Source organism: Zingiber officinale, chromosome 10A, assembly GCF_018446385.1.
Source record: "Zingiber officinale cultivar Zhangliang chromosome 10A, Zo_v1.1, whole genome shotgun sequence".
Lineage (NCBI taxonomy): Eukaryota > Viridiplantae > Streptophyta > Magnoliopsida > Zingiberales > Zingiberaceae > Zingiber > Zingiber officinale.
In genome coordinates this window covers 67,090,577-67,162,665 of record NC_056004.1, presented here as the reverse complement: position 1 = coordinate 67,162,665, position 72,089 = coordinate 67,090,577, and the positions used below count along the sequence as shown (strand labels likewise).

Genomic DNA, 72,089 nt, shown 5'->3' with positions numbered 1-72,089 from the left:
TCTTGGGATGACTCTTTTGTTATAATTCTGCCTCATTCATTGTTGGTATGATATAAGACGAGTTGTAGCTTTATCTCGAATTTCTTCTATCAAATCTAGCTCCATAAGTCATCTACCTTCATTATCCTTGTCATATAGTTGTCTTCTGTCGGATTCTATTCCCACCTCGATAGGAATTACGGCTTCTCCTCCATAAACTAGTTGGAAGGGAGTAATCCCTGTAACTTCTCGGGGTGTAGTGCGATATGCCCAAAGAACACTGGGTAATTCATCTACCCAGCTACCTCCGACATGATCCAGTTTGGTTTATAAACCTCTTATAATCTCTCTGTTGGTTACTTCTGCTTGACCATTACTCTGTGGATACACCACAGAAGTGAATGCTTGTGTAATACCGTAGCTTTTGCACCAATCTAAGATTCTGTCTCCTTGAAACTACCTTCCGTTATCATAGACTAATTTATAAGGAATACCGAATCTACAAACAATATTTTTCCTCAAGAATTTAATAACTGCATCTTCAATAATTCGAGCAAGTGGTTCTGCTTCTACCCATTTAGAGAAATAGTTTACTGCTACTAATAAAAATCTTCTTTGTGCAGTTGCCATAGGAAATGGACCAACTATATCCAAGCCCCATTGATCAAAGAAGCAGGAAACTGTAGAGGTTCTCAATAATTGTGTAGGATGGTGTGGAATATTTTGATGTTTCTGACAAGAAATGCATGTGCTTACACATTTGGCAGCATCTTCATGTAAAGTAGGCCAGAAATATCCCGCTAATAAAATTCTATGAGTTAAGGATCTTCCTCCTATATGACTACCTGAGCCCTGATGAACCTCTTCCAAGATAAATTGTATATCTTCTATTCTGACACATTTAAGTAGAGGTCTAGAGAAAGCCCTTTTATATAATTGTTCCCCTATCATAGTGTATTGGGAAACTCTCTTCTTAAATATTCTTGCTTGTTCTGCATCAATCAGAAGAATGTCTTGCTGTAAATATAATATGATTGGTGCTCTCCAATCATCTTGTATCTCTATTTCAGCGTGTCTCTCAATACAAGATACTAACAATGTCTGCTCCACTGGTCGATCTAAGCTCCATGGTGTTATAGCAGAGGCCAATTTAGCTAATTCATCAGCTACCTGATTCTCAGAACGAGGAAATTTTTGTATATTTACTTCTTGAAACTGAGCTTTCAACTTATCAAATGCCTCAGCATATAACCTGAGTCTATCATTATTGATTTCGAAGTTACCTGATAATTGTTGGGCTGCTAACTGAGAGTCAGAATAAATATAAACCCGGAATGCTCCCACATGCTGAGTGGTCTGTAACCCTGCTATCAATGCTTCATATTCTGCTTCATTATTAGTGGCCCTATAATTCATCCTGACAGAAAGTTAGAGCTTATCTTCCCTTGGAGATATAAGGAGAATACCAATCCCACTACCTGTAACACCCATAGAGTACTTAGCAAGATTTTAGATATTTTTTTTATCATGGATAAAAATAGGCCGTATGGGTAAATTTGCAAAAATAAATAGAACCAAAAAGAGATGACCAAGGTTTGAACCTTGGATCTCTTACTATATGCATGTATGGGTTAACCAATAGACCAAGAGAAGTTATTGTTAGAGAGAGAAGTTACAATATAGTTAAGAGTAAGAAAAGAACTTCTCTCATTTAGAAGGAGAAGTTAGAGTAGCCTTCTTCCTCTCAAAAGAAAAGAGGATTCTTGCTTCCTCTTTTCATTAAGGAGAAGTAAAAGGAAGTAGAAGGAAAAGTGCATTTTCCCTTCCTCCTCTCATGATGAATAAAAGGGGAAATTAAAGAAGAAAATTCATTTTCTCCTCTTCCTCCTCCCTCCCTCCCTTCACCGTGACCAAGCCTCCTCCTCACCTCTCTTTGCCGAACTCCAAAAACAAAGGAGGACTCCTCTCTAGGAAGGCGCTCCACAAGCAAGATTCTCTCCTTAAGTAAATCAAACAAGAAAGTAAGTATTCCCTCACCTGTGGTACAAGTCGCTTACGATATTATCGAAAAAAAATTAGAACACTTAAAAAAAAGATAAAAAGGAGAAGAACCCATGTTCATAGATCTTATTATGTTATGATATGAAATTAGTTAAAAAAAATTGTTGGATATTGTTTAAGCTTGATCTCCTTCTTGATATGTTTCGGCCATGAATATTCTAGGGCTTTAATAAGCTTAAAACCTAATTTAACATGCTCCTAGACTTCTTTATGATATGATATGAAATTAGCTAGGTATTCATGTTCATATGTTGCTTAGAAATTTATTTCTTGTCTTATGAAGTTTCGGCCATGATGGAGTTTTAGGGTTTCATAAAGCTCAAAACCTAATTTAACATGCTCCTAGACTTCTTTATGATATGTTATGAAATTAGCTAGGTATTCATGTTCATATGTTGCTTAGAAATTTATTTCTTGTCTTATGAAGTTTCGGCCATGATGGAGTTTTAGGGTTTCATAAAGCTCAAAACCTAATTTAACATGCTCCTAGACTTCTTTATTATATGTTATGAAATTAGCTAGGTATTCATGTTCATATGTTGCTTAGAAATTTATTTCTTGTCTTATGAAGTTTCGGCCATGATGGAGTTTTAGGGTTTCATAAAGCTCAAAACCTAATTTAGCATGCTCAAAGACTTATTTATGATATGTTATGAAATTAGCTAGGTATTCATGTTTATATGTTGCTTAGAAGTTTATTTCTTGTTTGATGAAGTTTCGGCCATGATGAGGTTTTAGGGTTCATGAACCTCAAAACCTAATTTAGTATGCTCATAAACTTCTTTATGATATGTTATGGAATTAGCTAGGTATTCATGTTTATATGTTGCTTAGAAGTTTATTTCTTGTTTGATGAAGTTTCGGCCATGATGAGGTTTTAGGGTTCATGAAGCTCAAAACCTAATTTAGTATGCTCATAGACTTCTTTATGATATGTTATGAAATTAGCTAGGTATTCATGTTTATATGTTGCTTAGAAGTTTATTTCTTGTTTGATGAAGTTTCGGCCATGATGAGGTTTTTAGGGTTCATGAAGCTCAAAACCTAATTTAGTATGCTCATAGACTTCTTTATGATATGTTATGAAATTGACTAGGTATTCATGTTGTATGTTGCTTAGAGGTTATTTCTTTCTTTATGAACTTTCGGCCATGACTATAATCTAGGGTTCAAGAAAGTTTAAACTTAAACTTAGCAAGCTCATGGACTTCCCTTATGATATGATATGAAGGTAGCTTGGTATTTTTATGCTTATGTAGAACTTAGTTTCATGCTCTTAAAGGTTCGGCCACAACTAAGTTAAAAGGCCTAGGAAGCTTAGAACCTACTACCTATGCTCATGATATTCTTTATAGTTTATGATATGAATTTGATTTAAGGTTTACATGCTTATATGTTGTTGTAACCTAAAACTAAGCATGGTGACTTTCGGCCACCATATGAAACTAGGGTGTCTCACATACTAGGATATGGATTAGGAGATGCTAGTAAGTGTTTTCCATGTATGATTATGGTTGCCTATGATGATTTATATACTTAATTAAGGATGCCCATGAATTATGCATGATGATGACTCTTATGATATATTTTATGCTTAAGTATGCATGCTTTATGACAAGACAAGTAACATGTCTATTTATGTATGTTTATGAATTATGCATGAAATGAATCTTATGATGACTATGTACCCAAGCATGTATGATTTCAAATATGTAGCATGCTCATTTACGTATGCTTATGAACCAAGCATGATAATGGTTTTATATGATGGCTATGTGCCCAAGAATGTATGCCTTATGATATGATAAGAAAATGGCAACGAGTTGCTTCCCTTAAGTTGGGATTAAGAGCACTCTTCATGTTAAGACAAGAGCATGACATCTATGATGATATGATATGACAGTTATGATGATATGATATGCATGACATGTATTTTACTTTGTATGGCTTGTACCAAGGGTGGGTTCCTTAGTACGCCCCTAGGCCGACGGATTATGAACGGGTCTAGTAAAAAGGGATAGGCTCCTTAGTACGCCCCTAGGCCGATGGACTATGAACGGGTCTAGATCCCTAGTAGGTTCGGGGCTAGCTACCCTGTCCTAGGGATTGCGCGCATTTATGTATGTAGGTGGTACAAAGCCGAGCCCTCATGATGATGATATTATGTTTAAGTATTAAAAGATATGTTTAAAGACATCTTGCACTTGACATGGCATATGTTTTAAAAAGGACATTTTGCATAATGTACCCATTCATAATATGATATGTTTTTTTATGAATTATATGACATGATGTTATGCCATACTCTTATGACTTATAGGACATGAGGTTATGAGATGTTTTGTTTATGATTCATATGACATGATGATATGTTATGCTTCTTATGATTCACATCACATGATCCTTTTAATTATGATATGTTAGAATCATGGTTCATAGTGATATGATATGATAAGGAACTATGTTCACATTACATAAGGTTAGATGATTATGTCTTCATTGATTATATGCTTATATGATTATGCTTTGAGATATGGTTTTTGTGAGTAGGAAAGGATCTTACTGAGCCTGTGTGCTCATAACTTACTTCCTTGTACCAGAGATAAAGGCAAGGGATGGATGACCTAAGGGAGCTGCAGGAGAGGCAAGGAGGTGTGTGTGTCAGTGGCTCGGCTAAGACAAATAAAGACCTGCTATGTTATTTTTTGTTATGTTTGACATGAACCATGTTGGGTTCGTCGGGCCGCGAAAACCGCTTTTTCGCGTCGAGGAAACCCCGAGTCACCCGAAGCCATGGATCTCGTGCAAAGATTCGTAAACAAAACTTTTCGAAAAACCTTTTCTTGTACGAGTTTGTAAAACCTTTTGATCTACACTAAAGTTAAGATCATTACCCTTGATGCGCGCCCCACGCGAATCCCGCTCGTCCAAATGTTGCCGGATCTCAAGACCGTCAAGCGTACGGTCCTCTAGAAGTATCCACACAAACAATCCTTGATGGAGAAGACCAAACAAAGGTGTGCTAGCACCTTGTCTTGTTCGGCTAAGAGAGGAGGAGAGGGAGAAGAGAGAGCTCTAGAGGAAGAAGATGACTTAATCACACTTGAATGAAAAATGAATATTTTCATTCCCCACTAGAGTGGCCGGCCACATCTTGGAGGTGTAACTCTCCACATTAATTCCAATTAATGTGGAGACCATTAAGGGTTGTAACCCCCATGAGGTGGCACTCTAGGATGATGTGGATCAATACTATTGGTCCACATCTTGCCACCTCACTAAATGACATGGCAACAAGTGTAACCTCCTCATTTAATGTGGGTCGGCCACATTAAATGCTATGGAGGCTTGTAACCTCCATGAGGTGGCACACATTGATGATGTGGAGCAATCCTATTGGTCCACATCTTGCCAACTCACTAGTGATGTGGCAAAAAGTCAAGTCAAACATGACTTTTCTCTTCCTCTCAAATCAAGTCAAACTTGATCAAATCTCTCTCATGGTTGATCTAATCCAACCATATGATTCAAGCCAACTTAATATAATGAATCTAATTTATTAAATTAAGTTGATTTAATGAGTCATAATCTAAATTAGACTCATTAAATACATGAATCAACTTGAGTCCAACTCAATTAGCCCAATTTGGATTACTCTTAATCCAATATGATTCATCAAATAAATCTAATCCTCTTGGTTCATCATATGAACCAAATCTCCATCTAATTGTCCTTAGTGTGTGACCCTATAGGTTCTTGTAACGTTGGCAATGCCCTAAACCCATTTAGGAGCATAAGTAATGAGCGGTATCTAGCAACACATCATTACTACCCAAGTTACAAGAATGTCGAGATCCGACATCACCTTGTGACTACCAATTGTGACTCCTCACAAAATATATGACATTGTCCTTCTATCCTAGACATCTAGATTGATCAATGTGAGGCATAGACCGTGTCATCCTCTAATCAATGTAAATCTTGAAATCCAAGTAGACTCACTCGATCAAATGAGCTCAACATCTAATGTTGACTCATTTGGGCATGGCCATGCACTTAGTGGTCTCACTCTATCAAGAATAGCGATGTCGCTCCCGTCATATGGGAGGGATAGATCCCATCTACATCACTCACATCCCTCTGCATAATTCGTTACATACCCAGTAATCGCCTTTATAGTCCACCCAGTTACGGGTGACGTTTGACGAAACCAAAGTACATAAATCCTTATGTAGGGATCCATGGTGACTTCAGGTCCAAGGACTAATAGTCATACTAATAGCCACATGAGAAAGTATATGACACACATATAACGATCCATGATACTTTCTCATGGCGGGTCATTCAGTATACATTCTCCAATGTATACCCATGTGTCAGCTTGATATCGCTATATCCATGACTTGTGAGATCAAGTCATCGAACTGACCTACATGCTAGTCTTATTGCATTAACATTGTCCCTGAATGTTAATACTCGACTAGGAATGATTTAGAGTAGTGTTCCATATATCATCTCACTATCGATTCAACTAATCGATTGATATAGGTATGAACCTTCTACTGAAGGACGCTATTATACTTAGTCTATTTGGCACTAATACAAATAAGTATAATAACCAAACAAGTGCCTTTATTAATATACAAGAATATGATACAATGAGTCCATACAATCATCAAATGATTGGCTCTAGGGCTCTAACTAACAATCTCCCACTAGCACTAGTGCCAATCAGTATAGGCTCTAAGGCCTAATGACCTAGTGTGACCATCATGCTTCCTCTGTGCCAAAGCCTTGGGCAAGGGATCTGCGATGTTAGCCTCTGATCCAAATCTTCACATCTCCTCCATCGATAATCTCGAATGAGATGGAAGCGCCGTAGTATATGCTTGGTCCACTGGTGTGAGCTTCCTTCGCTTGTCCTATAGCTCCATTGTTGTCACAATAGAGCTCAATGGGGTCAGCAATGTTGGGAACCACCCCAAGTTCATGATGAACTTGCGGATCCAAATCGCCTCCTTCGCCTCGATGCGAATGTACTCGGTAGAATCACTCATCGTATCCGCTTGAACTCTTCCAAACCGGACCACCATTAATGCAAAATACGAACCCCGACTGCGATCTATAGTCATGGTCGGTCTGGAAGCTAGCATCACTCTAACCCTTTGCTAGCTCATCATTGCCTCCATATATCAAGAAATATTCTTTAGTCCTTCTTAAGTACTTAAGAATATTCTTGACCGCTATCGAGTGACTTTCACGGATCTGATGTATCTGCTCGTCATGCTCAAAGCATACGAGACATCGGTCGAGTACATAGCGTACATGATCGATCCTATGGCTGAGGCATAAGGGATCTGATCCATGTGATCTCTCTCTCTCTAGAAGAGGGACCTTGAGTCTTGAAAGACTCACGCCATGTGACATCCCTTCTTGGAATTCTGCATGGCAAACCGAAGGAATACCTTGTCAATGTATGTACTCTGACTTAGGCCAAGCAATCTCTTAGATCTATCTCTATAGATCTGTATCCCTAGAATGCGGGATGTCTCACCTAAGTCCTTCATTGAGAAGCAACTCCCTAGCCAGGTCTTGACAGACTGAAGCATAGGGATGTCCTTCCCAATGAGTAGTATGTCATCCACATACAATATGAGGAAGACAACTATGTCCCCTACAACCTTTTTGTAGACACAAGGCTCATCTTCGTTCTTGATGAAATCAAACTGTTTGATCGCATCATCGAATCGAAGATTCCAGCTCCGAGAAGCTTGCTTTAGTCCATAAATGGACCTATGCAGCTTGCATACTCTGCTAGTATGCTGTGGATCTACAAAACCTTCAGGTTGTGTCATGTACACATCCTCGAGCAGGTTTCCATTCAGAAACGCGGTTTTAACATCCATCTGTCATATCTCATAGTCATGGTAGGCTGCAATAGCAAGCATGATCCGAATGGACTTAAACATCGCTACTGGAGAAAAGGTTTCATCATAGTCAATACCATGAATCTGCTTGAAACCTTTAGCTACCAAGCGACCCTTATAGATAAGTCCATCCATGTCAGTCTTTCTCTTAAAGACCCACTTACACCCAATGTGTTTTACCCCTTCAGGTGGATCAACCAAAGTCCATACTTGGTTGGTGTACATGGATTCCATTTCGGATCTCATGGCTTCTAGCCATTTCTCGGAATCTGGTCTCATCACAGCTTCCTGATAGGTGGTAGGCTCATCCTCTATGAGCATAACGTCATCATGGTCAGACAAGAGAAATGAGTATCTCTCAGGCTGACGACGTACCCTATCAGACCTGCGAAGAGGTATGTCTACTTGAACCGGTTGTTGTTCCTCAACTCCTTATGGAACAACATCATCCACAACACTTTGTGGTTCCAGTTCAATTTCCATCGAGGCATCAGTGCTATTGTTCGCATCTTGAACTTCTTCAAGATCGAACGCGCTCCTACTAGTCTTTCTAGAAACAAAGTCCCTTTCTAGAAAGACCCCAGTCTTTGCCACAACTACCTTGTGCTGACTGGGAATGTAGAAGTAATATCCCTTTGTTTCCTTAGGATATCCGATGAAATAGCACTTGTCGGATTTGGGTCCTAATTTGTTTGAGACTTGACGTCGTACGTAAGCCTCACAACCCCAAATCCTCATGAAAGACACCTGGGCATCTCTCCCAGTCCATATCCTATATGGTGTCTTTATCACGGCCTTGGATGGAACTCGGTTGAGAATGAAAGCTGCCGTGTCTAGAGCATATCCCCATAGATATGTCGGAAGATCTGTGTGACTCATCATAGATCGTACCATATCTAATAAGGTACGATTCCTCCTTTCGGATACACCATTCCACTGTGGTGTTCCAGGAGGAGTGAGTTGAGATAAAATCCCACACTCAGCTAAGTAGTCACGAAACTCATGGCTTAAGTATTCACCACCTCGATATGATCGAAGTACCTTAATACTCTTGTCAAGCTGGTTCTGTACTTCATTCTTGAATTCTTTGAACTTTTCAAAGGATTCAGATTTATGTGTCATTAAATACACATAACCATATCTACTGAAGTCATCAGTAAATGTGATGAAGTACCTATAACCGCCTCTAGCTGCAACATTGAAAGGGCCACATACATCACTATGTATGAGTCCTAACAAATCAGTCGCTCTCTCGCTGTTCCCACTAAAGGGAGTCTTGGTCATCTTGCCTCGTAGGCATGACTCGCATATCTCATATGATTCAAAATCAAATGAGTCCAGCAAACCATCCTTATGGAGCTGGGATAAGCGCTTGTCATTTATATGACCTAAGCGACAGTGCCAGCGATAGGTGTGGTTCATATCGTTCGATTTGAACCTCTTGGTACTAACGTTATAGATATGGCTCTCTAGATCTAGAATATAGAGTCCGTTTATCAGAGGTGCACTACAATAGAACATATCGTTTAAATAGACAGAACAATATTTGTTCTTTATTATAAACGAGAATCCTTTCTTGTCCAAACAAGAAACTGATATAATGTTCTTAGTCAAGGCAGGCACATAACAACAATCATCTAATTCTAGTACAAGCCCAGAGGGAAGAGATAGATGATAAGTTCCTACAGCAATAGCAGCAACTCGTGCTCCATTGCCTACTCGTAGGTCTATCTCACCCTTCATCAATGTCCTGCTATTCCTCAGCGCTTGTACATTAGTACAAATGTGCGAAACACATCCGGTATCTAATACCCACGATGAAGAAATAGAGAGGTTGACTTCTATAACATGTATACCTGAAGTAGAAATCTTATTTCTCTTCTTCTTAAGATCTTCCAGGTATTCTTTGGAGTTCCTCTTCCAGTGCCTTGCTTGTCCTTGATATAGGTGACAAAGATGCTCAACCATATCATAAGCGCTCATCAACTCATGTTGCTTCTGAAGCTCAGAGTTCATGGTCGCGAGCATAAGACAGGACACATCTAATGCGTCATCTTGATGCTTCTTGTAAGCATCTCGATCTGCTCGCGTGGCAGTGGCAGGAGGAGCCTCCGGAATGGGCTGCTCCAGAACATACAGTTTACGTTCCTGAGTGAGAACAATTCTCAGGTTCCTGTACCAGTCCAGGAAATTTGCTCCGTTGAGCTTGTCCTTCTTAAGGACAGAACGCAGGGAGAAAGAGTTCGTATTCGACGTCATGGTTATCTACAACAGAAAATTTGAAGAAATAAATATCATATTCTTAAAATCATTTAATTAGGCCTTTAATTAAATGATGCTCCCACTGAATTCTATAATTCTTGTGGGACAAGATCCACATCATACTAACCCTTGAGTTAGCTTTGGCTAATACGCCCAAGGCTTAGTATGATCGGTAGGTAACGATTACCAATTACATCTCTATGCAACTCTTATTTATAGAATCAATATCCGCATTTATATTAAAACTCGAGTTAGCTTTGGCTAATACGCCCGAGAGTTAATATAAACGTGATTTTATCCTACCTTTCCAACTATTGGAAGAATGCCTATAGTTGACTCGATCCAACCGAGTAACTAGGAATACTCAATCTAATTGAGTTTGTATTCACCCATGCGTTGATAGGCGGGACCAAGATTGTCCCTCCGTACCCTACCAAGATAATATGTATTGCTCTGCTTTGGCAGATTCAACAATACATGTGATCGAGGTAGTGATCGGTATCACGGCACGGTTAGGCATTAGAGTTGAGTCGATTGAGATCTAATCTAATCGAAAGGGATGCATCTTGTGCACGACATAGATCTAATCTAATCGCAAGGGTGCATCATGTGCACGACTTAGATCTAATCTAATCGTAAGGCACTAATTAATTAACTACTTTTTAAATATGCATCACATACACAAGCAATTAATTAATCTATTTGTGATTTAGTCATGACCCTACTACGATCTTCTCAAGCCAATGAGAAGATCGATTGGTCAACCTAGGGTCAATAGCTTCTCCAAGCTTCTCCCTTTGACCACCTTGTGTTGCTCGTGCCCGCCTCGGAACTCCGTCTCGTGTGGACCCTCCACCGCTCCAATTTGTACATTACAATTTGAAACTCGAGTTACATTCGAGTCTAAATCTAATTTACAACAAGAATATAAGAGAAGGCATGACACGCAGGTCACGAATATAATACAACACTCGCAAACACGTAACGGCACACAGGTCGTATTATGAATTACAACACAACCAATCATATTGGGTTTTGGGCCATGACTATCACAAAATTAATATATAATTCAAAATTATATATTTTCATAATTTTATATAATTTTAAAATTAATTTTTACAATTTTTACGAGAAAAATTTCCCGGCGGTCCCGTTTAGCGGTTTCGGGCGCAATCGCGGAACGGATCCCCTTGCGGGGCCAAGGGGCAGCGCCCCTGATCTAACCATCGCGAGGGTTCCTTTGCGATCACAGCGCCTAAACCCGCTGTCCCAAAGCGATTTGGGCGAGACATTGCCGTTGGAAAAATATTCCGTGGGTTCGTTTTAGCGATTTCGTGCAATCGCGAGCAAATCCTTGCGGGTTAGGGCGATACCCTACCCACGATCTAACCATCGTGAGTTGCTCCTTTCGATCTAATGGCACCCAAGCCGCTGTCCCAAGCGGATTTGGGGCAAAACGCCGTTTGGAAAAATCTTTCCGGTAGCCGAAGCCTACAGGTGCCGAGACACTTGTGCTTCGCTTCTACAGAAAAATTACCCATAAAAACTATAAAGTCATAATTTTACAGAAAATTATAGAGACTTTAGTTTTCATAAAACCAAAAATTAAACTCGTACAAGCCTTGCACGTGGCTCTGATACCCCTGTTGGGTTCGTCGGGCCGCGAAAACCGCTTTTTCGCGTCGCGGAAACCCCGAGTCACCCGAAACCATGGATCTCGTGCAAAGATTCGTAAACAAAACTTTTCGAAAAACCTTTTCTTGTACGAGTTTGTAAAACCTTTTGATCTACACTAAAGTTAAGATCATTACCCTTGATGCGCGCCCCACGCGAATCCCGCTCGTCCAAATGTTGCCGGATCTCAAGACCGTCAAGCGTACGGTTCTCTAGAAGTATCCACACAAACAATCCTTGATGGAGAAGACCAAACAAAGGTGTGCTAGCACCTTGTCTTGTTCGGCCAAGAGAGGAGGAGAGGGAGAAGAGAGAGCTCTAGAGGAAGAAGATGACTTAATCACACTTGAATGAAAAATGAATATTTTCATTCCCCACTAGAGTGGCCAGCCACATCTTGGAGGTGTAACTCTCCACATTAATTCCAATTAATGTGGAGACCATTAAGGGTTGTAACCCCCATGAGGTGGCACTCTAGGATGATGTGGATCAACACTATTGGTCCACATCTTGCCACCTCACTAAATGACATGGCAACAAGTGTAACCTCCTCATTTAATGTGGGTCGGCCACATTAAATGCTATGGAGGCTTGTAACCTCCATGAGGTGGCACACATTGATGATGTGGAGCAATCCTATTGGTCCACATCTTGCCAACTCACTAGTGATGTGGCAAAAAGTCAAGACAAACATGACTTTTTCTCTTCCTCTCAAATCAAGTCAAACTTGATCAAATCTCTCTCATGGTTGATCTAATCCAACCATATGATTCAAGCCAACTTAATATAATGAATCTAATTTATTAAATTAAGTTGATTTAATGAGTCATAATCTAAATTAGACTCATTAAATACATGAATCAACTTGAGTCCAACTCAATTAGCCCAATTTGGATTACTCTTAATCCAATATGATTCATCAAATGAATCTAATCCTCTTGGTTCATCATATGAACCAAATCTCCATCTAATTGTCCTTAGTGTGTGACCCTATAGGTTCTTGTAACGTTGGCAATGCCCTAAACCCATTTAGGAGCATAAGTAATGAGCGGTATCTAGCAACACATCATTACTACCCAAGTTACAAGAATGTCGAGATCCGACATCACCTTGTGACTACCAATTGTGACTCCTCACAAAATATATGACATTGTCCTTCTATCCTAGACATTTAGATTGATCAATGTGAGGCATAGACCGTGTCATCCTCTAATCAATCTAAATCTTGAACTCCAAGTAGACTCACTCGATCAAATGAGCTCAACATCTAATGTTGACTCATTTGGGCATGGACATGCACTTAGTGGTCTCACTCTATCAAGAATAGCGATGTCACTCCCGTCATATGGGAGGGATAGATCCCATCTACATCACTCACATCCCTCTGCATAATTCGTTACATACCCAGTAATCGCCTTTATAGTCCACCCAGTTACGGGTGACGTTTGACGAAACCAAAGTACATAACTCCTTATGTAGGGATCCATGGTGACTTCAGGTCCAAGGACTAATAGTCATACTAATAGCCACATGAGAAAGTATATGACACTCATATAACGATCCATGATACTTTCTCATGGCAGGCCATTCAGTATACATTCTCCAATGTATACCTATGTGTCAGCTTGATATCTCTATATCCATGACTTGTGAGATCAAGTCATCGAACTGACCTACATGCTAGTCTTATTGCATTAACATTGTCCCTGAATGTTAATACTCGACTAGGAATGATTTAGAGTAGTGTTCCCTATAGCATCTCACTATCGATTCAACTAATCGATTGATATATGTATGAACCTTCTACTCAAGGACGCTATTATACTTAATCTATTTGGCACTAATACAAATAAGTATAATAACCAAACAAATGCCTTTATTAATATACAAGAATATGATACAATGAGTCCATACAATCATCAAATGATTGGCTCTAGGGCTCTAACTAACAAACCAATTGTATTTATGTTACATTCCAGTATAACTTCATGATATTTCCGTTGCTTTATGTTACTAGAAAGAAATTTTAAATATGCATGTATTCTGGAATAGTTAAGTAAGTAAGTAAGTAGCCCCGTCCCTTTTAGTTGCAGGTAGGGCGGGCATTACAGTTTGGTATCAGAGCCAAGTTAGCCTTCCCACTGCACACACATCGAGTCTCTTTCTGCCGCTCCAAGTAAGAATTTCTATGCCTAGTATATTTCTTTTATGATGCTTATGCTAGTTTATTTTTGTAACACCCGCCCGCCCTGCTACCCTAAGGGACGGGGCTACGATACTCTACGTATAAATTTTTCTTTTTAAAACAGCGGAAGACTTAAAATAATTTTCATAGTTTTAATAAAAACTTTTTCTTTTAAATTTCTTTTGAACTATACTATCACATGGCATCAAAATCATAACATCAAATCCAGTGGAACCATAATGTCAAGCCACACATGTTTAGGTATCACAAGTCATAAAATACCAATGCATAGTTCTTTAAAGAAACTTTAAGCAGGTTCTTATTTATTTGGTTGCCTAGCCACTGCCACACACATCTTCGTTGCCCCTCCTGCTGCTCCTCTAACTCATCCAGCTTTTTCCTTTATCTGTGGTACAAGGAAAGTAAGCTGTGAGCACTCATGGCTCAGTAAGTTCCTTTCCTACTCACTAAAACCAACAATCAGCACATAATCAAGAATGCATCAACAAGTCATAATCTCAACTAATCATGGCATAACATAGCATTCTATTCAAGCAAATCATGCATCATAATATAATCACAACTAGTCATAGCATATCAAGCATCACCATGGCCGAAACATATACATAGTGCATTGCATAAAACATAGCTAGACATGGCATAACAAACAAGTATCATGGGATACCAAAGCATGGCCGAAACATGTATATCAAAGCATCATACTATGGCCGAAGCATGTACATCAAGGCATCATCATATCCATGGCCGAAATCTATATATCAAGCATCAACAAATCGATGGCCGAAACATGTCTATAAGGTATAGCATGAACATAACATAATCATACCTTATCATGGCATATCATAATCAAGAGCATAACATGAAACATAGCATAATCATAAGGTGTATGCAATATGATTTTGGAAAACATGTATCCGAAAAACATGTGTATGTCTCATGATCTTTAAAACCATTTTCTTTTACATATATACTTGAAAATAATCTCAACATAAGGGGGATCCCGGCTATGTACCACTTACATATTGCGCACAACCTTGTAGGTCCAAGGTAGCAAGTCTTGAACCCTACGAGGCAAACATACTAGGCCCTTAGTCCTAGGGGCACTTAGGAGCCCATCCCTAACGAGGTCCTTAGTCCCCGGGGCGCTTATGGAGCCCACCCTTGGTACAAGCCACTCACATATAAAGTAAAGTACATGTCATACATATCATGTATCATAAAAGCATGCATCACTTAGGCACATCATATCATAAAAGTATGCATCACTTAGGCATACATCATGTCATATAAGTATGCATCACTTAGGCATACATCATATCATAAAGGTATGCATCACTTAGGCATACATCATGTCATAAAGGTATGCATCACTTAGGCATACATCATATCATAAAGGTATGCATCACTTAGGCATACATCATGTCATAACAATATGCATCACTTAGGCATAGATCATAAAACATGCATATCTTAAGCATAAAGCATATCATCAAGCATGCATGATTTAACCACATAGCATATCATGAAAGCATGCATATTTTAAGCACTAAACATAGCATCAAAGCATGCATAATTTAACCACATATCATAACATAAGCATGCATATTTTAAGCACAAAGCATATCATATCATAAAAGCATGCATATCATATCATAAGTCATAAATCACAAGCATACATATTAAGCATAAAGGTGTATCTTGTGATTATCCTATCATAGGAAACATGGTATCATATTTATCTTGGTTTTAAGCTTCCTAAACCCTTGTGGCCGAAACCCTTTAGAGCTCAATTTAGGTTAAACACAACATTCAAGCATGTGGCACCTAAATTATCATCATAACATTTTCATAGGAAGCATTATAAACATGATTAACTTAGTTTCTAAGTTCCTCAAGTCCCTAATTTCATATGGCCGAAACCTTAAGGTGTGAAACAAGGTTCCATATGACATAAAAGCATGGACAACTTTAAATCATATTTATAACATTTTTACCAAGGAACAAGGTAAACATATTTGACACATTTGAATTAGTTCCTAAGTTCTTTAAGCCCTTAACATATGTCATGGCCGAAATTTAACAAGTTCTCATTAGGGCTACAAACAAGCATACAAGCATGTGAACTTGGTCTAACATTATGTATAAATTCATACAAGGTATCAACCAATAGTTATGGCCGAAACATACCCTAGTATCATTTTAGGTCATAAAGCAACATGTAGCAATTGAACCTTGGCTTTCTACTTATCATTTTTCATGTAGAGTGACATGAGCATATTTAATTTAAGTCCTAGGGTTTCTAGGGCATCTAAACCTTCATGGCCGAGACTCACAATGGTCCATTTAGATCATGGAAAAATTATACAAGTATGTGATAAAATCAATACATTATCCTATTTCCATAAGAAGTACTTTTAACACATTTGGTTTCATTTCTAAGGCCTCTAGGTCTTTTAAACCCTACTTGGCCGAAACTCACAGAATATAAACTTGCTTCAAATAGCCTAAAAGCATGAGAATTTATACAAGTTTCATAGCATGTATAAAGACAAGCATAATGAGTATACATATGAATTGTGTCTTAGGCTTTCTAGGTTTCTTTTTCTCTTTTTCTTTTATTTTTTCTCATGGCTGAAACCTACCATTCTTTAGCTAGGTTTTTAAGTGGCCTAAAGCATGAAAAACCTAAGTAAGTTTCATGGCAAAAGTTACTAAGAAACATATATACAAATTGGTTCATGAATAAGCTAGGACCCCTTGTGGTCATACATGTTATATGTCATGCCACTAATTTTTCTACACCCTAATTAAGCATGAGGGCATTGAACAACTTTCATATCTAAACAGCACAGAGGTCTTGAGCATATTAAAATTTTGTTTAAGCTTTTCTAAGCTATCCATCTCATCATGGGCGAAAAACCCTAAGAAGGAGTTCATGAAATTCTAGCAATATTCAAGCATACAAATCCTTTAAGATCTTTGTATTCTATCACATGAGCATGGTTATTTAAATTTAAAGGTCTTCCTAACCCTAAACCCTTTCTTGACCCAATCATATGAGTGGGTTTTCTTTTAGTTTCAAAATATCTTCTAAGGAAGAAAAACTAATACATGATCCTTAATATTTCATAGGGAGACCCTTGTACTAGTTGGGTAAAACAATAAATTTCCCTAGCCTCTTAAGAATGTTTTTGGCCGAAATTCTAGGGTTCAGTAATCCTCTGATCAAGCATCATATAGGTATAAAAACATGAAGAAGAACCCCTTTACATAGCATAGAAAAATCTATCATGTAGTGAAGACTAATTTAAACACCATTAGATTTTGAAAGCTCTTCTTGGCCGAATTTTCTCAAACTTGTTTCTAGGTTTTAAAATCCTCATAAAATCCGAAAAGCACATAAAAGCCTTGTACCACAGGTGAGGGGAATTTTACATCCTTTTTCTCTTGTGGATCTAAGGTATGGTGAAGAAGAAATAGCCTCTTCTTCTAGTTCCTTTCCCTTGATTCCTTTGCTAAGTCCTCCTTGTATCTTAGGCTTTCTTAGGCAAAAATTTGGCTTTGGGGCTCAAGATGGAGGAGAGGGGACTGTGGTGTTCTCGGTGAGGGAGAGGATGAATGAGAGAATATGAGAGAAAAATAATTTTCTCTTTTCTTGCTCTCTTTTATGTTAAGGGGGAAGAGGTAGCAAACTTAGTTTTTGCTTTCCTTCTCCCTTAGCCTTTTTTTTTCTATTTTATTTTTATTTTTATTTATTTATTTATCCTCATCATTCATGGTGAAATAAGGGGGAATGAATCCCCTTAATTAACCTCTTTTATTTTCGGCAAAATCAAAGAGAAAGAGGGAGAGGAAGGGAGGAAGGCAAGTTGCCTTTCTCTTGCTCTTTACTTGTTTTCTTTTGGCTAGCTTTTACTCTTACCTTTATCATGAGTTTCCCTCCTTTGCTATCAACATATTATTCCTATCCCAACTGGTTATTACCCATTAATTTTATGAAATATAATATAAGAGGTTCAAGGTTCAATCCTTGACCTCTCCCTATTTTTATTTCTTTTTATTTCCTTTTTGGTTCAACCCACTTCCTATTATTTTTCTAAGGCAAAATCCCACATTCATATATTTATCTTACAAGCTTAGTGGGTATTACAGTACCCCGTACCTCATAAAAAGTTCGTCCTCGAACTTTAAAATAGTTGCATCAGGTGGCACTGAACTTTCGGCTGAGTGCATCGGCCACTTTGTTCGCCTTCCCTGGGTGATAAAGAATCTCGCAGTCGTAATCTTTAACTAACTCGAGCCTTCGGCGTTGCCTCATATTCAGGTCTTTTTGTGTGAAGAAATATTTCAGACTCTGATGGTCGGTATAAATCTTACACTGAGCTCCATATACATAATGTCTCCATATTTTGAGAGCGAAGACCACGGTTGCTAGTTCTAAGTCATGAATGGGATAATTCTTCTCATGCTCTTTAAGTTGTCTTGAAGCGTAGGCAATGACTTTGCCATCTTGCATGAGTACAGCTCCAAGTCCTGTGATGGAAGCATCGCTGTACATATCGAAGCCTTTGTTGGTTTCCGGAAGAGTAAGAATCGGAGCACTGGTCAGTCTCCTTTTTAATTCCGCGAAACTCTTCTCGCAAGCTTCTGTCCATTCATACTTGGTATTTTTCTTGGTGAGGGTTGTCATAGGGGCTGCGATTTTGGAGAAATTCTCTACGAATTTCCTGTAATAACCTGCTAGTCCAAGAAAACTCCTGACTTCGCTGGCATTCTTTGGTCGGTTCTAGTTATTTACAGCTTCGATTTTACTTGGATCCACCATAACTCCATCTTTGGAGATGACATGACCTAGAAATATTACCCGGTCAAGCCAAAACTCGCATTTGGAGAATTTTGCATATAGTTGTTTCTCTTGAAGGATCTGTAGTACAGTATTCAGATGTTCAGCATGTTCTTCTGGGGTTCTTGAGTAGATAAGTATATCATCAATGAAGACAATTACAAATTTATCAAGATATGCCGTAAATACTCGATTCATCAGATCCATAAATACTGCAGGAGCGTTGGTTACTCCGAAAGGCATAACTATGAATTCATAATGTCCATACCGAGTTCGAAATGCTATTTTCGGTATATCATCTGGTTTCACCTTCACTTAATGATAACCGGATCGTAGATCTATTTTTGAGAAAATGGTCGCACCCTTCAGTTGATCGAACAGATCATCGATCCGTGGGAGTGGGTACCGATTCTTGATCGTCACATTATTCAGCGCTCGGTAGTCTATACACATTCGCATAGACCCATCCTTCTTCTTTACGAATAGCACTGGAGCTCCCCATGGAGAGTGACTAGGACGAATAAGTCCCTTGTCGAGTAATTCGGATAACTGTTCCTGAAGTTCCTTTAATTCAGCCGGAGCCATACGATAAGGTGCTTTTGAAATCGGCTGAGTACCAGGAATCAATTCGATTCCGAATTCTATCTCTCTGTCAGGGGCCAACCCTGGTAGTTCATCAGGAAATACTTTTGGATAGTTGCATACTACCCTGACATCTTCTAGCTTCGGGTCTTTGACTTGATTAGTATCAACCACGTGCACTAGAAACCCCATACATCCTTTGTCTAACATCTTTTGTGCTTTAATAGATGGCAATAACCTCTCCGTTCCTTTTGATTCCCCGAAAAATTCAAACTCTGGTTCATCTTCGGGTCGGAAAATCACTTTTCTTTTGCGGCACTCGATTGAAGCGCCGTACTTGCTAAGGAAATCCGTGCCCAAAATTATATCATAGTCCTGCATATCAAGTACTATCAGATTGCAGTAGAGTTCTCTGTTTGCGATCCGAATGAGTACTGCTTGCAGCATATATTCTGATGGCATAATCTCTCCGGATGGTAAGGTTGTTAAGAATGTGTCCTCTAGAGTTCGGAGTGGTATATCTAGCTTCTTCTTAAAAGGGATTGAGACAAACGAGTGTGTTGCCCCGGTATCAAATAATACTACAGCGTACTGATTGTAAATAAGTAGCTGACCTGTGACAACAGTAGAGGCGTTCGCCATGTCTTCCTGGGTAAGTGAGTAGATTCTGGCATTGGTCATAGTGGGAGGAGCCTCCAATCTTCCTTGGCTGATTGAAGTCCCTTCTATGGCAGCTTGCATTTGGTGAAGTTGTGCGGGGGTACTCATATTCTGGCTGTTCTACAGAGGTAGTGCCTGAGACTGAGTAGGGCAATTTCTTGCCAAATGACCTTCCTTTCTGCAGTTGTAGCACTTCCTGGTGTTCAGAAAACATACTCCAGAATGCATCTTCCCACATGTGGCACACTGAGGGTACTTGATTTGCTTATTGGCCGGACCACCTTTTGTGTTATTCCACTGTTTCCTCTCGGTTCAGGCATTGCGTGTCTTAACCATGTTTATCTAAATAAGGACAACTAGACTATTGTAAGTGGTTATCGTTTTTAGCCAATCTAAGGTACTGTTTTGTTTCTATCTATTTATTCTGGTATTATTCCTAAACTACCTATATGTAATCCTAATCTAAATTATAACTAAAAGCATAGAATAAAACATCAATCATAAGCAAGCAAATACATGAAACTAAAGCATAAACAACATAAGGAAAAATAAGGAATAAAATGACAAACAATGTAACATAAGGAAATAAAGCATAAGCAATGTAGTAAAGAAAATAAAACATGGGCAATATAACAAGAAAGAAAATAAAGCATAAGTTATATAATCATGAAAATTAAGCATATGACAAGAAAATCAAACATAAACATATAACAAGAAAATTAAACATAAGCATATAACAAGTAAATTAAGCATAAACATTCTTACTTGGAGCGGCAGGTAGGAGGCTTGATGTGTGTGTAGTGAGCTGGCAATAACTTTGGCTCTGATACCAACCTGTAACACCCGCCCTCCCTGCTACCCTAAGGGACGGGGCTACGATACTCTACGTATAAATTTTTCTTTTTAAAACAGCGGAAGACTTAAAATAATTTTCATAGTTTTAATAAAAACTTTTTCTTTTAAATTTCTTTTGAACTATACTATCACATGGCATCAAAATCATAACATCAAATCCAGTGGAACCATAATGTCAAGCCACACATGTTTAGGTATCACAAGTCATAAAATACCAATGCATAGTTCTTTAAAGAAACTTTAAGCAGGTTCTTATTTATTTGGTTGCCTAGCCACTGCCACACACATCTTCGTTGCCCCTCCTGCTGCTCCTCTAACTCATCCAGCTTTTTCCTTTATCTGTGGTACAAGGAAAGTAAGCTGTGAGCACTCATGGTCAGTAAGTTCCTTTCCTAATCACTAAAACCAACAATTAGCACATAATCAAGAATGCATCAACAAGTCATAATCTCAACTAATCATGGCATAACATAGCATTCTATTCAAGCATATCATGCATCATAATATAATCACAACTAGTCATAGCATATCAAGCATCACCATGGCCGAAACATATACATAGTGCATTGCATAAAACATAGCTAGACATGGCATAACAAACAAGTATCATGGGATACCAAAGCATGGCCGAAACATGTATATCAAAGCATCATACTATGGCCGAAGCATGTACATCAAGGCATCATCATATCCATGGCCGAAATCTATATATCAAGCATCAACAAATCGATGGCCGAAACATGTCTATAAGGTATAGCATGAACATAACATAATCATACCTTATCATGGCATATCATAATCAAGAGCATAACATGAAACATAGCATAATCATAAGGTGTATGCAATATGATTTTGGAAAACATGTATCCGAAAAACATGTGTATGTCTCATGATCTTTAAAACCATTTTCTTTTACATATATACTTGAAAGTAATCTCAACATAAGGGGGATCCCGGCTATGTACCACTTACATATTGCGCGCAACCTTGTAGGTCCAAGGTAGCAAGTCTTGAACCCTACGAGGCAAACATACTAGGCCCTTAGTCCTAGGGGCACTTACGAGGTCCTTAGTCCCCGGGGCGCTTATGGAGCCCACCCTTGGTACAAGCCACTCACATATAAAGTAAAGTACATGTCATACATATCATGTATCATAAAAGCATGCATCACTTAGGCACACATCATATCATAAAAGTATGCATCACTTAGGCATACATCATGTCATAAAAGTATGCATCACTTAGGCATACATCATATCATAAAGGTATGCATCACTTAGGCATACATCATGTCATAAAGGTATGCATCACTTAGGCATACATCATATCATAAAGGTATGCATCACTTAGGCATACATCATGTCATAACAATATGCATCACTTAGGCATAGATCATAAAAACATGCATATCTTAAGCATAAAGCATATCATCAAGCATGCATGATTTAACCACATAGCATATCATGAAAGCATGCATATTTTAAGCACTAAACATAGCATCAAAGCATGCATAATTTAACCACATATCATAACATAAGCATGCATATTTTAAGCACAAAGCATATCATATCATAAAAGCATGCATATCATATCATAAGTCATAAATCACAAGCATACATATTAAGCATAAAGGTGTATCTTGTGATTATCCCATCATAGGAAACATGGTATCATATTTATCTTGGTTTTAAGCTTCCTAAACCCTTGTGGCCGAAACCCTTTAGAGCTCAATTTAGGTTAAACACAACATTCAAGCATGTGGCACCTAAATTATCATCATAACATTTTCATAGGAAGCATTATAAACATGATTAACTTAGTTTCTAAGTTCCTCAAGTCCCTAATTTCATATGGCCGAAACCTTAAGGTGTGAAACAAGGTTCCATATGACATAAAAGCATGGACAACTTTAAATCATATTTATAACATTTTTACCAAGGAACAAGGTAAACATATTTGACACATTTGAATTAGTTCCTAAGTTCTTTAAGCCCTTAACATATGTCATGGCCGAAATTTAACAAGTTCTCATTAGGGCTACAAACAAGCATACAAGCATGTGAACTTGGTCTAACATTATGTATAAATTCATACAAGGTATCATCCAATAGTTATGGCCGAAACATACCCTAGCATCATTTTAGGTCATAAAGCAACATATAGCAATTGAACCTTGGCTTTCTACTTATCATTTTTCATGTAGAGTGACATGAGCATATTTAATTTAAGTCCTAGGGTTTCTAGGGCATCTAAACCTTCATGGCCGAGACTCACAATGGTCCATTTAGATCATGGAAAAATTATACAAGTATGTGACAAAATCAATACATTATCCTATTTCCATAAGAAGTACTTTTAACACATTTGGTTTCATTTCTAAGGCCTCTAGGTCTTTTAAACCCTACTTGGCCGAAACTCACAGAATATAAACTTGCTTCAAATAGCCTAAAAGCATGAGAATTTATACAAGTTTCATAGCATGTATAAAGACAAGCATAATGAGTATACATATGAATTGTGTCTTAGGCTTTCTAGGTTTCTTTTTCTCTTTTTCTTTTATTTTTTTCTCATGGCTGAAACCTACCATTCTTTAGCTAGGTTTTTAAGTGGCGTAAAGCATGAAAAACCTAAGTAAGTTTCATGGCAAAAGTTACTAAGAAACATATATACAAATTGGTTCATGAATAAGCTAGGACCCCCTTGTGGTCATACATGTTATATGTCATGCCACTAATTTTTCTACACCCTAATTAAGCATGAGGGCATTGAACAACTTTCATATCTAAACAGCACAGAGGTCTTGAGCATATTAAAATTTTGTTTAAGCTTTTCTAAGCTATCCATCTCATCATGGCCGAAAAACCCTAAGAAGGAGTTCATGAAATTCTAGCAATATTCAAGCATACAAATCCTTTAAGATCTTTGTATTCTATCACATGAGCATGGTTATTTAAATTTAAAGGTCTTCCTAACCCTAAACCCTTTCTTGACCCAATCATATGAGTGGGTTTTCTTTTAGTTTCAAAATATCTTCTAAGGAAGAAAAACTAATACATGATCCTTAATATTTCATAGGGAGACCCTTGTACTAGTTGGGTAAAACAATAAATTTCCCTAGCCTCTTAAGAATGTTTTTGGCCGAAATTCTAGGGTTCAGTACTCCTCTGATCAAGCATCATATAGGTATAAAAACATGAAGAAGAACCCCTTTACATAGCATAGAAAAATCTATCATGTAGTGAAGACTAGTTTAAACACCATTAGATTTTGAAAGCTCTTCTTGGCCGAATTTTCTCAAACTTGTTTCTAGGTTTTAAAATCCTCATAAAATCCGAAAAGCACATAAAAGCCTTGTACCACAGGTGAGGGGAAGCTTACATCCTTTTTCGCTTGTGGATCTAAGGTATGGTGAAGAAGAAGTAGCCTCTTCTTCTAGTTCCTTTCCCTTGATTCCTTTGCTAAGTCCTCCTTGTATCTTAGGCTTTCTTAGGCAAAAATTTGGCTTTGGGGCTCAAGATGGAGGAGAGGGGACTGTGGTGTTCTCGGTGAGGGAGAGGATGAATGAGAGAAAATGAGAGAAAAATAATTCTCTTTTCTTGCTCTCTTTTATGTTAAGGGGGAAGAGGTAACAAACTTAGTTTTTGCTTTTCTTCTCCCTTAGCCTTTTTTTTTCTATTTTATTTTTATTTTTATTTATTTATTTATCCTCATCATTCATGGTGAAATAAGGGGGAATGAATCCCCTTAATTAACCTCTTTTATTTTCGGCAAAATCAAAGAGGAAGAGGGAGAGGAAGGGAGGAAGGCAAGTTGTCTTTCTCTTGCTCTTTACTTGTTTCCTTTTGGCTAGCTTTTACTCTTACCTTTATCATGAGTTTCCCTCCTTTGATATCAACATATTATTCCTATCCCAACTGGTTATTACCCATTAATTCTATAAAATATAATATAAGAGGTTCAAGGTTCAATCCTTGACCTCTCCCTATTTTTATTTCTTTTTATTTCCTTTTTGGTTCAACTCACTTCCTATTATTTTTCTAAGGCAAAATCCCACATTCATATATTTATCTTACAAGCTTAGTTGGTATTACAATTTTTCTTTTATTTATAATGCTTTAGTAGTATGCATGCTTACTTTATTCTTTTAAGTCACAGTTTTAGCTTAGGTTGCATGATGGTAGGTTAGGGATGATAACACAACAAACTTACAAACAATTAGAAATGATGATACCCTTTCGTTAGCCTGGTTAGAAACGATAATAACTTACGCTAGCTCTATTGTCATTAATAAAGATAGGGATGGCTAGAAGACGTAATACCAGAGCAGAGGAGACATCACCTCCACCTGATCTGATGCATGTAGTTACCGAGCTCCATCGTCAGGTTACGGAACAGCAGCAGATGATCACTGCTCTATTGAATCAACAGGGGAATCCTGCCACCCCGCCAGGACATCAAAACGTTGTACCAGTAATACCTACAGCGGTACCAGTACCACCGACACCTGCACCACCGGTAGGCCCAGCTCTAGTGGTTCGTCAGGAGGCATATCTGATTCAGTGGCAGAGACTGAAGCCAGAAGCTTTCTCCGGTAACTGTGAACCATGGGACGCACAGGCCTGGTTCAAGATTGTAGAGAGCATAGTGGAGTTACTGTTGGGTTCATCGGGCCGCGAAAACCGCTTTTTCGCGTCGCGGAAACCCCGAGTCACCCAAAGCCATGGATCTCGTGCAAAGATTCGTAAACAAAACTTTTCGAAAAACCTTTTTCTTGTACGAGTTTGTAAAAACTTTAGATCTACACTAAAGTTAAGATCATTACCCTTGTAGCGAAGCCCTTCGCGTTCCCGCTCGTCCAAGGTGCCGGATCTCTAGACCGTCAAGTGTACGGTCCTCTAGAAGTATCCACACGAACAATCCTTGATGGAGAAGCCAAACAAAGGTGTGCTAGCACCTTGTCTTGTTCGGCCAAGAGAGGAGGAGAGGGAGAAGAGAGAGCTCTAGAGGAAGAAGATGACTTAATCACACTTGAATGAAAAATGAAAATTTTTCATTCCCCACTAGAGTGGCCGGCCACATCTTGGAGGTGTAACTCCCCACATTAATTCCAATTAATGTGGAGACCATTAAGAGTTGTAACCCCCATGAGGTGGCACTCTAGGATGATGTGGATCAACACTATTGGTCCACATCTTGCCACCTCACTAAATGACATGGCAACAAGTGTAACCTCCTCATTTAATGTGGGCCGGCCACATTAAATGCTATGGAGGCTTGTAACCTCCATGAGGTGGCACACATTGATGATGTGGAGCAATCCTATTGGTCCACATCTTGCCAACTCACTAGTGATGTGGCAAAAAGTCAAGTCAAACATGACTTTTTCTCTTCCTCTCAAATCAAGTCAAACTTGATCAAATCTCTCTCATGGTTGATCTAATCCAACCATATGATTCAAGCCAACTTAATATAATGAATCTAATTCATTAAATTAAGTTGATTTAATGAGTCATAATCTAAATTAGACTCATTAAATACATGAATCAACTTGAGTCCAACTCAATTAGCCCAATTTGGATTACTCTTAATCCAATATGATTCATCAAATGAATCTAATCCTCTTGGTTCATCATATGAACCAAATCTCCATCTAATTGTCCTTAGTGTGTGACCCTATAGGTTCTTGTAACGTTGGCAATGCCCTAAACCCATTTAGGAGCATAAGTAATGAGCGGTATCTAGCAACACATCATTACTACCCAAGTTACAAGAATGTCGAGATCCGACATCACCTTGTGACTACCAATTGTGACTCCTCACAATATATGAGACATTGTCCTTCTATCCTAGACATCTAGATTGATCAATATGAGGCACAGACCGTGTCATCCTCTAATCAATCTAAATCTTGAACTCCAAGTAGACTCACTCGATCAAATGAGCTCAACATCTAATGTTGACTCATTTGGGCATGGCCATGCACTTAGTGGTCTCACTCTATCAAGAATACCGATGTCGCTCCCGTCATATGGGAGGGATAGATCTCATCTACATCACTCACATCCCTCTACATAATTCGTTATATACCCAGTAATCGCCTTTATAGTCCACCCAGTGACGGGTGACGTTTGACGACACCAAAGTACATAACTCCTTATGTAGGGATCCATGGTGACTTCAGGTCTAAGGACTAATAGTCATACTAATAGCCACATGAGAAAGTATATGACACTCATATAACGATCCATGATACTTTCTCATGGCGGGTCATTCAGTATACATTCTCTAATGCATACCCATGTGTCAGCTTGATATCTCTATATCCATGACTTGTGAGATCAAGTCATCGAGCTGACCTACATGCTAGTCTTATTGTATTAACATTGTCCCTGAATGTTAATACTTGACTAGGAATGATTTAGAGTAGTGTTCCCTATATCATCTCACTATCGATTCAACCAATCGATTGATATAGGTAAGAACCTTCTACTCAAGGACGCTATTATACTTAGTCTATTTGGCACTAATACAAATAAGTATAATAACCAAACAAATGCCTTTATTAATATACAAGAATATGATATACATGAGTCCATACAATCATCAAAAATGATTGGCTCTAGGGCTCTAACTAACAGTTACTGGATTGGCCGGAGCACAAGAAAGTCAAATGCGCATCGTTCTGCCTTACGGGCGATGCCAGAATGTGGTGGGATCGAGTCAAAGCAAAACGACAGATAAATCAGATGAGATGGACAGACTTCGAGACAGAATTTTTCGAAAAATATTTCCATATGCGAGTCACAGATAAACACTATGATGAGTTCACCGAGTTCCGGCAAGGTGATCTATCAGTCAATGAAGCCGTTAAGAAATTCAACCACCTAGCACGTCTGTGCCCAGAGTTGGTCAGCACGGAGAGAGAAAGGGTCAGACTTATGCTGAAGATGCTCAGACCTGAGATAGCCCTGAACGTGGCTGGCGGAGTTAATAGACCGCAGACCGTCGAAGAATTAATCAGCAGTGCTCTGATCACGGAACACTACCAAAAGGCAATGAATGAGGGCAAGAATCAAACTCAGTCGGGATGACAAAAATCTCAAAGTACCCGAACCAGCTGGAAAGGAAATCACAGTGGCAAGAGGAAGCAATGGAATGATTCCAAGAGTGGTCCAGCAAGCAAGCAACTCATGTTTCCTCAGTGTACCACTTGCGGGAAGAAGCACCCGAGGATATGTCGTATAGGTACCAACAGATGCTACAACTGTGGAATGGAAGGACATATGGCTCGGAACTGCCCTACTCAGACCCAGACACCTACTCCTCCGCAGGTTCAGAACAAAGGTGCTCCCCCACAGCTACACCTGATGCAAGCTGCAATAGAAGGCCCGCAGATAAGCCAAGGGAGACTGGAAGCTTCGCCAGTAGCAACGAATGCCAGGATCTTTTCTCTTACCGAGGGAGATGCGGCCAATACTTCTACGGTCGTCACAGGTTAGCTACCTAAATTTTAGTCAATATACTAAAATCTTATCTGATACTGAAAGCGAATCATTATCTAATATTGAAGGTGAATCAATAGTCAAATTTATTGGGAAGCCGAGAAACATTACGTGTCACTGGGTCGAAAATATGTCCGGGCAACTCTCTACCTTGACCTTAGCACCGACATTATTCGACAATATATTGGAAAAGCAAACTAGTGACCAAAGCCTCCAAAGGATTAGGCAGGAAACCTTAGAGGGAAAGGATGACGGATTCCGTATTGCGGACAGTGGAATATTATATCTCAGGGATCGATTGTGTATTCCAGGGGATCCAGAGTTGCGAAAGAAGATACTGGAAGAGGCCCATGCAACCCCCTATGTGATGCATCCGGGTTCCACTAAGATGTACCAGGATCTGAAAAAGAAGTTCTGGTGGTCCGGTATGAAAAGAGACGTGGCTCAGTATGTCAGTACCTGTTTGACCTGCCAACAGGTTAAAACAGAACACCAGAGACCTGGAGGATTACTGCAGCCAATCCGAATTCCAGAATGGAAATGGGAAGATATCTCTATGGATTTCATCTCGGGATTACCTAGGACGACAAATAGTTACGACGCTATATGGGTAATCGTGGACAGATTGACAAAATCTAGCCACTTTCTGGCAATTAAGATGACCTATTCTGTTGAGCAATTAGCTCAATTATACGTCAAAGAAATTGTCAGATTACATGGGATTCCTAAGACTATTATTTCTGACAGAGATGGTCGTTTTATTTCCCATTTTTGGGAATGTGTTCAAAAAGCCCTTGGCACCAAGCTATTATTCAGTACCGCCTTTCACCCTCAGACCGACGGACAAACAAAAAGGGTAAATCAAGTACTAGAAGACATGCTATGGGCTTGCGCCTTAGATTTCAAAGGGAGTTGGTGCCGATATTTAAGTCTAGCGGAATTCGCCTACAACAATAGTTATCAGGCTACTATTGGAATGGCACCCTACGAGGCTCTGTACGGAAGGAAATATAGGTCCCCTATATGCTAGTACGAAGGTGGTGAAAAGAAGGAGATGGGAGTTCAAACAGAATTCATTGACAACACCACCCGTGCTATATAGAACATCCGCCAGAGATTAGAAACTGCTCAGAGCCGACAGAAGAGTTATGCAGATAAAAGACGAAGGCCTTTAGAATTCAGTGTCGGAGATACAGTATTCCTTAAGGTAGCTCCTATGAAAGGAGTGATGAGGTTCGGAAAGAAAGGAAAACTAAGCCCGCGTTATGTAGGCCCATATCAAGTTCTGAAAAGAGTTGGCAAGGTGGCCTACGAACTAGCGCTACCTCAGGTATCCACAATGTGTTCCATGTTTCGATGCTAAAGAAATGTATTCCGAGCACGGACCAAGTGATCGAGCCACAAACCGTACAAGTGCAAGAGGATCTAAGTTACGTAAGTCGACCGGTGCAGATATTAGATCGAAGTATCAAAAGACTAAGGAACAAAGAGGTAGCATTAGTAAAGGTCCTGTGGCAAAATCAACGGTTCGAAGAAGCCACATGGGAGCGAGAAGACGATATGAGACAAAAGTACCCGGAACTATTTTAAGTTCGAGGACGAACTTTTATGAGGTATGGGGGACTGTAACACCCATAGAGTACTTAGCAAGATTTTAGATATTTTTTTTATCATGGATAAAAATAGGCCGTATGGGTAAATTTGCAAAAATAAATAGAACCAAAAAGAGATGACCAAGGTTTGAACCTTGGATCTCTTACTAGATGCATGTATGGGTTAACCAATAGACCAAGAGAAGTTATTGTTAGAGAGAGAAGTTACAATATAGTTAAGAGTAAGAAAAGAACTTCTCTCATTTAGAAGGAGAAGTTAGAGTAGCCTTCTTCCTCTCAAAAGAAAAGAGGATTCTTGCTTCCTCTTTTCATTAAGGAGAAGTAAAAGGAAGGAGAAGGAAAAGTGCATTTTCCCTTCCTCCTCTCATGATGAATAAAAGGGGAAATTAAAGAAGAAAATTCATTTTCTCCTCTTCCTCCTCCCTCCCTCCCTTCACCGTGACCAAGCCTCCTCCTCACCTCTCTTTGCCGAAACCCAAAAACAAAGGAGGACTCCTCTCTAGGAAGGCTCCACAAGCAAGATTCTCTCCTTAAGTAAATCAAACAAGAAAGTAAGTATTCCCTCACCTGTGGTACAAGTCGCTTACGATATTATCGAAAAAAAATTAGAACACTTAAAAAAAAGATAAAAAGGAGAAGAACCCATGTTCATAGATCTTATTATGTTATGATATGAAATTAGTTAAAAAAAATTGTTGGATATTGTTTAAGCTTGATCTCCTTCTTGATATGTTTCGGCCATGAATATTCTAGGGCTTTAATAAGCTTAAAACCTACTTTAACATGCTCCTAGACTTCTTTATGATATGTTATGAAATTAGCTAGGTATTCATGTTCATATGTTGCTTAGAAATTTATTTCTTGTCTTATGAAGTTTCGGCCATGATGGAGTTTTAGGGTTTCATAAAGCTCAAAACCTAATTTAACATGCTCCTAGACTTCTTTATGATATGTTATGAAATTAGCTAGGTATTCATGTTCATATGTTGCTTAGAAATTTATTTCTTGTCTTATGAAGTTTCGGCCATGATGGAGTTTTAGGGTTTCATAAAGCTCAAAACCTAATTTAACATGCTCCTAGACTTCTTTATGATATGTTATGAAATTAGCTAGGTATTCATGTTCATATGTTGCTTAGAAATTTATTTCTTGTCTTATGAAGTTTCGGCCATGATGGAGTTTTAGGGTTTCATAAAGCTCAAAACCTAATTTAGAATGCTCAAAGACTTCTTTATGATATGTTATGAAATTAGCTAGGTATTCATGTTTATATGTTGCTTAGAAGTTTATTTCTTGTTTGATGAAGTTTCGGCCATGATGAGGTTTTAGGGTTCATGAAGCTCAAAACCTAATTTAGTATGCTCATAGACTTCTTTATGATATGTTATGAAATTAGCTAGGTATTCATGTTTATATGTTGCTTAGAAGTTTATTTCTTGTTTGATGAAGTTTCGGCCATGATGAGGTTTTAGGGTTCATGAAGCTCAAAACCTAATTTAGTATGCTCATAGACTTCTTTATGATATGTTATGAAATTAGCTAGGTATTCATGTTTATATGTTGCTTAGAAGTTTATTTCTTGTTTGATGAAGTTTCGGCCATGATGAGGTTTTTAGGGTTCATGAAGCTCAAAACCTAATTTAGTATGCTCATAGACTTCTTTATGATATGTTATGAAATTGGCTAGGTATTCATGTTGTATGTTGCTTAGAGGTTATTTCTTTCTTTATGAACTTTCGGCCATGACTATAATCTAGGGTTCAAGAAAGTTTAAACGTAAACTTAGCAAGCTCATGGACTTCCCTTATGATATGATATGAAGGTAGCTTGGTATTTTTATGCTTATGTAGAACTTAGTTTCATGCTCTTAAAGGTTCGGCCACAACTAAGTTAAAAGGCCTAGGAAGCGTAGAACCTACTACCTATGCTCATGATATTCTTTATAGTTTATGATATTAATTTGATTTAAGGTTTACATGTTTATATGTTGTTGTAACCTAAAACTAAGCATGGTGACTTTCGGCCACCATATGAAACTAGGGTTAGAGACCCAATTATGACTTTGCTAGGTGTCTCACATACTAGGATATGGATTAGGAGATGCTAGTAAGTGTTTTCCATGTATGATTATGGTTGCCTATGATGATTTATATACTTAATTAAGGATACTCATGAATTATGCATGATGATGACTCTTATGATATATTTTATGCTTAAGTATGCATGCTTTATGACAAGACAAGTAACATGTCTATTTATGTATGTTTATGAATTATGCATGAAATGATTCTTATGATGACTATGTACCCAAGCATGTATGATTTCAAATATGTAGCATGCTCATTTACGTAAGCTTATGAACCAAGCATGATAATGGTTTTATATGATGGCTATGTGCCCAAGAATGTATGCCTTATGATTTGATAAGAAAATGACAAAGAGTTGCTTCCCTTAAGTTGGGATTAAGAGCACTCTTCATGTTAAGACAAGTGCATGACATCTATGATGATATGATATGACAGTTATGATGATATGATATGCATGACATGTATTTTACTTTGTATGGCTTGTACCAAGGGTAGGCTCCTTAGTACGCCCCTAGGCGACGGACTATGAACGAGTCTAGTAAAAAGGGATGGACTCCTTAGTACGCCCCTAGGCCGACGGACTATGAACGGGTCTAGATCCCTAGTAGGTTCGGGGCTAGCTACCCTGTCCTAGGGATTGCGCGCATTTATGTATGTAGGTGGTACAAAGTCGGGCCCTCATGATGATGATATTATGTTTAAGTATTAAAAGATATGTTTAAAGACATCTTGCACTTGACATGACATATGTTTTAAAAAGGACATTTTGCATAATGCACCCATTCATAATATGATATGTTTTTTTTATGAATTATATGACATGATGTTATGCCATACTCTTATGACTTATAGGACATGAGGTTATGAGATGTTTTGTTTATGATTCATATGACATGATGATATGTTATGCTTCTTATGATTCACATCACATGATCCTTTTAATTATGATATGTTAGAATCATGGTTCATAGTGATATGATATGATAAGGAACTATGTTCACATTACATAAGGTTAGATGATTATGTCTTCATTGATTATATGCTTATATGATTATGCTTTGAGATATGATTTTTGTGAGTAGGAAAGGATCTTACTGAGCCTGTGTGCTCATAGCTTACTTCCTTGTACCACAGATAAAGGCAAGGGATGGATGACCTAAGGGAGCTGCAGGAGAGGCAAGGAGGTGTGTGTGGCAGTGGCTCGGCTAAGACAAATAAAGACATGCTATGTTATTTTTTGTTATGTTTGACATGAACCAATTGTATTTATGTTACATTCCAGTATAACTTCATGACATTTCCGCTGCTTTATGTTACTAGAAAGAAATTTTAAATATGCATGTATCCTGGAATAGTTAAGTAAGTAAGTAGCCCCGTCCCTTTTAGTAGCAGGGAGGGCGGGCGTTACACTACCTTGTCTAGTTGAGGATCCATCCACATAAACTTTCCAAGTACCCTCTTCTTCAGGACCTTGAACTTCTATGATGAAATCTGCTAGAGCTTGTGCCTTGATAGCCGAGCGAGGTTGGTATTGTATGTCATACTCACTAAGTTCGGTCGTCCATTTGATCAACCGCCCAGATGCCTCTGGGTTAAGTAACACCCGTCCGAGAGTACTGTTGGTCAATACGACAATTGCATGTGCTAAAAAATATGGACACAATCTCCGAGCAGTTAACACTAATGCATAGGCCAACTTTTCGATTGTAGTATATCTACACTCAGCTCCTTTTAATAAATGGCTAGAAAAATATACAGGTTGTTGCTCTTTCTCTTCCTGTCTAACTAACACAGAGCCTACAGTATTTTCATTGGCTGACAAATATACACATAGGGTTTCTCCCACTATAGGCTTAGCTAACACAGGAAGGGTAGACAAGTAATCTTTTAATTCCTGGAAGGCTTTGTCACATTCTTCATCCCACTGAAATTTGTTAGCCTTCCGGAGTATTTTGAAGAAATGAAAACTACGATCAGTCGACCTTGAAATGAATCTAGATAAGGCGGTGATCCGACCAGTGAGTCTTTGAGCTTCCCTCATATTGCGTGGTGGCTCCATGCTTTGAAGTGCTTTAACTTTGCTCGGGTTGGCCTCTATTCCCCGCTCGGACACCATATACCCCAGGAACTTTTCGCCTTTCGCTCCAAACAGACATTTGCCTGGGTTCAACTTGAGCCCATATTGCCTCAATGTTCTGCAAGTCTCCTCTATATCCCCGCAGAGATCAGTAGCCTTAAGAGACTTAATTAAAATATCATCAACATATACTTCCATATTTCTTCCAATCTGTTTTTGGAAGACCTTATTCATAAGTCTCTGATAAGTTGCTCCTGCATTTTTTAGTCCAAACGGCATAACATTATAACAATAAGTACCTTCAGATGTTACAAAACTGACCTTTTCCTGATCCTCCTTAGCGAGAGGAACTTGATAATAGCCTTGATAGGCGTCCAGCATAGAAATATATTCATACCCGGCTGTAGAATCTACTAATTAATCGATCTAGGGTAATGGATAATAATCCTTTGGACATGCCTTGTTAAGATCACGGAAATCGATACATACTCGCCATTTATTTCCCGACTTAGAAACTAGGACAACATTAGCTAACCAACTAGGGAATTGCACTTCCATAATGTAACCAACCTCCATCAGTTTAGCCACTTCTTCTTTAATGATTTGATTCTGCTCTGCACTAAAATTCCTCTTTCTTTGCATGACAGGCCGAGCATCTGGGAAGACATGTAAAGAATGTTCCATTACTGAAGGAGAAACGCCCGTGATTTCCTTGGTCGTCCAAGCAAAGACATCATTATTTTTCTTCAAGCACTGAATCAACTATGTTTTCAGAGTAGGATCAAGATCGACCGCGACATAGGTGGCTTCAGGTCGGACGGTCTGTATCTGGACCTCTTCCTTTTCCTCATAAACCAGGACAGGTGGCTTCTCTTGAATAGCATTAACCTCCATTCTTTGCATTTTTCGGGCGGCACTGGCTTCAATCCTGACGATCTCCACATAGCACTTACGAGTCGTCTTCTGATCACCCCATACTGTTGGTTAGTCCTAGGAAAATGTACTGATTCCACTGTACAAAATTTTTTGAACAAGTGTCGAACCTTTCCTTAAATAACCTATTGTGTTCTTTAAAAATTAAATTAGGAATCGCAGACAGAACTTAACATCATTGATTCCAAATTTAACTTATCTGTTCTTAATGGTTTAGATTTGAATCGCAAGCGGAACTTAACACTATTGATTCAAATCCACCTATGTTATTAATTCCATTAAATATTAATTTCCAAAATTGGCTTCCAGGACTGCATGGCGAGGCACATGGCCTTCTTGGATATGGGAGCAACCACCACCTCCTAGACAAAGCCTTTTAAGGAAAGTTAATATTTAATTTCCTTAAATAACTCTAGGTTAACCAAAAAGAACAATCGAATCACAAATTTGAAAAACAAAACAAAAAAAACATCTTCGAAACAAATCCAAAAATCTAGAATCTAATGTCTCTTGTGTTTGGAATTCATACAAAATAAATACTAGTATGATGCGGAAATTAATTACTAATTATACCTTCCTTTGTATGCAACGACCTCTTGATCTTCTACCGTATTCCTCTTCTTATCTCGGACATTGTGTGGACAACGATCTACCGAGATGAGAATCCACCTAAGCCACCTTCTTCTCTAAGCATGATTCGTCCACAACAAATATTCCATAAATAGATGTGATTCGGCCACCACCACCAAGCTCCAAGGGATGCTTCCTTTCTCTCCTTCTTCTCTATGCTAAAATCCGGCCATCTTCAAGCTCAGATTACAAGGTCTGGCCAATGAAGAAGAAAGAAAAGGAAGAGGGAAAAATAATAGGGCCGACCACCACCAAGGAAGAAAAGAGAGGAAGAAAAATAATAGAGTCGTTAAGCCATGAAGGCACCTCTACCCCTTCTTTTATAATCCTTGGTCTTGGCAAATAAGGAAATTTAAATAAAAAAACTTCCTTAATTCTTTTTCCATGAAAAGGAAAATTTATTTAATTAAAAATAATTTTCTCTTCTCAATATACATGGCCGGCCACTTATTTCCCCAAAACAAGGAGAGTTTTAATTAAAACAAAAATTAAAACTTCCTAATTTGTTTCCAGAAATTTATAAAAAATTTCTCCAATAATTTTTCCCTTTATGGTGGGTTATAAAAAGGAAATTTTATAAATTAAAATCTTTCTTTTAAACATGTGGATAATTTTCAAAAAGGAAAGTTATCTCTAAAAATTAAAATCTCTTTTCAATCTACAAATAAGGAAAGATATCAAATCTTTTCTTAATCTTCTGTAGAAACTAATAAAAGAGAATATTTAATTTTTAAAACTCTCTTTAAATTATGATCATGGTTAAAAAGGAAAGTTTTCTCAAAATTAAAATCTCCTTTCAATCTACAAATAAGGAAAATTTTCAAATCTTTTCTTAATCTTTTATAGAAAGCTATAAAAGGAAAGATTTAAATTTTAAACTCTCTTTTAAAACCATGATATCCACATAAGAAATAATTTTAATAAAAATCTTTTTTAATATTCTAATGGTCGGCCACCTAAGCTTGGGACCCAAGCTTTGGCCGGCCACCAACTTGGCTCATCCACTTGGTCTTGGCCGGCCCTAGCTTGGGTTCCATGCTAGCTTGGCCGGCCCTATTAGGATAGGTAAGAAGGTGGGTATGTGGTGGGTATAAATCTCTATATACAAGATGCTACGATAGGGACCGAGAGGAGGAATTGGTTTTGGTCTCCCGATGAAATTAAGCTTCCAGTGTTCGCCCCGAACACACAACTTAATTTCATCAATAATAATTCATTCCACTAAAGAACTATTATTGAACTACCGCACCAATCCCAAATTACATTTTGGGCTCCTTCTTATTATGAGTGTGCAAGTCTCCCTGTGTTTAAGATGTCGAATGTTCACTAATTAAATGAGTTACTGACAACTCACTTAGTTAATATCTTAGTCCAAGAGTAGTACCACTCAACCTTATCGTCATGTCGGACTAAGTCCACCTGCAGGGTTTAACATGACAATCCTTATGAGCTCCTCTTGGCGACATTATCAACCTAGATCACTAGGACACAGTTTCCTTCTATAATCAACAACACACACTATAAGTGATATCATTTTCTAACTTATCGGGCTTATTGATTTATCAAACTAAATCTCACCCATTGATAAATTAAAGAAATAAATATCAAATATATGTGCTTGTTATTATATTTGGATTAAGAGCACACACTTTCATAATAACTAAGGTCTAGTTCTTTTATCAAGTCAGTATAAAAAGAACTTACCTAAAATGGTCCTACTCAATACACTTAGAGTGTACTAGTGTAATTTATTAGTCAAGATAAACTAATACCTAATTACACTACGACTATTCCAATAGTTTGTTCCTTTCCATCTTAGTCGTGAGCAACTGTTTATAATTTATAAAGAACCGATAACATGATCTTCTGTGTGTGACACCACACACCATGTTATCTACAATATAAATTAATTGAACAACTACATTTATCATAAATGTAGACATTTGACCAATGTGATTCTTATTTCTAGATAAATGTTTATACCAAAAGCTAGGCTTTTAGTATACACTCTAACAATCTCCTACTTATACTAAAAGACTAAGCTTCCATATCTGCTGCCATACATCTGATTCCTAATCCTTCAACATGCCCATCAAAAGCTCTTGCCTTAAGGGCCTTAGTGAAAAGATCTATAGGTCATCATCTGATGCAATCTAGGCGGCAACAACTTCTCCTCATTTATACGATTTTTCGTATTGGGTGGTACTTGCGCTCTATTGTGTTTACTTGCCTTATGGACTTATGGTTTCTTCGAGTTTGCTACTGCACCAAATTATTTTGGGCAAACCAGAAATCATATATAAGTCTATCTTGAAGTATCTAAGCCATACAGCTTCTATGGCTACCTCAGAGGCTGTCATATACTCAGCTTCTATGGTGGAGTCCGAAAAAACACTTATGCTTATCACTCTTCCATAGTTATGACTTCACCTCCTAAAGTAAACACAAAATCCTGAGGTCGACTTACTATTGTCCCTATCCAATTGGAAGTTAAAATCCATGCAACCCACAGGGAACAAATTATCTGCCTTGTAAGCTAACATATAATCTCTAGTGCCTTTTAGGTACTTCAATATATGCTTTACCGCAGACCAATGTCCCTGTTCAGGATTACTTTGATATCTGCTCTCGTGCATAGCATACATTAGCCTTCCGACAGCCGAAGCATAAGGAACTGCCTTTATTTCTTCTATCTCCTTTGATGTCTTCGAAGACATCCTTTTAGATAAATCTATTCCATGCTGAAAAGGTAAGAAACTTTTCTTGGAGTTTTGCATGCTTAAAACGAGCAAGGATTTTTTCAATATATGAAGCTTGGGATAAGTAAAATATTCTTTTCTTGTGATCCCTTATTACTTTGATCCCAAGAATATATACATTCTCCTAAGTCCTTCATATCGAATTGTTTGGACAACCATACCCTTACTTCTGACAACACTTTGATATTGTTTCCAACTACCAAAAATGTTATCTACGTATAGTACAAGAAATACCACCACGTTTCCATCACACTTTTTGTATACACAAGACTTATCCGGTTACTAAATAAATCCATAGGTCTGGATTACTTTGATAAACCGGATGTTCCAAGACCTTGAAGCTTTGCCTCAGTCCATAGATTGATTGAGCTTGCACACAAGATGCTCTTTGCCCTTTGCAATGAACCCTTCTGGTTGCTTTATATGGATGCTTTCTTTAAGACTTCCATTAAGGAATGCTGTCTAGACATCCACTTGCCAAATAGATAAAAGAATCCGGATAGACTTAAGCATGGCTACCGGTAAAAAGTTTCCTTTTTCAACAAGCCTTGCTTTGAAAGTTTCCACCTTCCCGTCTATCCTCTTTTCCTATTGTAGACCTATTTTCACTTAATGGCTTTTACACCATTTGGTGATTCTACAAGCTCCCAGACTTTATTAGAATACATATATTCTAATTCTGTATTGCAAAGATGCTGCATCTTTATCTTGAAGTGCTTCGCCATATGTCCGGGGATCAGGTTCATGTCCATCAGGGATCAAGTCCAAAGACTCTCCCAAAACATGAATCTTTTAGGTTGCCTAACAACCCTCCCACCACGACGAGACACTTTATGCAATTGTGTATCATTTGTGATACGTGTTGCAGTTTCTTGTGATATTTCATCTTGTACAGTTGGTACTAGATTAAACGTGTCATTTCTTTAAGAACAATTTTACTTATGGGCTTGTGGTTCATTGTATAGTCCTTTTCTGAAATCGGGCATTAGTGCTAACAATGACCTTCCGATTTTGAGGACTATAAATGTCCTTTCGTTTCTCTAGGATAACTCACTAACAAGTGAACTCCTGCCCAACTTATCAGTGTCTCTCATGTGCTAGACCACCCAAATCCGAATATGCTTCAGACTAGGCTTACGCCCGTTCTGTATGTAACGCCCGCCCTCCCTACTGTCAACAAGGGACGGGGCTACGATACTCTACGTACGTATTACAGCGGAAGACTTAAAATTATTTTTCTTAACTTAATTAAAACCGAACTACACTAACATGGTTTCATAACATGATAACAAAATAAATAAAAACTCAACATCAAGTCACCCATATTGTATTACATTTCACAAAACCAAAGCATAGTTCTTAAAGGTTTTAAAGCAGGTTCTTAATTAGTTGTCTAGCCACCGCCACACACATCTTCGTTGCCCCTCCTGCTGCTCCTTTAACTCATCCAGCTTTTTCCTTTATCTGTGGCACCAGGAAAGTAAGCTATGAGCACTCATGGCTCAGTAAGTTCCTTTCCTACTCACTAAAACCAACAATCAACACATAATCAAATAATGTCTCAACTTAACATGATCTCAACTAGTCATGGCATAACATATCATACTCTTTAAGCTTTTCATGCAACATAACTAACATTATAACTAGTCATGGCATATCATCTCTTAAAGCATAGCATGAAACATAACATAATCATATCATGGCATATCATCTTTTAAAACATAGCATGAAACATAACATAATCATATCATGACATATCATCTCTTAAAACATAGCATGAAACATAACATAATTAGCATGAAACATAACATAATCATATCATGGCATATCTTAAATCATAGCCTCAACACAACATAATCATAGATCATGCTCAAATAAGTCATGTATGATATAGATGTGTATGTTAAGTGAGTTTACTTAAAACATAAACTACATAGATATATATACTATGCCTCATAAATCAATCAAGATATTATAGACAAAAGGACTAAGTTATACAATAAAATAGTTATAGACAAGTTAGGTCAAATCTACACCATAATGCATTGCTTATGTCTTTAACATGAGATTTTAGAGTTACTGTCAACATTATGAGAACCTATTAAATTACACACACAGAGCACATCGATTTTGAAATTTATTCCCAATCTTAAACTTGTTAGATTAATGGGTTGATCAAATTAAATCTTAAATATATTGGATTAATGGATTAATCTAATATAGGTTTGGTTTTTCTACATGGCACAAACCAAATAAATCCCATATTATATGTCCACATTTTTATTTTGGATATGCAACAAAATAAAAGGTTTTATTAGATAAGACTTGAAGGTTGAGTACAACACAATCTTATCTGATAAGATCGTGTCAATCCTAAAAGTTAGGGTTTTTTGTCTCACCTTAAATAGTGCCTAGCACCATGGCGTAGGTACGGATTCTCCAATCATGCTCTTAAGTTTCATGTATCAAGAGGTATATTTCTACATCAAACGTATAATTAAAATTCACAAGGATATCTGATGAATTTCTTTTTCTACTTATGCTTTGTGTTTAATTTTGCTATGGAACCCAACATATATAACATAACCAACTAGGATGTGCTGAGTCAAAGCACCACAAGATGATCAAACAACACCTTAATATGTTTTCCTCCATAATCCCTTGGATTCCTCATGTAATCTTCTTCAAACTCCATTACAATTGCATTAACATTTCTATTATATGATTGAAGTAGGTGATCTTATATCTATAGACATTGTGATGTCTAAACAAGTATAAAAATAAAACTCTTGAGACTATTCCAACATACATGACATATGTAAACATGTGTAATTGATTCTTAAACTTGAAATTGTTACTTTCATTTTACAATAGGATTTATTCTTAAACTTGAAATTGTTACTATCATTTACAATAGGATTACAAGTTTTGATATCTATGGGTTGAACCCATAAAATAAAAATAAAAATAAAAAATAAAATAAAATAAATAATAATACCAGTTAGTCTCATTGACTATCCTTGGGATGACTCATCCAGTCCCACGAAAGTTTCCTACTGGCCACCAGGGTAAATCGGGAAGCACACGTGGCGGCCAGCTCAGAAGCCCAGCATCCTTTGATTGCACCCCCCATTTGGAGGAAAAATTTCTACAAATACGTCATCGAACCGCAAATACCTGGATGATTATCTGGATATCCTACCACAATATCATAGTCCCGCGAACAAAAAAAAAAAAAATGGGATACGTTGCTAGACTTATAGAAAGATGTGAGTATTAATCCACACAGAATCTTTCATTTCTAGTAAACAATTTGGAAAAAAATGATTTCTCTCTTCTAGTTGGGTTGACCATTTTATTTTATGATGATTAAGCAAAACAACTTTAGTGTGTATTTGGTTTTGGTACATGAAGTGTGCAAATTTATTTATACTTATTAGACTTGGACTCAAAGCTACATCTGTTTTACCCAAAATATAGTTTAGGTGATTAGCAAAGGATAACTTTGTAGACAAATGCTTCTAAAAACATGTTCGTTCAAAATAATCCAAGTACACTTGGAACCAGGGGCGTAGCCAGGATTTTCAATTAGAAGGAGCATTTTTTAAAAATTCATAAAACAAGGAAGGAATAATTTATAAATCTTGAAAGATCATTGTTTTTGAGAAAAATAGAGAAGTTAAAATAGAGAGGAAGAAGTAAAAAAAGGAGAATTTTACTTTCTTCATTAGCAATCTTGACTAGTTTCAGTGAGCTCGGCAATAACACAGAGAGCAAGATAAGACAAGACATGACTATTTTGATGTGCTAATAAAATCCTAAAAAATACCAGAAAAGGAAGAAGATAAGGGGGTTGATGGCTGCTTGATCTTGTTTCTGGAATAGGACAGCAACTGGTGTTACATTTCTTGCTTGTTGGAGAAGAGAAAGGTGAAGAAAAAAGCTCTTGTGCTTTAGAAGAGGAGAGGAAAAAATTGTAAGTTTACTAACGTTGGAGAAGAGAAGGAGAAAAAGCAAATAAAGAAGAAGAGGAAAAAAAATAAAAGAGAGGAATGGGCGAAGGGGTGGCATATGGTACGGTTGGAATGTAACATGCATAGGGAGAAGAAAGAGAGAAAAAAAATGAAAAGTTTCGCCAAAAATATCCTAATTTTTTTTAAATCATTTGAACTCGTTTAAACATTAAATTTGATTCGATCATAACTCAACTTTAAATCAATTCCAATTTAAACCAACATAATACTTATCTCCATATCTATCCGTTGAATTTAGTTCAAACTCGATTCAATTTAATTTAACTTTCTTACTTTGTGCCCTACGATTTAGTTCATTCATTTATTATTATATATTTTATTTTTAAAATTCAATACTTAACATTCCAAATCGTGATATTTCCTTGTAGAAGTGGTACCAATGGATAATTTAGGTCATGAACTTTTCAAATACAGTTTTCGACATTAAATGGTATATATATATATATATATATAATAAAATGTGAGAGGGGACGGCCGCACCCCCTCTCCTTAAGGTGGCTCATGACGTAGCACCAGTTGTGTGAAAAATAGATTGCTCATGACGTAAAATGGAGACTATATTCATCCAGTCCAAAAATGCAAGGTTTTTATTCGATCTCACATGTATATGATAAACATTGACAAGAAAGAACATACTTTGAGTTGGTTTAAAATCGGTGTACAATTTTAGACAAACCCATAGGTACAAATAGAGTGGAACTAGCTTAACCTACAAATTTGCTTAAAAAATCGCAAATATCAGGAGGATGAAGCAATAACTATATACAAATGAAGCAAGTACAGAAAAGAATAAGAAATTGAATTTTCTGCTGAGGAAGTATCAACTTTAAATTTGGCCTGGACGGATTATTACTGTTCTGCCAACTCCGTGTTATGAACTTTGGCATAACTTTTTTTGCCATCAACACAAAATATGCACGTCGGTGAGCAGTGTTCACAGTTCCAACTATGAGGAACCGCTAAGAAGTATTTGGCCATAAACTTTCTAAACCTCTTCTTGTACTCTTTAGGTGAAATAATGGTTGGTAGTTCATTCTTAGGAACGACCATTGAAGCTTTCACCCACGTCTCCAACTGCTTGTCCCATGTATACTGCCGCAAATAATCTATAATGCCAAAAACAAGCTCTCCTCGCTCATCATCCACTCCAACAAGTAGAGAGTAGTCCATGACATTGATAGACTGAAAATTTAATAATATAAACTTTAGTATCTATGAGATTCAAGAAAATTTGAGTTACTAACCGTTGACTGCAAACTCACAGTGAGAAATGAAGTATCATTCCAAATGGCCCGCTGAAGAAGATGTTTAGTTTTCCCGCCAAGATATATAGGTGATTTGCACATGTCCTCCACAAAATTTTGATCCAAAAGAACTGTTTTGCTATACTTTGCATCAGCAACGTATCGAGCAAAGCTAGCACCTTTCAGATCATATGTTCGTGAAACTTTATGTCCAAACAAAAGATTTTCCATCACCATGAGATCAGTTTTTATTTCTTTCCCATTTTTGGTTTGCCGAACCTTAATATCATAGAAACAATAATTAGATAGACACGTCACTTAAAGTCTGCAATCAGGTAAACAAAAGACAAGGTGTTCACTTACACATACCTGATACACTCCCAAGACTTTTGCAAGACATGTTTGGCTTCCCAAATCTAAAGAATGAAAAACATGCTTAAAATAATCAGGGCCAAATTTTAAAAAGGAATCTAATTCTGCCTTTTTTATTTGCTTAATTATAAGCCTGTCATCCAGTGTCTTTGCAAAAAAAGCTTTGCTTTTCCCTCCTTGAGCATCCCATTTCTTGCAACGGCTTAAGGAGGATATGTAGGCAAGTTCAGAAGGACAGCATTTCTTTCTGAGAGTGTAAAATTGCTTTGCATATATGCAAGCTACAGAGAAAATGCTTCTCCCAGAAACCTTATCCATCCCCACAGACACCTGAGGATGGAGATTATCTGAAGCTGGCATATGATCAACAGATATTGAACCATCAGAAATGGAGGTGAATGACTCATCTAATGAGAGTGAGGAGATACTGTGTGACATATTTATTCCTTCTGTCTCTGATAATCCCATAGAAGACCAATATGTAGAGATACCAGAACTTTCAGATGTTAAGCTATAAGATTTATGCAGTTCCATTGGTTCATTCTCTGGCAAGGTAGGATGATCTTCAGATGCGGAAAGTGCACAGGCAATTATACTTGATATCTCATCCTGGGAAACAGACAAGACATTCCCACCAGGGCCCACTGGAAAATACAATGAGTCTGTTTCACTAGGTCGGTGCAATGGAGAAAGATGGGATGGAATATATGTATTCATAAATTTGAACTTTCTAAATGAACCATCATTGAGGTCATTTCTGTATTCCCTCTTTAAATCAGAAAATGGAGCCCATATCAAATCTTCTGGACCTTCTGATTTTGCATAAACACTTGAATTATCATTCACAGAAGATTTAGTAACTGCCTCGTCATGTTTCAGCTCATCAGTTGTTCTATCAACAAAAGGATCCTCTACAGTTTGTACAGAATGATTTTGTATGTCACTGGAAATAGATGCGCAAACTTCCTGAGTCTTATTATTTTCTCTGGGAGCAGAAGGCAAATAACCTGATCTTTGCTCTAGTTCAAGGACAGATGTAACCAACTCATCATTCCATGATTTAACAGAAAGCATTCCAGCTGGTTGTTCCAAATCAGCCAAACCAATATCAAGAAGCGTATTGGAGCTATCAATTGTCTCAACACAAATTTTGGTTGACTGAACATCAACATCAATTTGTGTGTTGTCAGCACAATAGGTTGTTTCATCTTCATGACTAGGCGCTCTTGAAACTTCATCAACTACAACCACACTTTCCTTTTGACATTTCATATCCTGGAAAAGGCAATTTAAACGGCTGTCCCAAATGTATAACTCAAGAAGGAGCTCCTGGTTAAGCCACTTTAAATCAAGAACCTCATAAGTAGATATGTCCACTTGACCATTGTTATCTATTGCCTTCAGCAAAAAAGCCTGGATAGTTGTCAATTCAATGAAATTTGTATTCTGTTAAACAAGGGTTAAAATATCATACTAAGAAAGCAACAGAGCGTTAATATAACCTCAAATTCAGTTTTTTCCTTTATCAGCATCTCTTCAACTTCAGCATACTCCTTGAGTGAACCTGAGATCTTAGCACATTGTCTAGCATGAGGATCAATATATCTAGACTTCAAGTTCTGCAACAAGTCCGAGACTTCAGAGAAAAATTTGTGCCCTCGAAAAAGAACCTTGCAAAAAATCATTATGTAGGTTAATGAGGAAAAATAAGCTTTTAAATGGTATTAGATGTAAAATTTCATTAGTTAGATAATATACAATCAATAACAAAAATATTAACGAAATGTTTTACTATTAAGTTAAAAAAGTACATACATCTTCCATTTCTTTCTTAAACCACTCTTGACCTTTTGGATCATGGAACTCCAAAACAGGTGGCGGCTTACAGGCAGCATATATCTTAACTGATGAATAAACAAACATCGCAACCTTTGAGCCTAATCTGCATTTCATCGAAGTATGCTAAGGTTTCACATCCAAGAAAAAGAAACTATAAGTTTATTCACACCAAATAAAGAAGATGAACTTACCCAAAAAACCGAAGGAAATCCCTGTGCAATGAATGCCCACATTCAGATAACCTACTAGCAGCAGAATGACCTGAAAAGCTGAGCTCTAAGAACTTCCCAAATGAAAGACTATGCGCTGAATTAGATAAGGGGACTCTCCTTGTGGATATCTCACTTCCATTCTTACATCTCAAACAACGAGTCCACATCCAAATTTTTCCTTCAGATTCACCTGGCAAATGAGAATCAGGAGAAATTTTCTTGACATATACACTTAAATTCCCATTCTGGTGTGTGTAACAGAAAACATGTGCCTCTGGTGGTTCACCACAAGAAGTGCAACTATTCTGCAAAAGTTGCATAAAGTGTCCATTCATACAAACTCCATTGACATAAAATAAACCAAACTATTGTCAGCAAAGAAATAAAAAAAAAGGAAACAAACCTTATCAAGCAACAAATCTTTCAGAAATCGTCCAAGTGAAATGTCGAAGTACCCATAATATTTAATACGGGAAAGATGACTCTGATCACAGATGGTTGCTTTCGTTGTACACTGTTTTGAAAGTAAAACCAAAATACTCTGTGAATCCAGCACACTCTCAATATCATCATTCTGTTGTTTAGAAATGTGGGCATCATTATTAACCACAATAGAATCCCCAATAATCCCATTGTCCTTATAATCCAAGGCTCCATCACCTAGCTTCTCTTCTTTAATTTCAGAGTTCTCTGAGACATCATGGTCAGTTCTTTTGCCATCAGATACTGTATTTTGAATGACAAATTCTACTGAACCAGATTCAGAATTAGGTGTAGTAGAATTGTCTTCACGGCTAGGAGAGAAAAGAGATAGCAAATTTCTAGATTGGAAGGAGTCTAACACATTTGTGTCAACAATACCAGAATTTTCAGAAATTGTATATCCTAAATGAGAATCTGATGATGTCACCACATCTGTAAAACTACCAAATGAGCCACTGCATATTGGAACATCTACTGATTGCTCTGAAGCTATGAGAGACAAACAACCTTCATGGTTATCCAAGTACCCTGTAGCATCAGATCTAATAAAGTGAAATGGTTCATTATTGAAATTTCCACTTTCTCTTCTTGCAGCATTATTATCAGTGAAAAACACTCTTTGATCTGCAAAAAACAAAGTCTCAAGGATCAAATGGTATGCTGCAAAAACTGTGTACTGAACGACACGCTTAATCTTTTTCAGATCATCACTCTCAGCACCCTTCAGCAATATCTGCAAAAATCCAACACAAAAAGTACTTAGACAAGCAAAGTTTCTGAATCCAATCATGGTCTTGCAAGAATTCCAAAGATATTTACTAGTGTACCTACATTTTTAAACTATTTTAATTAATTTGAAATGGGACAAGAATGAGTTTCACACGTTAAAACAAGGATACATGTAAAACAGATTTGCTAGTTTAAATGGAATAAAATCTTTGTTGTATTGCTTGATGTCATTGTTACTTCTAGCAGTAACTTACAACAAAAGATAATCCTTATGTAACATAGGACTATACAAATAATTTGATGCAGCAGTATTAATTTCACAAACTGCTGTCATTTGAATGGCACAAACAAAAATTCTACCAATCGCTCATTGACACTATCACTAGGTAGCGTGGTACATCCTCGTATCTTACTAACAGAAGTGAATTATAGAGTTTAAATGGACAAACAACGCCTACTTACAGCTTGATGCACTTTGGCATCACAAAATCAGAAGGGAACTGCAAATAGTCAGAAGCATAAACTGATATAACACTTTGGGAATAAAAACCATGCTAGTGAAAATACTCCCAGAACCAAGGCAGCACAGATCAAACATCTCTTCAAGTGATGGTTACAATAGATAAGAGAAAAATTGCTACTCCAAGTCTAAAAATCAGAAACAGTCTAGTCTCTGTGTGCGCTAAGAGGTGCAAATGGACAAAAACCAAACCAAGTTTGGTTGGCACTCTCATCCCCCACTGTGTTTGAGCAGCAAAAGATTTTCATGAGATTGGCAAAGGTTTAAGTTAGATTTGTGGCACCCTAACTTGTGTACTAAGTAAGTTGTGCAAGGTTTACCAAATATATGGTCTGGCCAAGAGTTGTGATGGCTCGATGTCTCGAGATCTATGAGATCATAGAAGGATGGCACATTCGAGAAGTGCAGGACAAGAAACATCAGAGCATGGCAAGTCAAGGAGGAGATATACCAATCAAAGGTGCGAAGGATGGCTAAGGAGGAGACGAGGTCTCAAAGCATTTGAGGGATGCAGTTTGACGGTAGAAGACCTCAAGGCTTAGAGAAACTCCACTAGAGATATGAGTAAAATAACATATATACAAGGGTCGAGGGTAAACAACATACTTAAGTGGACTTAGCCTTAAATGTGGTCGAAGTTGAAGTCCATTTAAAGTTTGGTCTATTGGGATATTCTGGTTCGATCAATCATGGTTCAAACCTTGTCAAATGGACAGAAAGTTAGTCGACTAAGGTTCTTTTGAAGCAAACAGAATATTTTGGGGTTGAGTAGCAAAGTGAAGTGCACAAATGTTCTGGAGTCAACTGGCGAAGTTGACTGAGCAGATCAATTGACAACCGGTAAGTCCAATTGACTAATGCTATAGCGACTAATTCAAATGAAGCCGAAGATGGAAGTGCCATCTGATAAGATTTGAAAGAGTTGTCAATTGATGGTCAGATCAACAAATGGAAAAATTCAACATGAAGGCTATAAAAGGAGCTCAAGGAACTGCAAGAGAGATCATCCATTTCATGGAAACCAATGCCCATAAACTTCATCCCAAGCCTTGATTGCTTTTATATTCTTATTTTATTTTTCCTTTGCATTTTGTTGATTATTGTAAGAGGTTTCTCCACTTCCAACGCTCAATTCAAGAAGAGAGTATAGTGGACATCGTGTGTATATAGGCTGTAGACGTATCAATTCTAGGGAATTGTGAACCATGTAAAAAATTTGGTGTCTCCTTTTAATGTTCATTTACTTTCTGTTGTGCATAATTTGTAGAATATTGAACTTTAGTCAACGAGTGTTGTTCACTCCTCTCTAGCACACCGACACCGATTCCAACAAGTGATTTGTTGTCGAAGGAGTATCAACCGATAAAGCACATGGCCGGAGATCGATTTCAAATTCTGAAGCTAGAGAGGAGCTTCAACTCATTAAAGTATAAGATGGGGCACTTCTTCAAATTGGAGATCGTCATGGTAATCACAATCAAAGAAGGGTATGAATTTTCTGTTGATGACCATAATAGCAGGTTGCCCCATTCTAGGTTAACAAAGAAGCCAACAGAAAAGGTGGTAGATGACACTAAAGCAAATATGGCACAGGAGCAAGCTTTTCCTAAATAGAAAATGAGAAAATTAGAGAAATACACCATAGCCAATGAATTATGGGAGAGACTAATCAAAATGCATGAAGGGTCAACAAAAACTAAGTTTGCACAAAGAGATCTGATGCAATCAAAGCTCAATTCATTTAGAATGTTAAAAGGGGAGCAAATCACGGATATGCACTCAAGGTATAATCAATTAATTCAAGAACTAATAAATGTGAGGAATTATGGCCAAACATAACCTCATCTAAATTGCATTGAAAGCTCTACCAAAAATGCGATATTGGAGTTCGGTGGTCAACAACTACCTCATTGCTTGCCTGGGATCTCAATGCAAGTAGTTTAGATTCATTATTTTCAGAATTAGAGTTGCATGTCTCTAGGGATCTAGATGCAGGAAAGGGACAAACAAATGAACACTACAATCTAAGCTTGGTCAGAAGGGAAAAGGAAAGAAAGGGGCGATCATCACCTTCCAAATCCGAGGAGCTCACCACGGAAGCGAACAACAATGGCGAGGTGTGTTTGGCAACTAAGGCAAAAAGTAAATTTAAAAAGCGGTTTAAATTGAATGAGGAAGATGTGAAAGAGTATGTAAAGTACAAGGAGGATAGAAGACAAACTAAGCAATGCTATAACTACAACAAGGGCATGTAAAGAAGAAATACCCAAAACTAAGAAAAGAAAAAGAGGGAACCTCCTAAAAGAAACCTACCGGCTGTTTGGGATGAGACCAGCTCATCAGAGGACATCAAACCAAACAATCGAATCCTTCTAATATTGATAATGGCATATCTTCATCCAAGGAGAAAAGGAGAATTCAAATCACAACACAATAAGTGAGGTAAATTCCTCCTCTTATGAATCTAAGTTAATTTATTTCGTTAATTCATTAAATAGACCATTAGATATGTCTAAAAAGAAAATTAATTATTGAAAATGAAAAATGTCATGTTAGAAGAAAAGCTTAGATTAATAGTATAGCATGTGATAAATTGCAGGACATTAGGATTCAAGAACTAGTGCTAGAAAACAAATTGATTCATTAAAATTAGCCTTAGACAAGTTTACTATTATATCACAATCTTTGAACTTGTTAGTTAGTAGTCAAAGGGCAAACTTAAGCAAAAACGGCTTAGGGTATAAGGGTTATAAAAAAACTTGTTTTAGCTTGTTATCTAGAAGAGTAGGCAAAATTGGAACAATAGCTAAGACATGAATACCTAAATATTTTTTAGTGAATCAAGTTGGACCTAACTTGTTTTAGGTACTAAAATCTTTATTTTAACTATTAATTGACCTTAGGGTCAACCGTATTAGAATAAATAATAATAATAATAATAATAATAATAACAATCATATGGTTGACATAGCAAGTACCCTTAAAATTCTGAAAAATAGGTTTAGAATTTCGAATTGTTATATTGTTAGAAAATCATGAGTTATACACTTGATTTAATATATGTTGATAAGTTTGACTTACACCAAAAATAGCTTGTAGCACTCATTTTTTATGAAAATTCATTTTTCTCTCATAGTAATACATAAATTATATTTGCCTACAAAATTTTAAATTTTTTAAAATTTTTTAGAATTTTTCATTAATTTTTTAAAGATTGGCACAATTTAGGTGGCAATAGACTAAAGCAAGAATATTAGTCAGCTAATGTACCTCAATCGACTATTGTGTCTTCAATCGACTAGCACATTAACCAAGTCAAATAGACCGTTTGAATTTGTGGGTCTTTGATGAGTGGAAAAGTGGGAGAAATTAAGGGTTAAGTTAACAATTTTTGTAAATTTTTCAAAAATTCCTAGTTCTAAAGGGAGCTTAAGTGAAGGAGAAGCTTGAAACTTTCCTTAATTTATAATTTTGACTATGATTTTAACTAACTTAAACGGATTGTCAATCATCAAAAGGGAATTTTATTAGAATTCTAGTCCTCCTCTACATTTAAGCAACAAAGGGTCTTGATGAAAATGAAAATGACAAAGGGTTTAAGTTAGATTTGTGGCTATTTAACTTAAGTACTAAGTTGTGCAAGGCCTACCATGTATAGAAGTTGGCTTGGCGTTGGCAAGGGTTGGGATGACTCAATGGCTTGAGGTCCATGACATCAAGGAAGAACGGTGCATCCGAGAGACTATAAGACGTGGAATATACAAGTCGAGGAGGAAATCTATATAAGCAATGAATCAAAAGATGGCTAAGGAGAAACTGAGGGCTCAAAGCATATGAGATAGGCAAGTTAATGGTAGAAGACATCAAGACTTGGAGAAACTCTATGAGAAATGTGAGTAGAGTGCCTTGTATATAAGGTTTAAGGTAGACAACAAATTTAGACCTTAGATATGATCGAAGTTAAGGTCCAATCGATTAATAAGTATCAGACAACTACTAGTTTAATACCTTAAGTTTGATTTTGTAATATACCATATATATATATATATATATATTAAAGAGAAATTTAAAATGAAATATTAAAATAACTCATAACTCATATTAAATAAAGAAATAAACATAAAAGAATATATTTGATTTTATAGGAATTTATCGATATTTATTAGAATTTTTAGGAATTTAAAATGAATTTTAATTATATTTAATTGGAGTATATCAATTAAGATTTGGAAAAGTCTCTTAAGAAATCTTATTTAAGCTGAGAGTTAATTAGAGCATACTTAGGTTTTCATTTTATTAAACGTCAAGTTCAATTACTTTCGTCGCTACCTCTCCCTTGGTGTCCGCAATCGAGTGGCGAACACAGCCGCTATCCCCAACTCGTGACCTCCATCGCCGCCGATGGGAGGCCTCCACTATGTAGCCCTCCCTCTCCCGTCTTCTTTTTCTGCTCGTCGTCATGCCTGACTCCACTACCGCGGACACCTTTCTTGCTGTCAAAAAACAGTCGCGATTGTCTTTCGGAGCTCCCGCCGTGAGCAACCGACAACAACCACGGGACATTATCGAGCACGGTTGCATGTTAGCCACTACAGTTTTTCCACAGTCGATCTGTCGTCACCCAGCCTCCTCCGTCGGTCGACACCAGCGTTGACTCCTCCGCCCTCTACTCCAATCGACAGCTATCGACCCACAATCGACTGAGAAGAGTTGCATGTAACGATTAAATAAAAATCGATTATTTAATTAGGGGTGATTTGGGTGTATTAATCAGCTAATTAGATTAATTGGATTTAATTTGGTTGATTAAAATGATTGACTGATTAATTGATGATTAACAAAATTAATTAGATGATTAACTAATTAATTAGAGGATTAATTAGATGAAATAGTTAAATATAATTAGGTAAACCTTGATTGAATTAGATTATCACTAATTTGAGTGTAATGGATTTATTTTCGATTAATTAGATTAATTATCTTTATCAATTGCTTAAGAAATAACATGATTGGAAGTGTTTAGAAGTTAATTAAATATAGGTTGAATGTGTAATCGATAAATGTAATGGATTGATTAGTTGATTGATTAATGAAATTTATGAAATGATTAGTTGATTGAGTAATTAAGAATTATACGTCATTTAAATTGATCAATTAAGTTATTAACAGTTCGATTAACGGGTGGAATAAATCATTTATTGAATTTGTTATTAGTATTATTATAGTACTTAAATAATGGTCGAATGTTTTACTTGTAGATTCGAGCTCGAGGCAAAGTCTCGGATTTGAAGATGACTAGGACATTCTACATTTGAGGTGGATAGTTCTCTATAGTTTCGTTGATCTAAATGCATGATTATTTATTGTTATATATTGATTAGACAACAGTTATTTACTTACCCTAACTCTACTCTAAATCGGTTCTAGAGGTTGTTACTTTATTCCTTGTCCAAACATTGAGTCTATTTGATATCTATGCAATCTCATGGTTCTTCATGCTTGATTGGTTATATACATACGAAATCATTAAACTATGGTGTAGTTTGCAGGGTTTATTTTTGGATGTAAATGTTATTGCTTACTTGTCATTATTAGTTTGTATGCTTGTATATCTTGACTGCTCACGGAACCATCCATGGTAGCATATTGTCGCCCAGTCCATAGCTAGATAGCTACATGTCCTGTGTCCACTAGATCAAGTAGTGGTAACGTGTATTGTCGCCCGCATATAGTGACATTTATGTGCTCTGACTACCCACTGAACCAGATGATGGTTGCGTGTATTGTCCCCCGCAATCAGTAGCTGAGGAGCTAGATAGCTACCTCATCCTATCTGCCCGCTAGACTAAATAGCAGTAGAGTATATTGTCCCCCACAAATAGTGGATACCCTGACTGTCCATGAGACCCATTTGTTATAGCATGTTGTTGCGCACAATCAGAACTTGCTGTTATGTGCGGAGTTTATGCATGTGGTTTTTTAGATATACTATATGTACTCCTGATTTATTGGCTGTACCTAGTGGAGCAGGTTAGTGAACAGTTACATTATTATTTATGGTTTGACTAGTAGATGATTTTATGTTTTTGCTCTTATTTTTGTAGTAAGTATTATTAACTGAGTCAACTTTCTTTAACTCCTTATATGTAGTATCACCCACTATTTATCTTATGCTGAGTATTTTGTACTCACTGCCCCTTACTTTTCTTTGACTTCCAAGTTAGCAGATAGAGGGCAAGTTGTGTCGACTACCTTAGTGTTGCTCAGAGATCATTGTTTGCGGGTCCCGCTCGACTTCGAGTTATTAGATTTTGTTTTCCACTGTTTTGATTCATGTTTTTTTTTAATTCTCTTTGAGTTTTTGGTAGACTATTAATAATCTATTATCTAGTTTCATTTGGTATGATCACATATACATGCATACATACACGCATTGACGTTTGTATCTTATCGATTGTATATTGCATTGGAATTTGTGTTAACTTTAATTGTTTGATATCGATTATTTCATATATTTTCACTAGGGGATATTGTCCGATTTGACATACAAGTATACCCTCGGGATATGACAATTTTATTGATATCAGAGCATGGTTCGAGTTCGAATGTTGGGTTTTTGTATTTTAAGATTTTCATCTCGTTTTGATTTATGGTTTTCCGAGTTTGGGATGTTTGGCGAGCTGAAGGACATCTCTATAGGAAGTAAGGTATATCTCTAGTGATTATCTTACCTTTTGTGTTCACTACTTTGTTTAGGTTATTGTTAGACAGTTTTTTTCCATAGAAAATTGAAATATGATTGGTTAGACTCTCTCATTTAGTTGGTTATATTGTGTTATTATACCTTTCTATTAGGTACTTATTCACTTGGTCATAGTAGAAATGACACTTAGTGAGATAGCCCACACTTGTGATCGTGGTCAACGTTGACCATGGAAGCAACTAGTAGACACGATCTAGAACCTGACCCTAACATAGAGAATGTAAATTCATTTGAAGTGTCGACTGGTACAGTCTCAAAAAAATAGGGATCGAGGCAGTCAACCACTTATTGGAGATCAAGGAGCACTATCTCAGCAAGCATCGACAATCGTACTCGCCCCTACCACTACCAATTGGGTAATGAACAAGGCGCGTATACCAATATTAGCTAAATTAATAGATCGATGTTCTCTATTTTATGGGAGATTCTGACCTATGGAATGCTCATACTTGGTTAAATAACCTCAAAGGTGCACTTGGATATATAACCCACATGATGCATAGATAGTGGAGCTAGCTGTTTATCACTTACGAGACCAAGCCACCATATGATGGAAGATTGCAGAAGATGACCTTCGAAGAGCAGCGCGTCACTTGGCGATGATTTCAAAGGTTGAGGAGTAGCGCGTCACATGGCGATGATTTCGAAAGGCTTTTTAGAGATAGTTTTAGCTACTTTTTATAGTTCGTCTTCAGAAGTTCTTAAATCCTAAGTTGTTCCACCATGGCGTAATGGATTTCAAGGCAGAGTTTAGTCAACTACCTGAATGTTACCCCCCATCTAATAGCTCGAGACTATGTACTCTCAAGGTGAACCTAGTTAAACTTCTAGAAGTAAATCATCATGTTTCACGGTTCATCCAAGAAGTACCCATATGTATCAAGACCTAAAATGCTCCTACTAGTGGAACGGTATGCAAAAGGGCCTTGCGGACTTTACAGCACGATACTTGCGGAAAGCAGAACATCAGAGTGACGTGGTGGAAGCGTAGTAAGCCCTTAACCCACCGAGAGCATTAGAGACTAGCAAGCTTACTTTGGAAGATTTTGTACCTAAGTAGAAAAAGGGGAAACATAGTACGATAAAATTCAATTTGGGTGATCATTGATTAATTAATCAAGTTCTCCCATTTCCTACTGATCCGTAGAGACTCTTTGGATCACTTGGCAGAGTTTCCAACAAGTCCTTTGTACCAAACTTTATTTAGACACCGAAGGACTTACTTCGAGCAAGCATGATGGGCATCGAAGGGGACAACCATTTACATCTAGTAGAATTTTGGTAATAATAATTAGGTAGATAGCAATCAAAGAGTAGTGGAAACACGGTGCAGCATTTGCAAAAAAAAAAAAAAACAGTTCACTTAGACAAACCAAGATTTATGTTGTTGTTTAATACTAAAGGGTTTAAGTAATTAAAGTATTAGTAGATTAATGAATCCTACCCGATTTGCTAGCAACCCGACCCGGTTTACCCTTTTAAATACAAGTTTTATTTTTCCTCTCCCCTCACCCTTCCCTTGAAAGTCGTCGGTGTAAGATACTGCAAATTAAATAATAAGTATTATTGGAGAATTAACCTTATTGGATTTTTGGGAATTTTTAAAAAAATTCTGGGATTTAAATGGAGACCATATAATACTTTTTAAGGAGATGGATCGATTGGGCTTGGCGAAAACCTGTTTGGAATACCCATTTTAGTTGGGAGTTGATTGGAATATAAACTTAGGGTTTGATTGACTAACCCTAAGTTAAATTAGTTATTAAAGGCGAGCCCCAACCTCTCCTCCCGATTTCTTCTTTTTCCCTTGCTCCGATCGCGAGCCTTCTCCTCTTCATCTTCATCGTTATCTACTCCCAGACGTCGTCAACCCTCTCCCTTTTTCTCTCTGTGCTGTCGCCGGCCACCACGGCCCGTCGCCACGCCACCCTACGTCGGATGTCGCCGTTGTCGTGTCTCCGCTGCTGACATCCCGATCGCGTTGATGCCATTCAATCCACCGCCGGTTGAAGCCCCATCGAGCTATGCCTAGCTCCGATCAACGCTGACCCTATCGTGGCCCTCTCCTGATCCCTATCGACACTGTCATCTCCCTTCCTTGGTCAATCATGTCAATCGCCATCTTCGACCCGCCGTCAAACATCATCCTCAATCAGTCGTTGTTGGCCTACCTCCCAGTCGCGAGAGAGGGAGAGAGGGAAGGAGCTCCGACACCCTTTTGGTTGTTGCGATCCCTAGTTTATCTTTCACCGCCGCACCATCTTCTTCTTTGGAGTGGTGTCAAGGCCATAGACTACAGCACCCAACAGTAACCAACATTCTCAGTGGTCATCCATGATCTGTGCACATCTTCGCATCCTCAAGCCTCTCTATTGATCGTTGGTGTGCTCTGTCGCCACATTTGAGGTAATTTGTCAACCCTAGCGCACGATCTGAGTGTCGATCTATACTTAGTATTGCTTTGGGTTATTTGGTTTGGATGATAGCAACTTCACTAAGCACCAGCCATGACTTCCAACAGCAATTGACATCTTCATGGAAGGGTTATGTGTAGAGATTGAGGTGAGTTTTTGTTCAGTTTTGGGGTTGTTGCAGAGTTGATTAGCAGGATATTCTAATTTGTTAAGGAGAAGGGGATGGGTAAGGAATCGGAATTAGTTTTTGTAGAATGGAAACCATCTTTCTGTATTGTTTTGGTTATTTACTTGTTGATGGTGATTTGTCGACGTGGGTAAGGGATATCAGATTAGCATAGAGTTGATTTCTAGATATGATTATGTATCGATGCCTAATTGGTTAAAGGTTAAATGTGTGATGGTAAAGGGATAGGTAATCGGTCATTTGTAATCTAATCTGATCTAGTCAATAAGATGAATTAATTAGGATTGATAACAGGGTTAACCCTAATTTGATAAATGGATTAGATTAATTGAAGTTGATCATTAATAGAGTTAATTAATGATCGTTCGATTAGGGTTTCCCTTAATTAGTTTGGGTTTTGGGTTTAGCTAGTTGTTGCTTATATGATTAGCTAAACTGTACATCATGTCATTTGCAAGACTTTTATTCGAGACGAGCGTCTCAACGTGCGATTGGTTTATCACGATCGACAGATAAAGGCAGGTATTTCTTTTTTGGCCTCTTTAGTTCATTAAACTTAGTGTATGATTGTTTTTTATTAATAGATTAGGTTGCTTTACTTTAAATTTGTTCATTTGTTATTCTGCTTGATACTTATCTGCTTGACCTTAGAAATGATCTCTTTATTGTCTATACAGTCTCGGCTTTGAATATCTATACTCTATTGTGTATACACATGTAGAGTATGTACTGTAGGAGATATCCTAACATGTTGATTATATATATGATATTAAGTGTACACATGATTGGTATGTGTAATAGGTGTGATCATATTGTCTATGTATTTGCATGTTGTGTGTATACACGTGTCTGATGTGTACTATTGGAGGAATCATGTCGATAATACCTATGTTGGTGATCATATGCGTCTGGTGTGATATTGGAGGAATCATGTTGATTATACCTACGTTGTAAAGTGCGTACGTGTATTGTGTGTAAGTGTTTGGTGTTGCTACTTATAGTATTTGTTATTTAGTAGGCACCCGTTGGATCTACCCATACCTATAGATATAGGTGTTTAATAGATTATGGTATTGGAGGTATTTTATGATGATTGGGGCATTGCATTGATGATGATCGTGTCGGTATCATGATTATTTATATCATGTTCATTATTGCACTGCATGCTGACGACCATTTGCTCCCTTATAATATGAGCTAGTCGCCAGTCATATATATGCATGTTAATGACCACTTGCTCCCTTATAGTATGAGCTAGTCATCAGACATGTTAGTTGTTCATTCGGCCACTGTGGGAGAGTGGTAGTTTGGAGTGGAGCTAGTCCTGTCATGCTCACTTGGTCGCTCAATGTTATACACTATCCGCCTCGGCCACTCGTGTATAGTGGTATCTGGAGGATAGTGCGGACTACAGATGTGAGCAGTCAGGACCCTGATGCTATGTAGTTAGATTACTTAGTGAACTGTCCGCTTCGGCCACTCTATAGTGGTATCTGGAGGATAGTACAGTTGTCATTATTCGGCCTCTCGGCTACACAGGGGTCGTCGTGCCTTGAGAGATGGGTGGGGTGATCATGTTGCATGCACATGCATTTTGCATATAATGCGCGATGCATCTTCTGGAGATATATATGCATTTGCTTGTGATTGTTGCACATGCTTGAGATATGATTGTTGCATATGGTTGTCATGTTTCATACATGTATATACTGTCGGTTATATTGCTCAAGTGTTACGAGCAGATCTGTTGCTGATTCCTAGTGAGTATACTGATCACTATACTGTATATGTAGGGTGCAGATTGGGTATGTGCATTTATTATATCAGTTATGATTATGTGAATTCCTTATGTTGGTTATGACTATGAGTATTCATTATGTCAGTTATGTCTAAGTGCATTGATTATGTCGATATGATCATGTTCTTATTTCTCTATTGAGACTATTATGCGTTGATCGTCATGTTTTATATTAACCATGCACTATCTTGTCTATTATCTGCTGAGTGACCTGCACTCACCACCCCATTTGTGTATTATCTTTTCCTCGTATAGCAGATAGATGATTGTGGAGTCGCTTAGAGTATCTTGTCTGTCGATCCCACACCATATCAGAGGATGGTCTTTACTTCGCTTTTGTTTTCTTGCATGTTTTCCTTATGGTTTAGCATTGTATTTAGAGTTTAGTCTTATGGCTACTTTATCGTTTTGGTATTCGATTGTGTTTAAGTCGCGCCGACACGCATTATATCTTTTTGGTTTATGTGGCTTTCCTACATCTTCCGCTATGTTTTTGGTACAGCCATGTGGTTTGCTTATTATACAACTGTGTGGTTATGTTCTTTCAGTTTCAACCATGTGGGTTGTGTATATAACTGCGTGGTTGTGTATGTTCCAACCATGTGGGTTGTTGATAACTTGTGAGTAGCCTTGTGACATTGTATACATATTTCATTTGTCAAGAGATGTTGTCCGTTTGTCGAGTAGAGACTCCTCTAGGGCGTGACAGTCAGCCTCCCCATACCCCTATCCAAACCCTAGCGACTTTGGAAGAGATAGAGAAAGAACCTCGTCGAAACACTTAAGGTCGTCTTTTCCTACCTCTCGCAGATGATCCCCCATACGTAAAACACTAAGGCAAATTCCCTTTTATGGCTTTTGATATTTACTGCACCATATGAGTCATAGTATAATATTTTGATTAGGTCATCAGGTTTTTTATTAGGCTTTTATCGCACTACATTGTGGCAAAAAAAAAAAGACGAATACGCTCGCCCCCAACGCCCCCGCCAACCCGTCCAAGGCCAACAGGGAGGAGGTAAATCACGAGCGGCTACTAGCCTTTGGAATAATGACTAGCATATAAGGGAGGTATTTACCTCGGCTTTGCCGAGATTCGAACCCCAGACCTCATTGTGGCAACACCTCATGCGCTAGCCACTAGACCCATCCGAGGGGACTATTTAAAAATTGTATGGGTAAACTTTTTATAGTGACCGACACCACCGCCGAAACGGCCCCCTTATCAGAAACCCCCGAAGGGATTTTTGGATGAACAGTACCACTTAATTGATAAAAAAAAACTATATGGGTAAACTTTTTATAGTGACCGACACCACCGCCGAAACGACCCCTTATCAGAAACTCCCGAAGGGATTTTTGGGTGAACGGTACCACTTAATTGATAAGAGCCTGCGCAGGGGGGTGCTCGAACCTGGCACCTTAGTCAAAGGGTACAACGTCATAACCAGAGCACCCCTGGTTCGGTTGTTAAAACTACGCATGGTTAATGATTGATGCATGTTTTACTGTGATCAGAGAATTTCTTTTTTTTTTTCTTTTCTTAGTATTACTGGAAATTTTGTGATGGTTGGCAAGATATCTAACATTGGTTTCCTGTACTATAAGAGTCATAGAATTTAAGTTTTGATGTTTTATGCAAGATTTCTTGTTAATGAATACATATTCCAAATTGCGATGTTTTGAGGAGGTTCTAGTGACTCCTCCATTGGAAAATCGTGAAAAGGGAATTTACTTTTCCTTTTCGTGTTCTATATTAATGGATGTTAGTGTGTTGTCGGATACTAATTCTTGGTTGCTGTGGTGGGATGAGAAATATATGTGTAGTTTAGTATTCTTTTCTCTAGCCTCAACCATGAAATTGCCAACTTCACGTGTCTTGCTTTAGCCCGCTTTCTTTTCTTAAATAATTTTGCAATATATAACCTTGATGTGGATTTTCTTTTTGTTAATAAGTCTTAATTGTTAGTATCAGAACCACAACCCACAAACATTAGGTATGTAGAACTCATGTTGGACATAACATACTTAACAATGGATCCCTAGTTCATGGCCGGCTTATGAAGGGTCCGGTGAACTTTACCAAAACAAAGAGGTTTGGAAATTCGGCTTAGGAAGGGTCCGGTGAATCTCACCAAAACAGAAGGGCTTAGGAATCCAGTTTAAGAAGGGTCAGGTGAATCTCATCAAAACAGAGGAGTTTGGGAATCTAGCTTAAGGGTCCGATGAGCTTTACCAATCTAATACTAGGAAAAGTTTGGCCAAACGATCAGAGGTTAAGGTATAAAGGAGCTACACTTGATGATATAAATTCTTGTAATTTATGAATCTTAAAAGTAAAATAAAAGATAACAAAGGCTAAAAATCGAATGTTAATTTAGAGTAGTTTGGAGGTTCATGAAACTGAAATCAGAGATTAATCTCCGTTGATATTTAACATGATAATTTATCAAATATTTCTCTTAAATGCGAATAGATGTTATTTATATAAAGGTTGAACTTACTGTGTCTTTAAACTCACTAGATCTATATGGTGCAGGTAATAAGGAGACGGAGGGACTTGACAGATGAGCCTTCTTGTACCTAGCAGTGCACACCTGAGGGCTTCTTTTATTAGTTTACTTTTCTACTTGCATTAGGATATTGAATCCTCTAGTCGGATTTCAATTATCTGTTTTGATAGTCGGTTGAATTCATCTCACTAGTTAGTTGCACTCTATGTTCTTTTGAAGATTTTATTCACTATTATGATGTTCAAACTCAGATTGTTTTGGTTTTAAGTTAAACCAGTTTGTAATGCATTATCATTTAGAGTTGTTTTATTTAATTTGAGTCTCTTTAATGTTAATACCGTGAAGTTCGTGAAATATATATATATATATTTCACACGGTGGGCTCATAACCTACAGAATAGTGATTACCTACCTTAATAGTAGATCATCATGTAGTTTTATAAGAGATCCTTACTCCCTAACTGTTAGAAAATGTTGAAGATACTAGAAGAGATTAGTATAGTAGTATATTATCTAGTGATTACCCTTAGACGAGGATATCTTAGTGAAACAACTTAAGTAGGAAATTTGAAGATCAAATTTTTATTAATGGGAGATAATATAATATACCAAATTTAAATAGATATAATAATAATAATAATAATAATATATTTAATATTAAAGAGAAATTTAAAATGAAATATTAAAATAGCTCATAATAAATACAGAAATAAACATAAAAGAATATATTTAATTTTATAAGAATTTATCAGAATTTATAAGAATTTTTAGGAATTTAAAATGAATTTTAATTATATTTTATTAGGGTATATCAATTAGGACTTAGAAAAGTCGGTTAAGAAATCCTATTTAAGCTGGGAGTTAATTAGAGCATACTTAGATTTTCATTTTATTAAACGTTAAGTTCAATTACTTCCGTCGCTACCTCTCCCTCGGCGTAAAGAATCGTGCAACAAACACACGTCACCGTTGTCCCCAACTCATGGCCTCCATCGTCGACGAGAGGCCTCCACTGTCTTTAGCAAAGCCCTAGCAATGTTGTCGTAGCCCTCCCTCTCCCTTCGTGCGTCGCTCCTGATACCACTACCATTGACACCTTCCTCGTTGTCGAAGAACAGTCATGGCTGTCTTTCGGGGCTCCTGCCACGAGCAACCGATGATCTCCATAGGTCACTATTGGTTCACGTGCCAGCCGTCGTAGTTTTTCCATAGCTGATCTATCGTCACCTCGCTTCCTCCATCGGTCGACGCCAGCGTCGGCGCCGACTCCTCCACCCCTACTCCACACCGGGGAGCCACAGTCGGCTGAGAAGGGCTGCCAGTAATGATTAAATAAAAATCGATTATTTAATTAGGGGTGATTTGGGTGTATTAATCAGATTAATTGGCTTTAATTTGGTTGATTAACTAATTAACAAAATTAATTAGATGATTAACTAATTAATTAGAGGATTAATTAGATGAAATAGTTAAATAGAATTAGGTAAACCTTGATTGAATCATATTATCACTAATTTGAGTGTAATGGATTTATTTCCAATTTATTAGATTAATTATCTTTATCAATTGCTTAAGAAATAACATGATTGAAAGTGTCTAGAAGTTAATTAAATATAGGTTGAATGTGTAATCGATAAATGAATTAATGGATCAATGAAATTTATGAAATGATTAGTTGATGGAGTGATTAAGAATTATATGTGGTTTAAATTGATCAACTAAGTTATTAACAATTTAATTAATGGGGGATAAATCATTTATTGAGTTTGTTATTAGGATTATTATAGTACTTAAATAGTTGTCGAATGTTTTACTTGTAGATTCGAGATCGAGGTAAAGTCTCGGATTTGAAGATGACTAGGACATTCTTCATTAGAGATGGATAGTTATTCCTTGATCTCTATAGTTTCGTTGATCTTAGTGCATGATTATTTATTATTATATATTGATTAGACAGTAGTAATTTGCTTACCTGACTCTACTCTAGATCGATTCCTAGGGTTGATACTCTATTCCTTGTCCATACATTAAGTCTATTTGATATTTATACAGTCTCATTGTTCTTTATGCTTGATTGTTTATATACGTATGATATCATTAGACTATGGTATAGTTTGCAGAGTTTATTCTTGGATGTGATTGTTATTGCTTACTTGTCATTATTAGTTTGTGTGTTTGTACATCTTGACTGCCCACGGGACCATTTGTGGTAGCATGTTGTCGCCTGCAGTCCATAGCTAAATAGCTACATGTCCTATCTGCCCACTAAACCAGATAGTGGTAACATGTATTTTGGGTAGCATATAGTGATATTTATGTGCTCTGACAGTCCACTAGACCAGATGGTAGTAGCGTGTATTTTCCTCGCACTCAGTAGCTGAAAAGTTAAATAGCTACCTCATTCTATCTACCCACTAAACCATATAGTAGTAGCAATACTCTGACTACACACGAGATGGACTTGCTATGTTTTTGTTATATGCTTGTTATGTGCTGAGTTGATGTAGGTGGTTTTTTGGATATACTGTATATACTCCTGATTTATTGGCTATACTTGGTCGAGCAAGCTAGTGAATAGTTACGTTATTGTTTATGGTTTGACTAGTATGATTTTATTTTCTTGCTCTTACTTTTGTAATAAGTATTATTACCTAAGAATACTTTCTTTGATCTCCTTATATATAGTATCATGCACTATCTATCTTATACCTATTGTGTACTCACTATCCCTTGCTTTTCTTTAACTTCCAGGTTAGCAGATAGAGGGCAAGTTATGTCAACTACCCTAGTGTTGCTCAGAGATTAGTGCTTGTCGATCCCGCTCGACTTCGAGTTATTAGATTTTGTTTTCTACTGTTTTGATTCGATTGTTTTTTTATATCATCTCTTTAAGTTTTTGGTAGACTAGTAATAATCTATTATCTTGTTTTGTTTGGTATGATCATATGTACATGCATACATACACGCATTGGCATCCCCTTGGGGCAGTGCGGTGATTAAGGCATGGGATGTTGCCGCATTAGGTCATGAGGTTGAAACTCGACGCATCCGAACATGCCTTCCCCTATGCTTTGGCCACTGCACTAATGGCTAGTAGTCACCAGTGATTTACTTCCTCCGTGTTTCCTTAGGGAAGGATTGGCGGGGGCGCTGGAGGCAAGCAAATCATCTTTTGCCACATACATACACGCATTGCCATTTGTATCATATAGATTTTATATAACATTGGTATTTGTGTTGGCTTTAATTAGTTTGATATCAATTATTTCCTATATTGGCACTAGGGGTACCGTACAGTTTGGCGGGCAAATATGCCCTTGGGATATGACAAGTTTGATTAGGGTATTATAATGGATAAGGATCAACCTACTGATGGTTCAAACTTTGTCAAACACAAAAAGTTGTCTAGTCGACTAAGTCCACATACGTTTGTTTAGAGCAAACAAAATATTTTAAAATCGACTAACAAAGTCACTCAGAAATCTATTGGAAGTACACAGAATATCTTGGAGTTGATTGGCAAAGTTGACTAAGCACTAATCAGTCGACTACTGATAATGACTAGTTCAAACAAAGCCGAAGACGAAAGTTCTGACTACGCGATTCGAATAAGATTTGAAGGTGCAGTTGACTGATGATCGCTAGATCAGCGAATGGAAGGATAAGACATGAAGACTATAAGAGGAGCTCAAGGGAATGCGAAAGAGATCATCCATTTAATGCAAACAATGCCCATATTTTGCTATGTTCTTATTGTATTTTCCTATGCATATTATTAGAGGTTTCTCCACTTCTAATACTGAACTAAAGAGAAGAAAATATAGTGGGCATAGTGTGCATAGGTCATGGAAGTAGCGATTCTGGAGAAAAATCATGGTATCTCCTAGTTTGCATTTCTTTTAGTATTCATTTACTTTTCTGATGTATATTTTGTAGAACACTAACTTTGTAGGCAACGAGAGGCATTCACCCCTGCTTCTTTATTAAAAAAAACTTGTCTAGCTGAGCTGGAGTTTCTTGTCAAGTTCGACTAGAAGCATTATTGTCCTTATAATTTAGATAATGAAATATATTATTTTTAACATTAGCAAACCAAGTTTACTAGTGTAATATGCTATTAAATGAGAATAAATAAACCATTTTCAAGACAAATACCAAGATTGTTCACAATTTTATGGCCTATGTGACTCTCAGTCAACAATTTCAAGATTAAAGAGATGCAATAGCCAAAGAACACCAAAAGAAAAACGATCAAAGAAAAATCATACTCACAGTATAACCCAATGGTTTCCGGAATCCTTCTAGATACATTAAGGTTTTGCTTGGTTTTTTTCCACCTTCATTAGCACTATTATATTCTTCCACAAACCTTTCAATATGGAAAAAATCGCATTGTGGAAGGGTCAAGTTTGATGGAAAGTCAGAACAAGAAATGATAGGAGAACCAGTACAGAGAGAAATCCTTGTCAAGCGCTGGTGTTTCATATCAGACACCACAGTTATTCCTTTCTCTATCAGAGATTCCTGTATGTCACGAGAAATATTTTTCTCCACCAAGACCACATTTGGATGGCAAGCCTCTATCATTTCAGTCATGGACTTCAAATAGTCCTTTTCCTGATTCGAGCTATAAAAATTCAGAGCAGAAAATTTAAATGATAAATTAAAATATTAATAATCTAACCTGCTCCATGGAGTTAAATGATGATAAACCAACAGCCGAGTGGCCAAGGATCCCCTGAAGAAGTAGGAGTTTAGCATTTCTGAACTTGGTCTGCATGTGCTTATGAGCAGCGTTCTTCTTAAATACTAATCCATTGATCAGTTCACTGAAATAAGGAGCTTCACAATAAAGAAACGGATTTCTGGAAATCAAGTGACAAAATAACAGACAAAATCACAAAGGAGACATAAAACCAAATTTCCACCTCCACATTACCTCTGTTGTGGAGTACCAGATGCTATGCATTTCACCTTCACATATGCCCCGGGATCCATTGCCCGCCCTTCAGTAGCATCTGGCTTAACAAGCAATGCAGCTTTCCATGATAGGGAAGCAACAATATCTACCCAACTTTTATCATCATCCAATACAGAAAAAGTAACACCTTCTGATGCCAAAAAACGACTAACAAGAATCTTGAATTGCCCATTCATCGCATCTAACATTGCCTTTTGTCTTTTTTCTCTAGAAGTTTGAATGAATCCATGATGCTCATCCAAACTGCTTAAAGAGCTAGCCTGTTTCCACTCTGAACCGCTGTACTCATCATCCTCATAATTGTCAGCAATGCTGGGTTTATCATCCTCCATGTTTTCTGGTTCAGGAGGTACCCAGATGCAAGGATCTGATTCAAAATCAGGAAGCCACGCCAGAATATCACCATCCATGTGATTTTCTATATTATTTAAAACAAGACTAGAAATTTTGGATTGAGAATCATCCAAAAGGTCATTGCTTTGTTTGTTATCCTCTTCGGTACTCTCCAGTGAACTGGATGATAAAAAATTTCCAGATGAAATTTGATGTCCGGAACCACCTTCATTGCTTCCATCATGGGAAGGCTTTGCATTAAAATCTCTCTGTTTTTTATCAGTTTTTAAGGTGCTAAAGCCATTCTCCCCGTGAGATGAAAGCTCATGAGCATCACTGAATCAACCAAGTGGAAAAAAAAAGTTAAGAAATAAACAAAAAATGACCTTCCCCCACTCCCCTCCCCCTCCTAGTTATCCATGCAAGTAAAACAAACCTTAAAAATAGTATAGGCCCAATTTTTATATTCATTTCAGAAATCAGGATAATTTAGCAACTGTAATCACCATTGATTCTTATTGTTAGGCAAGTGATATGAAACGTAAATTAGGCTAGAGTACATGCATCCTAGAAGTTAGGGACTATTCTATGTACCCTTGTAATTCATTTAATACTCTTAGTTTATATATCTGAGTAACAACAACATATATAAAAACAAAACATTTTTATTTGATGAGCACGACTTTAGATTTTTGGTTTAGTTGTTTTTGTTTATCATGTTCTTTAAATTAGCATATGATTACTTCATTTTACAAAAAAAATTTCCTAAACTTCATGCTCCTGAAGAAGACAGCGTAACACCAAAAGAGGTGAATCATATATACCTGCACTGCACATTCAGAGTGGTTTGTAAATCACCTGGAGAAAAGACCAGTAAAACAAGCATCTCAATGACAATCTCTGATTTTTTTGGGAAAAAGAAAAACAGCAGCAAAATAAGAAGAATTTACCATAGCTTGATGAACAGCTCTCACAACTTGACATACGACTAAGTGAACCATCCATTATTAAAGATTCTTCACCATACTTCCCCTGACTGGACTCATAGTGCCGTGGCTGGTATTCACTATTTGAAAGCAGAAACTCCCTCAATTCATACCACACAGAAACAAAGGCCAGTGAGACAATTATTAATTGTACTACCTGGAAGTGTTTGTTTTAGGAGACATGATTAGCAAATGTATTCATCTGAATCCAACCATAATAGATCTAAACTCTTCACCAATCAATATGCTACAAGAAGAAAATGAAAAATAATAACAAAGTCTGTATAAAACAGGTGTAATGCAATAAAACCAATAGAAAGTATCTGTTACAAAACTCTTTGTGACCCCGGAGCAAAATTCCAAATTTAGTTTAAACCTGAGATTGAGTTGAAAATTATATGTTAGAATTTGCCCCAGAGCAAGACATAAACAGAAGACAGGCACCAGTCATCCTTCTACCTTCCGGTTAGCACTAAGTCAATCAGATCTGAAGAGATGAATGATAATCTTACCCAGATCCATATTACAATCTCGAAATAATTAGGACAAGTAGGAAAATTTGGGAGCATAATCACCAGAAAAGAGATGGACATAATCGGAAAAACTCAGTATCAAATCACTAATCGAAAAGAGCGGATCCGAGAAACAAAAACTACAATAAAATCTAACATCTGCTAGCTACAGATAAAAACAAAACAGAAGCAAAGAGAGTCAGCGAAAACAAAATCGGGGAGCTAGTTAGAGACGAAATCCACCAACTTGACGAATAAACCGATCTCGGATCACCACGAAGTCATAAACGTGATTCCCAAGCTCATGTGCCAGACATACTGTCCACCCCCAAAATCAAAATTCAATTTAAAAAAAAAAAAGAATATCGAGTCACCCTTTCTCCCCTTTATCCCAATTAAAACACAAGGAAGATGACAGAAAAGACGATTGAGAAGAGAATGACTTACGGGATTGAAGAAATCCAGGGAGTCGACACGAAGCCCTTGTTCGCCTTAAAGGAATCCTTTGCTGCTTCACTTGGGCAAGCTTTGCTTCTCTCGATCTGAAGCTCTCTGCGCTCAAGCCGAAAAGAATAAGAGCAGGGGAAGGAACTCGAAATTCTCCGAACCAGGAAGGGAAAACCAAGAGCGAGGCCACGACGAGGAGAAGTAGATGGAAAAAAAATGAAGAATAAAGGGAAGGGGCAAAGAAAGGAAAACAAAACAGGAAGAAAAAGCAGGAATGCTTCTTCGAGTGGAGCCCACCGAGTGTCCGAAAAAACATTTTCTTGACGGGTACCAACGACCCGGTGCACCCATCACACCCTCCGAAACATACGCCGAAGCAGACGAAACGAAGGAGAACGCGCCAATGGGCGGGTGACGTGACGGCGCACGCGGTGGAGCGGCTCGGGTTGCTTAAGCCGTTGGATAAGCATTTGCCTTGGTAGTCAGAGGGTGGACTTTTCTGGCATAATGATTTCAAATTAATTATCTCGGTAAGTCTGCAAGCACACCGTACCCCATTTGCTTGCTTAGTATAAAATTAGAAGAAGAAAAATAGATCCTAAATTTACTCATGGATTAACTAATTTTTTATTTAATTAAAAACGAAACTATTTTTCCCTCTATTCATTCGCTCTTTCTTTTCTATAGTAGTTGATCTTTCTCATCCGTTATTTTTTTATTTGCTTAATTAAAATAAGAAGAATGAAAACATTTTGAAGAAAAAAAACATAGAGCATGTTTTTTTAATTTGTGGAATTTAGTCGGAGTTTTTTTAAAATTGTAGATGACAAGCAGGCAAGGATAACGTGGGTAAGTGGGTCAAGATTTTGCAGGAAAGGGCTAAACACGTTGTCGGAATAATACGGGACGGAAGAGGTCAATATTTTACATTCCAAAGGTTTTATTGTTTCAACTACTAATTTTTGTATTTTAATCGATGATTTCTTAATTTTGCCACCACCTTGTGATCGTGATCCATATTTGTTGGGCCCCACTGCCTCTCTAAGTCGTCCACAGTGCATCCTGAGTTGAACATCTCGATTTAATTTGAATTTTCGTCATTATCAATAACTGCGCTCTGGCCATATGTATTTAGACCGACACAAAATCCATAAATAATAATAGTCCGAAAAAATAATTAAAATTATCTGAGGAAGAATTATTTTGATTCTATTTCTATCAAATTTATCCATAACAACCAACTTAGTGTACCTTTCTAAATAGATGTATATTTGGATGGGTCTCTATAAGACCTTCTCAATTTATCATTTATCTTGATAGCTAATAAAAATTTTTATAAATTTTTTAAAAAAATAAAAAGGGTTGAATACATATCAACTAAAATAAATAAAAATGCACCTAGTAGTTGTTATATAAATTGTAAATTTTAAAATATCAATTTTTAAAAATAATATAAAATTTAGTATATGTTTTTAATAAAAAAAAATAGCTATAAGAGGTTATAAATTTTTTAAAAATACAGAAAAAAATCCTTTAAAAATAATAAAATCAAAGGGATTCTATAAATAAAAAAATGATAACTTCACTTGAGATTGATTAAAATTATTATATAATCATTTTTGTATTCAATGTTTTAATATGAGTGTATAAATACACTCTAAGAGACTATTAAAGTTCCCACATATTTTTCTCAAGATTATTTTATAATTATTATTACTCAAATTTAAAATTTGAATAAATAGATGTATTTTATGAGATTGTTTGGGTTTATTATGCTTTCAAATGTTCAAAGGACTTAAAATAGTCATGTAATAATTTTGTCCCAAACTACGAAATGACTATTTTTTTTTCTTAAATTTTGAATATAAAAGATAAATGCACTTTAAGAAAAAATTGTCCAAAATTTCTATATGATTTTGAATTTAAATAGATAAATACATATTGAATTTGAATGAATGGCACATTTTAATAGATAATCATTTTTGAAATTAGAATAGATAAATACATTTTAAAAAGCCATTAAAATTTATTCATGCTTTCGAGGGACAAATTAATTCAAAATAGTGATAGAGCGATCTTGACAAAACTATTATAGGTCATTTTTAAGTAAAATTTGAACTTAAATAAATCATTGTACTATAGGAGGTCATTAAAGTCCATTAATAATTTAAAAGTGACAAACGATTGACAAATAATACGCAATAATTTATTCCAGAATTATGCACGATCATTTTTAGTGAAATTTTAAATCAGAAGATATATGTCCTTTAGGAGGTTGTTTGAGTCTATCCATACAAATGATTCAAAAATAATTACATAATAAATTTTATCAAAAATAATTACATAATAAATTTTATCAAAAATTATTACATGCTTATTTTTAATAAACTTTGGATCTAAATAAATAAATGTATACTAAGGAGTTATTAGAGTGCATTAATGCTTTCAATGGATCAAATGATTCCAAAATAGTTTATATATATATATATATAAAAGTTTTGGTCAATACTATTAGGTGGTAATTTTTGAATCGAAATTTGAATTTAAATATAGTAATGCTTTCTTGAAGCCATTGAAATTCACCGAAGCTCTCCAAGTAACTGAACAACTCAAATATAATTATATAGTAGTTTTATTTAAAATTGTTATATGATTATTATAAATGCACTTTAAGAGAGTACAAGATATTAAAAAAAATATTGAACCAGATAAAATCACGCTTGAGGTGATTGATCCAGCCTTATAAAAATTTTCCATCAATCATAAGATAAATCGAGAAGTGCTCACGAAGGATAGTTCAAAAACCCAGTATTCAATAGTAATGCACTCTATTTAGAAGAAAAATTTTGTAAATACATCGTAACTAGAGTATGAGAAATCAAAGTTACCAAATGACTAAAAAATTTATGTAACAATTTCATATAAAATTATAAAATAATTATTTTTTTATTTAAATTTTGAATAGGTATTTGCACATTCTATGGATCATTGGACTTCATCTTTGATTTTAAAGTCACGAAATGACGTGAAAGGGTAATATAATAATTTTGAACAAAATTTCTCATTATACTT

At 37.0% G+C, this 72,089-nt stretch overlaps 1 protein-coding gene across 4 annotated transcripts; it reads right to left on the bottom strand.

The window, feature by feature from the left end:
- Positions 1-43,292: 43,292 nt before the first annotated feature.
- Positions 43,293-69,263, bottom strand: LOC122027085 (1-phosphatidylinositol-3-phosphate 5-kinase FAB1A-like). Of its 4 annotated transcripts, none has more exons than XM_042585927.1 (15): positions 69,018-69,263; positions 68,389-68,434; positions 68,216-68,305; positions 68,023-68,138; positions 67,897-67,930; positions 66,698-67,408; positions 66,443-66,587; positions 66,031-66,375; positions 46,755-47,567; positions 46,331-46,656; positions 46,116-46,242; positions 45,803-45,970; positions 44,298-45,713; positions 43,947-44,207; positions 43,293-43,866 (listed from the first exon to the last, which is right to left on the bottom strand). In XM_042585927.1, the coding sequence occupies exons 3-15, from the start codon at positions 68,239-68,241 to the stop codon at positions 43,534-43,536; spliced, it is 4,821 nt and encodes a 1,606-aa protein (XP_042441861.1). In that variant the 5' UTR covers positions 68,242-68,305; positions 68,389-68,434; positions 69,018-69,263; the 3' UTR covers positions 43,293-43,533. The 4 variants fall into 4 exon arrangements, with proteins under 4 accessions (XP_042441861.1, XP_042441860.1, XP_042441859.1 ...); XM_042585926.1 differs by having other exon boundaries at positions 68,394-68,434; XM_042585925.1 differs by lacking the exon at positions 68,389-68,434.
- Positions 69,264-72,089: the final 2,826 nt, after the last annotated feature.

What these genes read in the sequence shown, in the direction of transcription:
- LOC122027085 (XM_042585927.1), bottom strand. Translation starts at nt 68,241, where the DNA reads ATGTCTCCTAAAACAAACACTTCCAG. An exon ending in GGAAACCATTGGGTTATACT is followed by an intron (nt 47,568 to 66,030) that starts GTGAGTATGATT and finishes GGATTTTTGCAG; the next exon opens with ATATTGCTGAAGGGTGCTGA. An exon ending in GATTTCCTTCGGTTTTTTGG is followed by an intron (nt 46,243 to 46,330) that starts GTAAGTTCATCT and finishes GATGAAATGCAG; the next exon opens with ATTAGGCTCAAAGGTTGCGA.